Consider the following 60,390-nt stretch of genomic DNA (forward strand, 5'->3'; position numbering starts at 1 on the left):
CACTCGTGCTATGCAATGAGGGTGGCATCCGTTTCGAGAGTTTCTTGGCAGAGCTCTCCTTCACATTGTGGAGATCTTAGAGGATTGCTGTGGGGACCTGTGGACCCCGATCCGAGATAGGCGGCGAGGGAACGGGTCCCTAACACCATCTGGATCATCCACGTGTGAAGGAGAGCTCTACCAAGGAACTCTCGAAACGGATGCCACCCTCATAGCATAGCACGAGTGGCGATATAAAAGAGATACCTTTCGATTCGGGAACAAATCCGGATTCGAAACGTACCTAAACAGACTCAGAGTCGCCATCCACGGTATACGGCCATGGATCCTTTAAACAAAAATATGCTCTGTATACCATGGATAACCAGAAATATATATGGGTCCGTGCCTGATTACGAATGGAGAAGGTCTGAGAGCACCCCCAATTCGTCCGAGTGCAAGCACTTGGTCTCTTATGCCATTTATTATTAACCTCAAAGAGTTTCGGGCGAAAATCAAATGAAATAGGAACAATTCTCAAGAATCGTCTACCTAAGCATGCATTTCCTGAGGATAAAGAAATAAACATACAAAATGAAATGAAAAATGTGTCACCTAAGCAAAGCTAGGTTATGAGTGACATGTCTAATGGGTGTCTAAATTCTGATGTGCAAACACATGCAACCTATAGCTAAAGGTATAGGATCAGTACTAAAAAGTAAGAAAACATATCAAATCATACAATAATTACACAACAAATCCTAAGACTCTAAATTATTAGCCTGAGTCCTCGGATGGTCTGGTATTCATCCAAAGAAGCCTACGTATCCCCGCCTCCACGAGAATCAAGGCAACGTAGTTCTTCGCGCCTATTCTAAGCTAGGATGCCTAAGACATCTAGACCTCTATCCTAGACTCGATCTAAAAGACCGGACTAGTTATTAAAGTTTCTTGTACGATTATTTAACTTCCAGTGAATTGTGGATTTTAGGACACCCTATATGCCCTAACTAAATGCAGATTAGCCCTAGGCTAATGCAGGTGGTTCCTACAACCTATGTGTAACTAGGCTGTATTTCCTAAGGAAAACAATAGGTTCGCTAACGTATCCAAGACCTAGTCATCAGTCGGTGATGTGAATCGCCAACTGACCGGATGGAGGCGCTCTTATAACTCTAGGACAAACCCCTAACTCTAACACAAACACAAACAAACCACACAACACATCAAAGACAAACTCCTGACTCTAAAACTCTCTATCTAAGACAAACTCCTAACTCTAGAGGAAGATCTTGTTGAAAACAATGTTTTGAAGAAAAAAGGGGTAAAACATTTATTTACAAAGTTTGGCTGGACTTGGGATATGGATCCCAAGCTGCACTACGTACCTCGTGGAAGAGGATCAAGCCAACGTAGTTCGAAACGAACTCTTTATCTATCAAACACTTACAGCAAATCAACCATTTTTATGTTTTAAGTTTCTAATGTTTTTTTTTTGAGATTTTTAATGATTTCAATGTTTATGGATTTTAAAATTTCTGATGCTTTCACCCTTTTGGCCAAAGACCGGAGGGAATATACAAAATAACACCTTAGGGACAAACCCTAGGGCGAATAAAGGAAACTATGCTCTAATAACACCGTTATAAGAGCAAATGAGTCAAAGACTCTCTAATAAGAGCACAAAGGGAGCAACCGATTCAAAGACTCTCTAATAAAAGCAACTAGAGGATAAATGAGTCAAAGACTCTCTAAAAGAAATGGAAACACGATTCGAAGACTTTCTAAGAGAGAAGAACACACGAGTCAAAGACTCCACTGACAACAACTAAAGGGTAGATGAGTCAAAGACTCTCTAAAAGAGAAGAGGAAACACGAATTTGCACATTTGGCAGAGGTAAAACACCCCACCGGGCCGGACAGCTACCTAGCCATAGGTTGCAACAAATGTGCAACCCAATACCCATAAGGATAGGGGTATGTTGCCAAGCCGAGTAAGGTGTTCTCCCAAAACCAGACGATGCACAGAGAGGAGGACTAACGAGAGAATGAGACCGGGCGGGTCTCCCAAACACACAAAAAGATGGGCTCTAATCAACCTTATCATTGCCCTTGCAAAGGGGAAAGCGAGGCTAAGACAACTAATTGACCAAATTGGTCTCTAATTAACAAAAGAACAAACTGAGGTGCAATCTCAGAGAGGATTCTACAACTGAGGCTTGCCTCCAAAGGAGGATTGCCTAACGAGACAGAGTATGTCTCCTAGCACAGGTTATAGTATCTAAAGAAATCTAACAGAAATATAAAAGACTGTGCTAGTCTAATCAAAGAGAGAGGAAAATACTACCAGATAATCGCAAATTCCAATCAATTATTATAAAAACAAATCAAATATCAGCAAAATATGATCTACAACTAAATAGTGCACAATCTATAATAATAGTAATCATACAATGATAAACAACATTAATTAGTCCAGACCAGCCGCTGGATAGCCTAATAAAACAAGAAACAACATTAAACACTTCTATGCCCAACCACAAGTACCACTGCCCCGATATGGGGGTGAAATCAGATGATGCTAAAGTAATCATCTGATATCACAAATACACAGGATAATATTCCTACAAACCGCCTTGAAATCAGACAGTACTCATGTCGATAATATCGAATAGAGTAGTCATCTGATTTCCTCCTTCAATTAAACAATTTATTGAAATAAAATTAATTAGCCCAGACCAGCCGCTGGGTAGCCTAAGTAAAATAAGCTTTCAAGATAGTCTCACCTGAATAATCCATTCATAACCATTTTCAAACCTAACTCAAATGCTTAATATAAGAGAAGAGTATTAAAAAGATCAAAAGATTATGATAATTCTAATTTATACAAATTTTAGTGCATAACAGGGGGGCGTATCTGAAAGGTTGAGTAGGCCTACTAAACAAAAGAGGAGAGCGCTACTTAGATTGAGCGAGTCCCCTAAAGATGGGCTTGGGCTAGCGCCTTCATCGCCTCTCTCAAAAAGAAAATGTTGGAAGAGAAATACAAATAACATCACTAATTCAAAATGAACCTAATCAATAGAATTTATTCTGGCGAGAATAACCAAATAAGGAAAATGACAGTCATAATGAAACATTTATTAAGTCCAAATAAAAAATCCAATTTTTAATACCCAAACAAATTCATACAGAATATAACTTCATTTTTAAAATTGTGAAGGTAATGATGAAATTAACACAGCCATTCGTATAGCCCAACATAAAAAAAAATCCAATTGGCGAAAACACATGCAAACAGATAATATAACCTATATCCAGTCCACAAATTGAATTACAATTACCGAAACAGATTGAGACTAAAAATCCTCAGCTCCAATTATTAAAAACCAAAATTTTAGAGTCAAATGAATAAAACTTTAATCACCTAATTCGTAGCAAATAACTAGAACAGAGGATGAAAAGTAGCATCTTATGAATGAGTTATCCAAACAGATAAGCAAAGAAAATTAATTTGATTCATGTATCTACTGAATCATGAGTAAAAAAAAATTACTTAATTATCATGGGGTAACTAGAACCGACATTCCCAAAGATAAAACAGGAAAAGGGATAACCGAAACCTATTAGAACAACTGTTAATTCTCTTTGGTTTTTAACAAAACTAAGACACTAAATGACTTGAAACTGATTTCTTATCACTTATCTAACAGAATAAACATTTTAGATACCTCTTGAACCTACATGCATGTATCAGTCCATGAATACCATATCCAAAATATTGACTAGTGATTTATGTTTTGTGATATACACACCATCAATCAATAAACCAAAAGTAATGACATTATGCTCGATTTCTTAAAGTTATCATCATAGACAATTTAGGCAAACAATGTGTTTTAACCACATAAGAACAAAAATTTACATGCAAAGCCATTTTCTTAAAACAAGCATATCATCTTAACTCTATGAGTAAAATTCTCTTAAACAAATGCCCTTTCAATGGTATATGCAAAGTTACTTCCTTAGAACAAGCCTACCATTTTTATACTATGAGCAAGATAAATATCATTCTATATGAACAATTGACAATGAATCCATGGAAAAGAAAAGAAACCAAACCTCCTGATGATTTTTTAAACAGTGGTACCCTGCCGAAAGAAACTAATTTTCCACTAAAATAAACATTACTTATGAAATATATGTGCATTGTTTTCAGGTTATGTGTATACTGTTCCAAGTTATAGCCACTGGTTCATGTTATATACTAGTTAATTTCAGGTTTTAGGCTGGCTATTTTCAAGTTCTGTACTAACTGGTTCCAGGTTAGTGGCTAATTTGTTTCAGGTTATGAAGTAGCTGATTTCAGATGGTATGACAACTAAATCTTCAGGTTATAGGTTAGCATATTTTAACACATGTATCTTATGAACAACATGCAAAAGGATATGATAATTCAGATATATATGAGCAAATCAAGCTCCAAAACTGCAGAGACCAATAACTACTTGACCTATTACAAGAATGAATTATAATTCAGATATACCATTGGACTAGACTATAAAGGAAAGGAATGAACTGATTTTATGACACATAGAGTATGGATTAAACTAATGAACTGAATTGTGCAAAACAGGATTTGAATAAGGACTGAATTGTGCAAAACTGGGGGTGACTTGTGAACAGATTTTAGTGCAAAAAACTGGGCTGAAATGTGGATAAATTTTATGCTAAAACTTGGTTGACAGGTAGACAGATTTTGTGTAAAAAAAATGTACTCAAATGTGGACAGATTCTGTGTTGAAATTGTGCCTCAAATGTAAACAGATTCTGTGTTGAAATTGTGCTCAAATGTAAACAGATTCTGTGTTGAAATTGTGGGGCTGAAATGTATAGAAATTGGGGCTAAGGTGAGTGAAAACTGTACCCAAAACAGAGACGAAATTATTGTGCAGAAAATGTGTAACACTTGTGCCAAGACTGGGCAGTTTTGAGAATTAAATCTGTACAAAAAAAAAAAAAAAAAAAAAAAACTGTGCAAATACCAAAATGAAATGATGGCTTCCAACAATCAAAGTGAAAAAGGGGCTGCTCATGTCAAAGTGAAATGAGGGTCATACATATCAAAATGGGATGTAGCTGTCCATATCAAATGGGGGTTTGGCTGCCATTTCCAAAGAGGTGTGGCTGTGTATATCAAAAGATGTGGGGCTGCCCATATGAAAAGAGGGCTGCCATTATCAAGTGTATAAAGCTGCAAATATCATTTTCTTATGATAAAAAATGATATTACCACAACCATATCCCCACGTGTTGTAACTCATCTTACCCTTTTATTCACTAACATAGTCACGCCAGATTATCCCTATAACCCCCAAAAATATTATAATGAACTAATTAAAATGGGAAAGACAAACTAATTTTGTGCTTATTAAAACATGCTTGTGCTAATATCAAAAAGCCTAAGTACTGTCATGTTTTGACAATTGTTTGAACTCACCTTGTCTTTCAATATTAACGTAACTATTAGTAAAGATATTAAAAATATATATATATATATATATATATATATATATATGTATATATATATATATATATACAATATCAACACTCCCATGCTTCAACAACTTAACTCATGCATCACATATCTAGCATTTATGGGCTCTTTAAAATGTGGTTAGAACTGCCCAAAAAAAATCTCATAAATCAAGAGACAAGACGAGATATGCAATTATTATAATCTGAATATACGAATGCCGTTTTTCACAACAAATAGCGAAGGAGCAGGGTTCTCTTAAGTTATTCATGTCTGGAATTTTAGGACTAAGATCAAGGGTATGATCTGACCCTCTAAATTCCATAGAACAAGGAATTAACTGAAACAGTTTTAAAGTCCTATATTATCATGGATAATAATTGACTTGCTGATAATGATGGTTTAATTGAAGAAAAGAAGGTGATAAGAATCAATGGCCAGCAACAATGAGGATCAGATAAGATGGTTGGAGATGGAAAGCTATATTATTTGGTGACTCATTGAAGTGGGTCTGCATATAAAATAGTCATTCACTACCCCTTCTAATCATCCACTTCCAGACATCTCCTCTATAAAAGGTAATTAATTTGTTTGGTATTACTCATGGGCTAACAAACTGATGTGTTAGAGTCATCTGAATAATGCAGATTTTCTATACTTTGGGCTTCGTGATCTCAAATCAACGATTTGTGAAGGGACTATGAATAAATCTCACAACAAGTAAGGCTTACTGAAACCTAACAAAAGACTTCCTCTCTGTTCCATCCCACACTATGAAAGAGTGACTTACTACCCAAATTCAGAAAATTAAGACAATAATGGAGATATTATGAGCAAAATCCTACCTGAAAGATGTATTCCTCTTCTCGCCAAACTGATTTTAACGAAAGTTTTTCAAATTCGCTTCCAATGGAGCTTCTATGGCCGAAGAAGTATAACAAGCTCACCCTTCTTCTCTTCCCAAATGGCATTCTCATGTGATTCCTCTTTATTGAGCCCAAATACAGTCCAGTAACTTTTCCTCAATTCTTTCTGTTCAAAGACTATGAAAAGGTGAAGAAGAAAGGGCCGAATGGGATTCTATGGATGTATAAGGGTGAGGAAATGAGGTCTAAAAAAAATGAAATGAAAATGGGCTACAAAAATGATGATAATGAATTATTAAAGATGACAGCTGATTTAATGGAAGAGATAAGAGAGTATGGATCTGCTAGATCTTGCTAGAGCCGAAAAAAAAATGAAAGAGATCTTGATGAAGAAGATAATCAACAATAGCAGATTTCCATGGCAAAAATCATCAGAATTCTCTCCTTTCTCTGCAAATTTCTTCTTGAAAATGAGGACAATTTTTTTTGTTTCAAATCAGGGTGAAATTAAGAGAGATAGATCATGTAATAAAATGATCGGATTCCGGCAAGATCGCCGGAATCAAAGGAGTTAGGACCTGATTTTATAAAAACAGGTTAGCTATAGGTGAAATAAAATCAGATCTGAGTGCAGGAGGAAAAGATAAAAGAGAGATTTGGATAATGATGATAAATTATTGAAATCACTTTTATAAACATAAGGTACTTTCTAACTAGCTTTACATTCAAAGATTAGAAAAAAATTCCAAAATCATCTTGTGGCTTGAAACATCATCCAAACAATTTACTAGGAATAGATCAATACTACATTAATTCACAGTTTCATGTTATCAAGATAAGAATTATGACTACAATCAACATCGAGCATTCTAAATATATTTAGAACTTCAAGAAATTTCAAAAAAAAAAAAAAAAAAAAGACATTCAGATCTGAACGATGAGATTTGGGGAATTTATAGCATTTGATTCATACTAAAAAAAAAATCAAGCAAGGGATAAAAAAGAGTACAGAATCATAGAGAAATACCTTTCACTAGGTTAATACCTGCGGCTTGAAATCTCAGCTTGAATTCCTCTGAAATCAGCCTGATGATCCCACTAGAAGCTTATAGATTGCAGAGAATTTGATAATTTTCAGAGAAAATTGCTAGAAGAGATGATTAACACTCCAGAAACTATCGTATCTGCTGATTGCCTGACTCTGAGTTTAAGAATGTGAAGAATATGAAATTTTAAGCTTCAATAGTTCTGATTTAAACTTGAGGATGAATCAGAGGTGACACGTGAGCGGCAATAACTTTCGCCGGAGCTCCGGCGAGACTAACAGAGAAGACGATTGGAAGGGAAAATGAAGAAAAGTTAGGGTTTGAAGCATAGGTCTATTTTCTCTCTCTTGATTTTCTCACCTCAGATGAAAATGAATCTCTCCTCTCTACCACAGATCTGAAAAGCTTAAACTTAAAAAATCAAAAATAGAGTGAAGAAAGTGTTGATCGGAGCTTCAATAATCCTGCCGGAGGAGTCAATCGGAGAAGAAGAAAATCGGATTTTGAGCAAAGATGATCGAAAAAACTAAGGAATTCAAATTGAAGAAGAAGAAGAAGAAGAAGAAGAAGAAGAGGAAGAAAAGGAAATGATTCTAGCCGGAGCTTTGGGCCGGAATTGTCACCGGAGATTGACGGAGAAGATGAGATCCCCTTTATCTCTCTCTAAAACTCTCGCTCTTTCTCTCTCTAATTTTTCTTACGAAAATGCAAAATTATATATCTCTCCCCTAAATGAAAGCCTTCACATCTATTTATAGATTTTTTTTCGATAATTTTTCAACCTCCAAATATTCTCTGGACAGCCCCTCTGAATATTTAACACTAAGCTTTCACGAAACTGGGTAGTCTGCAAGAAAAGCTCTAATGGAAAATAAGGGGATAAATTCGCTCCTTTAGTTACCCAGGGACAACCCTTTACAGCAAGATATATTAACCTGGCTTACCCCCAAACCGGATAAAATACCCCCTTTCTGCTATACTATTTTGCACTGTCTTACGAACTACTCTCATCTCACTGGGCAAACGTCGACGGATTTCAACGAAATTTTAGATGGACCTACTTGGATTCTTATCCTACCTTATGATGAAATTTAAGACACTAAGTCTTTGATTTGTAAGAATTTTGTTCAAGCGCACCTAATTAAGGTTCGATCAAAATGGGGTGTCTACAGATGCCCCTCTTTGGCAGAGCGTGCTTGTCGCACGAATGCCAAAGTTGAACAGACAACATATTTTGATCAACCTGAAAATAAAAGAAAGTAATTTTTGGGTTTTTGGTTCAAAAACGATATTCACAAAAATAAAACAACAAAAAGACACTACAGGACTCAAAACAAATAGGGAAATGATCCCTCACTAATCCTAAAAAAAACAATGACATCTCAAAGAGATAGCCTCTCTAACGCTCATGACTCAACTAAACAAACAAACACAAAAACACTCTTTCAATTTTTGAAATCACAAACATTCAAAGAAAATTTTATTTTATATGGTGCCGTATAAACCAGCTCCATATAAATCCAAATTCATATGGCTCTGCGAAAATTAGATTCATATGAACCTCCTCTTAGACATATTAAAACAAACATAAAATCAAACACTCAAAGAGTTTTTTTTTTTTTTTATGCGATGCTGCATAAACTAGCTCCTCATAAATCCAAATTTTTATGGTTCTGTGAAAATCAGATCTATATGAACCCCTCATAGATATCACAAAACCAAACATCCAAAAATTTCTTTTTCAAAAACATGGTGTTGCATAAACCAGCTCCATGCAATTTTTCAAAGTAAATGGTGGGCTGCACAAACCAGCTACATGCGAAACCTTCACAGATATACTAAAACAAACATAAAACCAAACACTCAAAGGGTTTAATACTAGGGCGATAACTATACAGACCATTGCTGAAAATTCATCTGTTTAGTTATCAAGGTAACTCTGACTCCTCTCTTTCAAGGTAGCGAATCACCTAAAATTTATATGATACTGCAAAAATCAGCTCCATATAAATCCAAATTCATAAGGCTCTGCATAAACCAGCTCCATATGAACCCTCGCAGATATGCCTGACCCCTAACTTCATTAGGTAGCAACACATTGCGGATCAAACTTGATTTGTATGGTGCCACATAAACCAGCTCCATACAGATATAAAACCAAACACTCAAAGAGTTTTTTTTTTTTATTATTATTATTATTATTTTTTATATCATTGTATGAAAAACCTCACCAAAACGAGTATAAAACCAAACACTCAAAGAGTCTCACTTCGAAAACTAAAGAAAAAGACCAAACCGCGCAGCACAAACTCTAGTAATTTTCCACTTTATTGAAAACTTCTCAAAATGATGACAGAAAATCAAAACCGTGAAACATGGAGCATTCAATTTCTAATCTTATTAGAAACTCAAAACAATGGATGATTGAAGGAAAAGACATCATAAAATTTTAAATTGACGAAAGAAAAGGACCAGGCCATGGGATACAGACCCTGGTAACTTTCTACCTTATTAAAATCTCAAAACAAATGAAGCAAAAGATTGACTCTTATGTGATTTCAATGATGGACCAGTCATCTTTCACAAAGATTGACTAAAAAAGCTTGATCTCGGTTAAAGATCGGACTCAAGTAACTTGAAGAAATTCTCGAGTATCAACTATTTTTCAAAAGTGAAAAATATTCAACGGAGATCTAAAGATTGCCAGAATGAATTCTAGACTCCGCTGGGATAAAGAATTTCTAAAAAACTTGACTCCAAAGGAGAACAATTAGAATGAGGAGCTCGACTCAAAAGAGCATGCTGAAACTTCTCTAGTCTCTATCTGATGAAAATATCCATCTCCGATATCATTGTTTGATTGACATCTTTTATGACGTAAGTTATAAAAGATGCCCCTAGTATGATTATTTCCATAACAAGATTCATTATAGAGCAACACAAGAAAAACAGGCCAAAGGCTTTTCATTATCAAACATTTGGGATTTACAAAAAATTCATCTCACGAACATTTGAATTTACAAGGCTTTTCACAAGTACAAGAAACTTGTTCTGCTCAAAATTCTCTTCATTTCTGCCATCTGCTGATACTGCAAAGGAGTTTAAGAGTCTGTCACTTTCTGAACTTTGCTCGATTTCACATTATCCACAGGAGCCATGAATTCTCTGTTTTTCTGAGGGTTTTTTATCACCCCAGCTTTGGGAGAACTTTGACTAAAAAGACCTCGAAACTTGAACTCAACTTGACAAAGGAAAGACTTTGACAAGTAACAAGACGAGGACTCTGACAAACATTTGACTTTTATACTAAGAAAGACTGAATCTGCTTCTTAGAATGATAAATGTTTTAAAATGATAAAAGTCAACCACTCTTAGAATCCTTTGAATACCGCGTTTAAAGGCGTTTCATCCCTCTTTTCGATATTTCAGTTATGGTTATTATCCTTTTGGATTGCTTAGTCTCAACCTCTCTAACTCAAAAAGTATCAAAGAAAACCTTGCTGGCGCTTACTCAGACATTGAAGTAATGCTAAAGAAAGTCTAGCTGACTCTTGGAAATTGTCCTTTCTGTATGAAGTCACTGCCATGACCAAATCGCCTTTTTAGGTTTTCGATTTAGCGGACCATATGCCTTAATATTTACCTGGACTGTCTGCCTTCGCAAATTTTCCATCCAGCAGGCTTTGCACCCTAATTTTTGCCTAAGCCGCCCTTTCGGGTTTTCAGTTTAGCGGGGAATGACCCTAACTTTTGCCTAGACCGCCCTTGCGGGTTTTCAGTCTAGCGGGTCTAAGACTCCATCATTTTTTCTTTCTGTTTCTCTACAAACCTGGGCCTAAAATACACCAGAAGGACTTTCAGGTAGGCTTAGGTTCAAACAGGGTAAACATTGATGGGTTTGAATGGTGTTAAAACCGAATCTGGACCTTCCAGACTGCCTACGTATCCCTGAAGAAAATGGGAATCAGGTCTGCGTAGTTCGCCCATTTGGGGTTTCAAGGATTTCTATTTTCAAAATATTACGAAAGATGTGACCGAACCTGAATTAACCAGGCTACCTACGTACCCTTAAAAAGGGATCAGGTCATAACGTAGTTCAGGTTCAATATCTTTTATGACGCAAGTCATAAAAGATGCCCCTGGTTTTGAGTTTGTCAAAGAAAGGAAATATTATTTTTTTATTGGCTCAAAGGGTTTGAAAATGGTTTTAAACAATATAGGTTGTTGGCTCAAAGCTCAAATCGATCAAAGATGGCCTCCTGGTGTATCAGGCGTAATATTTTTTTAATTGATCCAGGTTTGTAGGTTCATTTAATTTTTCTCCGCTTTCATTGAGGAGTCTTACGGCTTTTCCAGGCAAGACTTCATCAATAATGTAAGGACCAGACCAGTTTGGCCTGAATTTCCCTCTCGGGTCAAATATTGGTGCCCTATTGGACTTCAAAACAAGGTCTCCAGGCTTCAAGTCTCGGACGCGAACTTTCTTGTTGAAAGCTCTTTCAATCCGCCTTTGATATCCCTGAATGTGATATAAAGCTCTCAGCCTCTTCTCATCTATCATCTGCAGCTCATCATGTCTGGCTCTTGCCCACTCAGACTCTGGTAAGCTAGCCTCTATCATCACTCTCAAAGAGGGAATTCTCAACTCAACCGGCAAAACTGCTTCCATTCCGTACACCAAAGAATACGGAGTCATACCTGTCGAAGATCTGATCGATGTCCGATAAGCCCACAAAGCATATGGAAGTTTGTTCGACCAGTCTTTATAAGTCTCAGTCATCTTACTGATAATGACTTTGATATTCTTATTCGCTGCCTCTACAGCCCCATTTGTTTGAGGTCTGTAAGGAGACGACTTATGATGTCTGATCTTGAACTCTTCACACAGGTGTAAAACCTCCTTTTTGAAATGTGACCCATTATCTGAAATCAACTCGTGAGGTACTCCGTATCTACAAATAATATTCGCACGAATGAACTTCGCAACTGTGTTCGAAGTTATGGAAGCATAGGATGTAGCCTCGATCCACTTTGTAAAATAATCGATAGCTACCAAAATGTACTCATGCCCGCTCGAGGACTTCGGATAAATCTTCCCAATTATGTCTATTCCCCATACTGAGAATGGCCATGGCGAAGACAAAGAATGCAACTCTGAAGGAGGAATATGAATGAGATTTGCATAGACCTGGCACTTGTGACATTTCTTCACAAAAGCAAAGCAGTCTGCTTCCATTGTGGGCCAATAAAAACCAAGTCTCAAAATCTTTCTGGATAACATTTTCCCATTCATATGAGGGCCACAGACTCCTTCATGAGTCTGCTCAATAAGCTCCGCAGCTTTGTCTTCATCCACACACAGGAGTTGAATACCATCAAAAGATCGCCTGTACAGCTCTTCACCACAAATGATGAAGTTGGCAGCTAATCTCTGAAGAGTCTTTCTCTCTTTGCTCGAAGCTTCAGGAGGATGTCCTTTACCAGAAATGAGATTCTTGATATCAATAAACCACGGCTTCCCATCTGGACACCTGGCTGATATTTCAATCGCATTCACATGCGCAGGAGCCCACTGTAATCTCACAGCTAAGGGTTGGACTTCCATAGTTGCAGAGATGTCAAGCATCGAAGCCAAAGTAGCCAAAGCATCAGCAAAATGGTTCCTGGTTCTCGACAGGTGAGTAAAAATGATATTCTTAAATTTTTTAACCAAATATTCCAAATATGTATTATAAGGAATCAATTTATCCTCTCGAGTTTTCCATTTCCCATTGATCTGACAAATAATGAGCATTGAGTCCCCAAACACATCTATGTCTTGAATTTGAAGAGCTAAAGCTGCCTCAAGCCCTGCAATACAAGCTTCATATTCTGCCATGTTGTTCGTGCACTCAAACTGCAGTTTGATGGATATAGGGATATACTCTTTCTTTGGAGATATCAGAACAGCACCCACTCCTTGACCTCGGTTATTGACTGCTCCGTCAAAATACATCGACCATCTGGTACTCGGAGTTTCTTCTTCAATATCCATGATCTCTTCATCAGGAAACTCAGCCTTCAGAAAAGTACTCTCCTCAACAGGAGCATCAGCCAATTGCTCAGCTATGACCCGTCCTTTGATGGACTTCTGAGTGACATAAGTGATGTCAAACTCAGACAATAACAATAACCACCTTGCAGTTCTTCCTGTAAGGGCGGGTTTTTCAAACAAGTACTTCAACGGATCCATCCGTGACAATAAAAATACCTTGTTTGATAACAGATAGTGGCGAAGCCTTTGGGTAGCCCAAACTAATGCTAGACAAGTTTTTTCCAAAACAGTATACTTTAACTCATATTCTAGCATCTTCTTACTGATATAATAAATAGGCTTTTCCCGCTTAGACCCTGCATCTCGCTGAGCAAGCATACAACCCATTGCAGTGTTTGTAATTGACAAATACATCAACAAGGGTTGGCCATGAATGACAGGTGATAAGACAGGAGGCAAAGATAAACATTGTTTAACTTTTTCAAATGCTTCCTGGCATTCATCATTCCACTTCTTCGAAGAGCTCTTCTTTAAAAGTTTGAAAATTGGTTCACATGTCATAGTTAAATGAGATATGAACCTTCTCAAGTATTGAACTTTTCCAAGAAAACCTCTGATTTGCTTTTCTGTTTTTGGTGGCTCCATTTCTTGGATTGCCTTGATCTTTTGAGGATCCACCTCAATTCCTCTTTCACTGACCATAAATCCAAGGAGTTTTCCTGATGTAACTCCAAATACACACTTGTTTGGATTCAGGCGAAGCTGATATTTCTTGATTCTCTCAAAGAACTTTCTCAAGGCAACTGTATGCTCTGGTCTAGTCTTTGCTTTAACGATCATATCATCTACATAGACTTCGACTTCTTTGTGAATCATATCATGAAGAAGAGTGGTTGCAGCCCTCTGATAAGTCGCACCAGCATTCTTTAAACCAAACGGCATTACTTTGTAGCAGTAAGTACCCCACTGAGTGATAAACGCTGTTTTCATCATGTCTTCGGGTGCCATCTTGATCTGGTTGTATCCCGAGAACCCATCCATAAATGATAACAAGGCATGTCCAGCAGTATTATCTACTAGAAGATCAATGTTCGGCAATGGGAAATCATCTTTTGGACTTGCTTTGTTCAGGTCTCGAAAATCAACACACATTCGAACCTTCCCATCCTTCTTGGGCACTGGTACTACATTAGCGAGCCATTCAGGGTATTCAACCACTTGGATGAATTTCACCTCTAGGAGCTTCTTGACTTCTTCATAAACTTTCAACTCCCATTCAGTTTTGAGTTTTCGGAGTTTTTGCTTCTTTGGATTAATGCCAGGGATCAAGGGTAATTTGTGCTGAACAATCTCCTCACTCAATCCCGGCATGTCATCATAAGACCAAGCAAAAACCTCCTTGAACTCTTTAAGTAAAGAGATTAATTCTTTGCGCTCCTCAAGAGATAAAGTTTTGCCAATCCTTATTTCTCGAATTAAGGTTTCATCACCAATATTCACGATTTCAATTTCCTCTTCTAGTGGTTTTGCTCGGCGACTTTCCTCCTGTTGAATCATGTGTTTGATTTCAGGGGAAGTTTCGTCGGCATCCTCATCAGAGGGGGAGTCTTGATTATCATTATTATTATCAGATTTTAAAGCAGATTCAGTAGATGAAACAGAGACAGGAATATACACAGAAGAAAACTCCTTTATTTCATTGAAAGTAGAATTGAATACATCCAATTGCGAATGGCCCACATCAGGCTTTACAATGGACTCATGAAATGTATTTACAGACTCAAATGATAGGTTGACATCAGTATCAACCGATTCAAACAAATGTAAAGAAGAAACGCCAGGCTCATCAGCAGAAACAGCCTCCAACTCGACTTCACTAGGTGAAATGGACTCATCACCGACTTCAGAAATAGACTTGACCTCTAAAGTACCTGCATTAAAAGAATCATTAGAAACGGAAGACCCTGAATTAGACTCAGAGAATGACACATACTTATAAACAACTGACTCTTTTGAAGGAGAAAGACAGGACTGAAAAGTAACCTGAGGTAGGACCTGAGAGGTCCAATTAGTCAAAGGTCCATCAGCCGGGGTGATAAGGTGAGTAGGATTCAGTACAAGCGGGCTCTTGCTGATCACGGCCACAGTTTGTGACCTCTCATGAAAAAGGGAGTTCAGTGCATCTGGCCCTACTGTATCTGCCCAATCTGTTTCAGTATCTGTTTCAGCTCTTGCGCCCTGTAGACTCATCAGCTCATCATCAAGTTTTAAGTCAAAGAAGATCTCAAAGCCTGGCAGCCACTGCCCAGTAGATTCATCTTTCCATGCTTCAGCAAAGCCACAGAATGGGATATCAGATCCTTCTTTGCGGAACCTCCCATTCATAGTCAGATCAAACGGTCCCATCGGCAAGTCTACACCTCTGCGGCGACACTCTGCCCATTTCATCATATATCGTTTCATTTCTTTGATCTCTGCCCTGGTTGGTTCATACCCAAGTCCAAATAAACCATTAAAGGTCTTGAACACTGGCCACTCAGTCATACCCTGATGGTATCTGCCAAGTCCTGCCCCTGGGATATAACCTTGTAAACGGATCATTCTGACGACGTTCGAATTGGTACTACTTAGGAAAAAGATTTCTTCATTCATCGCTTCTTTAATGGTTATAGTCGCAACTTCTAAGGAGAAACCAGTCAAACTAATATCTCCTTCTTTTCCCAGGGTCAATTCCTGCGAAATTTGACCCACTTCCAAATCCGGATCTCCTTTAACAGTGACCACCTTATGGTTCAAAATGAATTTCAATTTTTGATGCAAGGTGGATGGGACAGCTCCAACTTTATGTAACCAAGGACGCCCCAAGAGCAACAAAAAGGAGGCTTTAATATCTAACACTTGGAATTCAATATCAAATTCTTCTCCTCCTATCAATACCTCTGTGACTAGAGTCCCGATCACATCTCTTCTGGTCCCATCATAAGCCAGAATACCCTGGTCAGAAGGAACAAAGCTCTCAGGTCCGAAACCAAGAGTAGTCGCTGTACTAAGAGGGCATACATTCAGTGCAGACCCATTATCAATAAGGACTTCGGGCACTTTCTTCTTATTACAAACGACAGTAATTCGTAGCGGCTTCGTATGGTCCTTCCCCTCTGGGGGCAAATCACTGTCTGCGAACGAAAGAGTCTTCGCTGCTTTAGCCACGGAAACTACACTGACAAGCTCGTCAGGAGTTATCTCAACAGACACCTGGGCAGAGTTCAACTCTTTCAACACCACTTTTCGGTGTTTCGAAGATGACATCAAAAGACCCCAAACAGAGATGTTTGCTTGGGTTTTCTTCAACTGTTTCAGAAGATTATCATCTTCTTCATTCACCACAAACCGATTCTGCCTCTGGCCATCAGCAGCCCTTGCTATCTCAGCCGGATTGTCAGCACTCAACTCAGGAGGTTTAAAGACTCGCCCTCCTCGGGTCATGTGACGCATCTCGTCACACTGATCATCTAACAGTAACAATTCATCGTCATCCATATTTAAGACATAAGGAATTCTGACGTCTTCTTGCTCAAAGTCATCCATCTCTAAAACGTATGCAGCCTTCTTTCCTTTCCCCATGTCATCATTATGAGGAAGATACGATTGAGATGAAGAGGACTCCGCAATCTCTATGTCACTGAATGACAAAACATAGGGCTGCTTCCCTTTCACATCTTGAAGTTCTTCTTCATCAAACTCTAAAACATAGGTGTTATCTGTCATGATAGCACATATAAGGGCAGAGGGATCAAGGATGGGCTCATCACAAAAAATGGCATTAGCTGTAGGAGGAGGAGCAGCACGATGATTCGGGAGGGGATTCTGAGTAATATTCGGCCCTTTAATTGAGAGCTCATCCTTATCAATCAGATTTTGAATGGCATGCTTCAAGGCGAGGCAATTTTCAGTCAGATGACCTGAATTCCTGTGATATTCGCAATGTTGATCCAACCTCCAGTATGGTGGTAATGGATTTGGCACAGGTTTCAGATCCGGAAGTTTTATCTTTTTGTCTCTTACCAGCTTTTTCAATATCATTGGTAAAGGGTAAGGGAGGGGATCGAATTGCCTGAAAACATTTTTCCTTACTGGTCTAGCCACCTCAGCAACAGCTTTGACCTCTGGTCTGAATGTTGGCTTGAAATAGTTCACTGCATGAACCTCTTTCGGTGGGGCCATAGGCCTCTTGCCTTCCCGCACATCGGACAATGCCTTCGCTCTAAGCCCTTTGGCTATAGCGTCCTCTGTCTGGGTGCCAGTTTTTATCAAATGATCAAAACTGGGATAATGCTGGGGTGCGATGAAATGAAAGTACTGCGGAGACAGGCTTTTGATCACTAACTTGATCTGATCTTCTTCTGGCATCCTCTGACTCAATTGTGCAGACTTGCGCCTCCAGCGCCTGATAAACAACGTGAAAGTTTCCTGAGGACCTTGCTTTAGCTGTTTCAGGTCTCTCTTTGTTATCTCGATCCCTTCTTCCATTGAAAACTGCTCAACAAACAGGTTCGATATATCGTCCAAAGATCTGGTTTCTTCAGGCTTTAACCTCAGAAACCACTTCTTAGCTATTCCTATGAGAGACATGGGAAATAGCTGAGCCATTTGTTCACGGCTCAACCCGTGCTGCTGAGAGAGGGTTATGAACCATCTGACATGGTTTCTGGGGCACCCAGTGCCATCATATCTATCATAATCTGGTGCTTTGAACTTCGGCGGCAAAGTAACAGTAGGAGTCTCAAAGTACTCAGAAATGTCGAATCTTTTCGGCCCCTGGAACTTCATGTTTTCAATGTCCTTGGCCATCTTCTGACACATATTGAATAACTCATTCTCCCTATTTGTCTGCGGAGCACAATACTCTTCAGCATATTGGCCCTCGTCGAGGTCAGTCTCCTCAGCAGGCACGTGAGGTCTATTGGGAGCAGGAAATGCAGAAGGAGTAGGCTGGATGACAGGCGCTCTAGAAGTAGAGGTCTTGTCAGTATTCTGAGATTTCAGCACGGCCATTTCTTCTTTCAATCCCGAGATATCTCGAGACATGTTTCTCAACATTTCTTGAATGACCATCATGGGATCAGTTATATCAGTCATTTGGTCAGACTCAGATGAGTTTGATAACTCAAAGGTAGGGGATAAAGATTCTCTGGATGATATAGGTGAGTCAAAATGACGGACAAGTCTAGAAACAGAGGAAGATCTAGACCAGGTAGGTTTGGACTGGTTTTCTTTTGATGGAGCGATGGTTGCTCTCTTTCAGAATCCTGAATGGAAATTAACATATTAGATTAAATGAATGATGAGTGAAATAAGACATTCTGAGCAAATAAAGATAAGAGAAAAACAAACACACTTTCATTGATAAAATTTGAATTGTGATTACAACATATGACAATACGAATCTCTGATCACAATTTGGATAAGAAGATTGACAAATAAAAAAGGAAATACAGAAATCAAGATAATCCAACAGATATGAAATTTCAAGACTCTTCAATCCGAGCTCTCCTGCTTGCAGGCTCTTCCAATATTTCATCACGTCGGGCTTGGGATGATAAACTGAACCTCCTTTCCATATTTTTGTTTCCCCAAGCAGCCACAATGGATCTGATAAGATCAGGAGTGAGATCCTCACAAAGAGGAGGGACTACAGCTCCGGGAGGACATAAAATTCCCTTAACCTGATGGAGAAATCTCATGGGTGCATAAAAAGATGATTTCTCAAGACCCATGAGGTAAACAAATGGATGTGGGTAAGTGCTAGTGAAAATTTGGAAGCACGAATGACTCACCCAACGAAACTGGCTCCACTCTACATGTTGTAACCAATTGTGCCATTCATCAATAGACTGAGGTTGATTGGCGATTGGTTTCCATGTACGGAAATTTTTCAGGGTATACGGATTTTGGTTTTGTCGCTGAAGAAATTGAAGTTTTTCACCAAGCCAGACATACAACAACTTTACACACCCACAAAAATTGTCTTTGATCTCTTGGGAAGCAATAAGATCTAGTCCCAAGAAGGTCTCTGCTAACATGGTGGGTATAGGATTCCTCCCCTCATTAATCTGATCTACCACTCTTAATAGGGTCAAAGATGCAACGTGGGAGTTTCCGCGAAGAACGTGTCGTGCGAAGACCATAAAGATTAAAGCGCTACGTCGACAATCTTGAAAACGAGAATTAGTAGGATCGACGTTTTTGGAAAAGAGCTTAATCAAGTCTTGAATTTTTACGCACTTATCCGTTAGACACGGCAGAGCATCCACAGTTTCATTTTTGAATAGTTTGCAAAACAGATTATGAGGAGATTCTATCTTTGAAGGTTTGATCCAGAGTCCCTCAGATGGGAGCTCTAGCAGGGCACACCAATCCTCAAATATGGGACAGAGTTCAAAACGACCAAATTTGAATACATGAAGAACAGGATCCCAAAGTCCAGCGGCTGCTTGGAGAAACTTCCAATTTATATCCCGACTGTTCAAATGAGTGAACGAATTGATGAAATGATCAGCCATATTTCTCTGTGACTGTTCACGCGGAAGAGCTTTAATTGCATCGGCTATCCAATTATCCAACAAAATGTTCGCCATAATCAGACCTGACACAAAGATGGAAGGGATAATGAGGGAATGAAGAAAACTTGGAATAATCAAAGATTAGAGATAAACTTAATGATCAAACATAAGAAGGATACAATTGGTGACATCGAATATTCCAATGATGATCAAAGATGATCAGAAACTCAGAAACAAGACCGCGGTCACAAAATGACAAAAGTAGATCATAGACCGGATCTAAATCTGGAAGATGGATGTCAAAAATGTATGATCAAGGAGATCAACAATGATAGACTATGGTCATAGAGACAGTAGACAAACTGTCGACCATATCTAAAGACAAAACAAGCAAAAATTTGATTAATATATACAAAATATGAATGACACAACAAAAGAATGGATAAATGATGTTTGAATTTGAAGAATAAAACAGGTGAAATTTATCATCACTGGGCCAAAGAATAAACCGTAGCTATAAGTGTGACAAGTATAAGTCACTAGCCAGGTTTAGATCTGAGAGATGGATAAACAAGACAGACTGATTCAAGCCAGGGATCTCTACTAGAAAGTAGGTCCTGATCTTATAATCAAGAGATATATGGACAAAATCTCAATGAGAAGAGCAAAAGATAGGCCACGACCATGAGAGGGGCAAGTAAGGCCACTGGTCGGGTCTAGATTTGAAAAACGGATTGATATGACTAATTAGATTAGACAAGGAAACCTCACTAAAGAGTAGGCCCTAATCTGATAATCAATATATAAGATATATACATATATATCCTAACCAGGGGCACCAGCCCTAAAATATGGTCCCATAGAGTCAAGACACTTGACTCCAGACAAACATGTGAGTGTACTAGGACCGCGCTGTAGTCACATAAAGTGAACTACAATAGTCTATGAATAGGACATGGCTCCTAAATCTAGGCTCCAACATGTGTGAGAAACACATGTTCGTCCTTATATGGATACAATATATATAAACACATGCAGATCCTAATTGGGTTTCACTAAGCCAGCAAATATATTCATGTACATAATATATGTAAAATGAAAGTAGAGCTCCGAACTCAATATATCGGGTACTATGCTTATGATCCATACTTAACATGTATAACACAAGTACGCCTAGTGTTATACATAGTATGCTTCATTGCTCATCGGCTGCTGTAAACACAAGTACGCCTAGTGTTTACGTCTGCAGCACCGGCGCATAGCTTGGTAATAGATACAACAATCCCAGCAGGGTAATGACATCCCATCTGGCATGTACTGTATCTATCCCATGGAGCCAATAATAATAAAATCAAATAAGAGCAAAAATAAAAACAAAATGATGTATGCCGTGCAGTGTGTGAATCCCTTGTTTTAAACACCTATTTGGTGCCCCTGGATTCTAAGCGATTAAATTCCCATTTACAATGATTTTAGCCAAAAATTCCTCAAAGTTAGTAACAAATGGCATTTTAACAGAGTTAGGCAACGTTTCAAGAACATCCCCAGCAGAGTCGCCAGCCTGTGGACCCCGATCCGAGATAGGCGGCGAGGGAACGGGTCCCTAACACCATCTGGATCATCCACGTGTGAAGGAGAGCTCTACCAAGGAACTCTCGAAACGGATGCCACCCTCATAGCATAGCACGAGTGGCGATATAAAAGAGATACCTTTCGATTCGGGAACAAATCCGGATTCGAAACGTACCTAAACAGACTCAGAGTCGCCATCCACGGTATACGGCCATGGATCCTTTAAACAAAAATATGCTCTGTATACCATGGATAACCAGAAATATATATGGGTCCGTGCCTGATTACGAATGGAGAAGGTCTGAGAGCACCCCCAATTCGTCCGAGTGCAAGCACTTGGTCTCTTATGCCATTTATTATTAACCTCAAAGAGTTTCGGGCGAAAATCAAATGAAATAGGAACAATTCTCAAGAATCGTCTACCTAAGCATGCATTTCCTGAGGATAAAGAAATAAACATACAAAATGAAATGAAAAATGTGTCACCTAAGCAAAGCTAGGTTATGAGTGACATGTCTAATGGGTGTCTAAATTCTGATGTGCAAACACATGCAACCTATAGCTAAAGGTATAGGATCAGTACTAAAAAGTAAGAAAACATATCAAATCATACAATAATTACACAACAAATCCTAAGACTCTAAATTATTAGCCTGAGTCCTCGGATGGTCTGGTATTCATCCAAAGAAGCCTACGTATCCCCGCCTCCACGAGAATCAAGGCAACGTAGTTCTTCGCGCCTATTCTAAGCTAGGATGCCTAAGACATCTAGACCTCTATCCTAGACTCGATCTAAAAGACCGGACTAGTTATTAAAGTTTCTTGTACGATTATTTAACTTCCAGTGAATTGTGGATTTTAGGACACCCTATATGCCCTAACTAAATGCAGATTAGCCCTAGGCTAATGCAGGTGGTTCCTACAACCTATGTGTAACTAGGCTGTATTTCCTAAGGAAAACAATAGGTTCGCTAACGTATCCAAGACCTAGTCATCAGTCGGTGATGTGAATCGCCAACTGACCGGATGGAGGCGCTCTTATAACTCTAGGACAAACCCCTAACTCTAACACAAACACAAACAAACCACACAACACATCAAAGACAAACTCCTGACTCTAAAACTCTCTATCTAAGACAAACTCCTAACTCTAGAGGAAGATCTTGTTGAAAACAATGTTTTGAAGAAAAAAGGGGTAAAACATTTATTTACAAAGTTTGGCTGGACTTGGGATATGGATCCCAAGCTGCACTACGTACCTCGTGGAAGAGGATCAAGCCAACGTAGTTCGAAACGAACTCTTTATCTATCAAACACTTACAGCAAATCAACCATTTTTATGTTTTAAGTTTCTAATGTTTTTTTTTTGAGATTTTTAATGATTTCAATGTTTATGGATTTTAAAATTTCTGATGCTTTCACCCTTTTGGCCAAAGATCGGAGGGAATATACAAAATAACACCTTAGGGACAAACCCTAGGGCGAATAAAGGAAACTATGCTCTAATAACACCGTTATAAGAGCAAATGAGTCAAAGACTCTCTAATAAGAGCACAAAGGGAGCAACCGATTCAAAGACTCTCTAATAAAAGCAACTAGATGATAAATGAGTCAAAGACTCTCTAAAAGAAATGGAAACACGATTCGAAGACTTTCTAAGAGAGAAGAACACACGAGTCAAAGACTCCACTGACAACAACTAAAGGGTAGATGAGTCAAAGACTCTCTAAAAGAGAAGAGGAAACACGAATTTGCACATTTGGCAGAGGTAAAACACCCCACCGGGCCGGACAGCTACCTAGCCATAGGTTGCAACAAATGTGCAACCCAATACCCATAAGGATAGGGGTATGTTGCCAAGCCGAGTAAGGTGTTCTCCCAAAACCAGACGATGCACAGAGAGGAGGACTAACGAGAGAATGAGACCGGGCGGGTCTCCCAAACACACAAAAAGATGGGCTCTAATCAACCTTATCATTGCCCTTGCAAAGGGGAAAGCGAGGCTAAGACAACTAATTGACCAAATTGGTCTCTAATTAACAAAAGAACAAACTGAGGTGCAATCTCAGAGAGGATTCTACAACTGAGGCTTGCCTCCAAAGGAGGATTGCCTAACGAGACAGAGTATGTCTCCTAGCACAGGTTATAGTATCTAAAGAAATCTAACAGAAATATAAAAGACTGTGCTAGTCTAATCAAAGAGAGAGGAAAATACTACCAGATAATCGCAAATTCCAATCAATTATTATAAAAACAAATCAAATATCAGCAAAATATGATCTACAACTAAATAGTGCACAATCTATAATAATAGTAATCATACAATGATAAACAACATTAATTAGTCCAGACCAGCCGCTGGATAGCCTAATAAAACAAGAAACAACATTAAACACTTCTATGCCCAACCACAAGTACCACTGCCCCGATATGGGGGTGAAATCAGATGATGCTAAAGTAATCATCTGATATCACAAATACACAGGATAATATTCCTACAAACCGCCTTGAAATCAGACAGTACTCATGTCGATAATATCGAATAGAGTAGTCATCTGATTTCCTCCTTCAATTAAACAATTTATTGAAATAAAATTAATTAGCCCAGACCAGCCGCTGGGTAGCCTAAGTAAAATAAGCTTTCAAGATAGTCTCACCTGAATAATCCATTCATAACCATTTTCAAACCTAACTCAAATGCTTAATATAAGAGAAGAGTATTAAAAAGATCAAAAGATTATGATAATTCTAATTTATACAAATTTTAGTGCATAACAGGGGGGCGTATCTGAAAGGTTGAGTAGGCCTACTAAACAAAAGAGGAGAGCGCTACTTAGATTGAGCGAGTCCCCTAAAGATGGGCTTGGGCTAGCGCCTTCATCGCCTCTCTCAAAAAGAAAATGTTGGAAGAGAAATACAAATAACATCACTAATTCAAAATGAACCTAATCAATAGAATTTATTCTGGCGAGAATAACCAAATAAGGAAAATGACAGTCATAATGAAACATTTATTAAGTCCAAATAAAAAATCCAATTTTTAATACCCAAACAAATTCATACAGAATATAACTTCATTTTTAAAATTGTGAAGGTAATGATGAAATTAACACAGCCATTCGTATAGCCCAACATAAAAAAAAATCCAATTGGCGAAAACACATGCAAACAGATAATATAACCTATATCCAGTCCACAAATTGAATTACAATTACCGAAACAGATTGAGACTAAAAATCCTCAGCTCCAATTATTAAAAACCAAAATTTTAGAGTCAAATGAATAAAACTTTAATCACCTAATTCGTAGCAAATAACTAGAACAGAGGATGAAAAGTAGCATCTTATGAATGAGTTATCCAAACAGATAAGCAAAGAAAATTAATTTGATTCATGTATCTACTGAATCATGAGTAAAAAAAAATTACTTAATTATCATGGGGTAACTAGAACCGACATTCCCAAAGATAAAACAGGAAAAGGGATAACCGAAACCTATTAGAACAACTGTTAATTCTCTTTGGTTTTTAACAAAACTAAGACACTAAATGACTTGAAACTGATTTCTTATCACTTATCTAACAGAATAAACATTTTAGATACCTCTTGAACCTACATGCATGTATCAGTCCATGAATACCATATCCAAAATATTGACTAGTGATTTATGTTTTGTGATATACACACCATCAATCAATAAACCAAAAGTAATGACATTATGCTCGATTTCTTAAAGTTATCATCATAGACAATTTAGGCAAACAATGTGTTTTAACCACATAAGAACAAAAATTTACATGCAAAGCCATTTTCTTAAAACAAGCATATCATCTTAACTCTATGAGTAAAATTCTCTTAAACAAATGCCCTTTCAATGGTATATGCAAAGTTACTTCCTTAGAACAAGCCTACCATTTTTATACTATGAGCAAGATAAATATCATTCTATATGAACAATTGACAATGAATCCATGGAAAAGAAAAGAAACCAAACCTCCTGATGATTTTTTAAACAGTGGTACCCTGCCGAAAGAAACTAATTTTCCACTAAAATAAACATTACTTATGAAATATATGTGCATTGTTTTCAGGTTATGTGTATACTGTTCCAAGTTATAGCCACTGGTTCATGTTATATACTAGTTAATTTCAGGTTTTAGGCTGGCTATTTTCAAGTTCTGTACTAACTGGTTCCAGGTTAGTGGCTAATTTGTTTCAGGTTATGAAGTAGCTGATTTCAGATGGTATGACAACTAAATCTTCAGGTTATAGGTTAGCAGATTTTAACACATGTATCTTATGAACAACATGCAAAAGGATATGATAATTCAGATATATATGAGCAAATCAAGCTCCAAAAATGCAGAGACCAATAACTACTTGACCTATTACAAGAATGAATTATAATTCAGATATACCATTGGACTAGACTATAAAGGAAAGGAATGAACTGATTTTATGACACATAGAGTATGGATTAAACTAATGAACTGAATTGTGCAAAACAGGATTTGAATAAGGACTGAATTGTGCAAAACTGGGGGTGACTTGTGAACAGATTTTAGTGCAAAAAACTGGGCTGAAATGTGGATAAATTTTATGCTAAAACTGGGTTGACAGGTAGACAGATTTTGTGTAAAAAAAATGTACTCAAATGTGGACAGATTCTGTGTTGAAATTGTGCCTCAAATGTAAACAGATTCTGTGTTGAAATTGTGCTCAAATGTAAACAGATTCTGTGTTGAAATTGTGGGGCTGAAATGTATAGAAATTGGGGCTAAGGTGAGTGAAAACTGTACCCAAAACAGAGACGAAATTATTGTGCAGAAAATGTGTAACACTTGTGCCAAGACTGGGCAGTTTTGAGAATTAAATCTGTACAAAAAAAAAAAAAAAAAAAAAAAAACTGTGCAAATACCAAAATGAAATGATGGCTTCCAACAATCAAAGTGAAAAAGGGGCTGCTCATGTCAAAGTGAAATGAGGGTCATACATATCAAAATGGGATGTAGCTGTCCATATCAAATGGGGGTTTGGCTGCCATTTCCAAAGAGGTGTGGCTGTGTATATCAAAAGATGTGGGGCTGCCCATATGAAAAGAGGGCTGCCATTATCAAGTGTATAAAGCTGCAAATATCATTTTCTTATGATAAAAAATGATATTACCACAACCATATCCCCACGTGTTGTAACTCATCTTACCCTTTTATTCACTAACATAGTCACGCCAGATTATCCCTATAACCCCCAAAAATATTATAATGAACTAATTAAAATGGGAAAGACAAACTAATTTTGTGCTTATTAAAACATGCTTGTGCTAATATCAAAAAGCCTAAGTACTGTCATGTTTTGACAATTGTTTGAACTCACCTTGTCTTTCAATATTAACGTAACTATTAGTAAAGATATTAAATATATATATATATATATATATGTATATATATATATATATACAATATCAACACTCCCATGCTTCAACAACTTAACTCATGCATCACATATCTAGCATTTATGGGCTCTTTAAAATGTGGTTAGAACTGCCCAAAAAAAATCTCATAAATCAAGAGACAAGACGAGATATGCAATTATTATAATCTGAATATACGAATGCCGTTTTTCACAACAAATAGCGAAGGAGCAGGGTTCTCTTAAGTTATTCATGTCTGGAATTTTAGGACTAAGATCAAGGGTATGATCTGACCCTCTAAATTCCATAGAACAAGGAATTAACTGAAACAGTTTTAAAGTCCTATATTATCATGGATAATAATTGACTTGCTGATAATGATGGTTTAATTGAAGAAAAGAAGGTGATAAGAATCAATGGCCAGCAACAATGAGGATCAGATAAGATGGTTGGAGATGGAAAGCTATATTATTTGGTGACTCATTGAAGTGGGTCTGCATATAAAATAGTCATTCACTACCCCTTCTAATCATCCACTTCCAGACATCTCCTCTATAAAAGGTAATTAATTTGTTTGGTATTACTCATGGGCTAACAAACTGATGTGTTAGAGTCATCTGAATAATGCAGATTTTCTATACTTTGGGCTTCGTGATCTCAAATCAACGATTTGTGAAGGGACTATGAATAAATCTCACAACAAGTAAGGCTTACTGAAACCTAACAAAAGACTTCCTCTCTGTTCCATCCCACACTATGAAAGAGTGACTTACTACCCAAATTCAGAAAATTAAGACAATAATGGAGATATTATGAGCAAAATCCTACCTGAAAGATGTATTCCTCTTCTCGCCAAACTGATTTTAACGAAAGTTTTTCAAATTCGCTTCCAATGGAGCTTCTATGGCCGAAGAAGTATAACAAGCTCACCCTTCTTCTCTTCCCAAATGGCATTCTCATGTGATTCCTCTTTATTGAGCCCAAATACAGTCCAGTAACTTTTCCTCAATTCTTTCTGTTCAAAGACTATGAAAAGGTGAAGAAGAAAGGGCCGAATGGGATTCTATGGATGTATAAGGGTGAGGAAATGAGGTCTAAAAAAAATGAAATGAAAATGGGCTACAAAAATGATGATAATGAATTATTAAAGATGACAGCTGATTTAATGGAAGAGATAAGAGAGTATGGATCTGCTAGATCTTGCTAGAGCCGAAAAAAAAATGAAAGAGATCTTGATGAAGAAGATAATCAACAATAGCAGATTTCCATGGCAAAAATCATCAGAATTCTCTCCTTTCTCTGCAAATTTCTTCTTGAAAATGAGGACAATTTTTTTTGTTTCAAATCAGGGTGAAATTAAGAGAGATAGATCATGTAATAAAATGATCGGATTCCGGCAAGATCGCCGGAATCAAAGGAGTTAGGACCTGATTTTATAAAAACAGGTTAGCTATAGGTGAAATAAAATCAGATCTGAGTGCAGGAGGAAAAGATAAAAGAGAGATTTGGATAATGATGATAAATTATTGAAATCACTTTTATAAACATAAGGTACTTTCTAACTAGCTTTACATTCAAAGATTAGAAAAAAATTCCAAAATCATCTTGTGGCTTGAAACATCATCCAAACAATTTACTAGGAATAGATCAATACTACATTAATTCACAGTTTCATGTTATCAAGATAAGAATTATGACTACAATCAACATCGAGCATTCTAAATATATTTAGAACTTCAAGAAATTTCAAAAAAAAAAAAAAAAAAAAGACATTCAGATCTGAACGATGAGATTTGGGGAATTTATAGCATTTGATTCATACTAAAAAAAAAATCAAGCAAGGGATAAAAAAGAGTACAGAATCATAGAGAAATACCTTTCACTAGGTTAATACCTGCGGCTTGAAATCTCAGCTTGAATTCCTCTGAAATCAGCCTGATGATCCCACTAGAAGCTTATAGATTGCAGAGAATTTGATAATTTTCAGAGAAAATTGCTAGAAGAGATGATTAACACTCCAGAAACTATCGTATCTGCTGATTGCCTGACTCTGAGTTTAAGAATGTGAAGAATATGAAATTTTAAGCTTCAATAGTTCTGATTTAAACTTGAGGATGAATCAGAGGTGACACGTGAGCGGCAATAACTTTCGCCGGAGCTCCGGCGAGACTAACAGAGAAGACGATTGGAAGGGAAAATGAAGAAAAGTTAGGGTTTGAAGCATAGGTCTATTTTCTCTCTCTTGATTTTCTCACCTCAGATGAAAATGAATCTCTCCTCTCTACCACAGATCTGAAAAGCTTAAACTTAAAAAATCAAAAATAGAGTGAAGAAAGTGTTGATCGGAGCTTCAATAATCCTGCCGGAGGAGTCAATCGGAGAAGAAGAAAATCGGATTTTGAGCAAAGATGATCGAAAAAACTAAGGAATTCAAATTGAAGAAGAAGAAGAAGAAGAAGAAGAAGAAGAGGAAGAAAAGGAAATGATTCTAGCCGGAGCTTTGGGCCGGAATTGTCACCGGAGATTGACGGAGAAGATGAGATCCCCTTTATCTCTCTCTAAAACTCTCGCTCTTTCTCTCTCTAATTTTTCTTACGAAAATGCAAAATTATATATCTCTCCCCTAAATGAAAGCCTTCACATCTATTTATAGATTTTTTTTCGATAATTTTTCAACCTCCAAATATTCTCTGGACAGCCCCTCTGAATATTTAACACTAAGCTTTCACGAAACTGGGTAGTCTGCAAGAAAAGCTCTAATGGAAAATAAGGGGATAAATTCGCTCCTTTAGTTACCCAGGGACAACCCTTTACAGCAAGATATATTAACCTGGCTTACCCCCAAACCGGATAAAATACCCCCTTTCTGCTATACTATTTTGCACTGTCTTACGAACTACTCTCATCTCACTGGGCAAACGTCGACGGATTTCAACGAAATTTTAGATGGACCTACTTGGATTCTTATCCTACCTTATGATGAAATTTAAGACACTAAGTCTTTGATTTGTAAGAATTTTGTTCAAGCGCACCTAATTAAGGTTCGATCAAAATGGGGTGTCTACAGGACCTCGCGTCCCTCGCCGCACTCGTAATCCTCCGGATCGGGGTCCACAGGCTGGCGACTCTGCTGGGGAGTTCTTGAAACATTGCCTAACTCTTTAAAAATGCCATTTTTATTAACTTTGGAGAAATTTGAGCTAAAATCATTTTAAATGGGAACTCTATCGTTAGAATCCAGGGGCATCAGGTAGGTGCGTAATTAAAACAAAGGATTCACACACTGCACATCATGCATTGTAATATTTTTTATTTTTTTTATTATTTTTCATTGTTTTTCATTATTGGCTCCATGGGATAGATTCAATGCGTGCCTGACTGGGATGTTATTACATCCTGATGGTACTGTTGAATCTATTTCCAAGCTATGCGCCAGCGCTGCAGCATATTAAGTATGTTTCATACGCATAGTACCCATTAGATTGAGTCCGGAGCCCTACTTTGTTTTATATATATTATATATATACTTACTGACCTAGTGAAGCCCAACTAGGGAGTACCCGTGTGTATATTGCATTCATATAGGGTCGAACATCTGTTGCTTACACATGTGGAGCCTAGAGGAGCTTTGCCCCATTTGTAGACTAGGGTAGCTCATTTTTACATTGCTACAACACTGTCCTAGTACACTCACCAGTCTGTCTTGAGTCGAGACTTCCTTGACTCCGTTAGATTAGAATTAGGGCTGGTGCCCCTGGTTAGGATTTGTGTGTATGTGTATTTACTTATATATACTGATTATGTATATTATGGTTCTCCTCTTAGTCAGAGATTCCTTATTCCTTTCAGTCGGTTATATCCATTCCGAATTTAGATCTAGATCTAGTCAGTGGATTTTGACCGTCATTACCTTGGTCGAGTTTAGCCCTTGATCTGTTGATTATAGGGTTTGACCCATTGTTGTATATTCTCACCTTTGGTTAGTCCATCTGTTGATCACCCTTCTCTAGTAACCGTTATTCATACCTTTCGATTGAGCTAGGGTGATTCCTTGTATAGTCGTTATGCTGCCGGATTTTATCCAGAACATTTTGAGCATGACGGCTACTCTTTAGAGTCAGTTTACTTAGTCTGGACCTTGACCTCCTCGTATAGCCGTTATGCTGCTGGATTTTATCCAAAAGCATGTTAAGCATGATTGCTATCCTTTGGAGTCAGTCTGCCTTGTCTTGATTTTCATGTATACATCATTCAGTAGGATTAAATCCTTACCCGTTTTGTCTTGAGATCTGGCCGATAGCTCGTTTGCTGTCCTTATGACCATGGTCTATCATTTCATCTTATATTGATCGTACAGTTGTTGATATCCATCATTCAGATTTTAGATCTGGTCTTTGACCCTACTTTTGTCATTCTTATGGCCATGGTCTATTATCTGAGCCATTGATTTTTTGATCCATGTTTACCTATCATATATCTTTTACCCTTGGATCATATCGAAATCATTAATGGAAAAGTTTGATTTTACCTGTATTCTTTGAGTGCATGATCATTGCTGAGATCGAAATTTATTTTGATTATGGATGTTTATCGTTCCTGACTCTTTCATTCCCAAAAAGAAGAGCAGTTATACTCAAATGAGACTTCAAGGTGTGGATTGAGAATTCATTGAAACCCTGTTGATGTAGGTCATAATATCACTGTCTATTTCGCTTTGACCTTCATAGACAATATTTCTTTGATTTTTAGAATAAAATACCCTTTGGTGTATTTCAAGATTACTCTTTTCTCTGTTTGTTCAGAATCTTTATCCCATGACTATTGATCTAGTGTGTGTGCTTCCAAGTCAAGAGTCTATGTTTAGCGAAAGACCATTTTTTCTAAAGACTGACTATTTCTAATCATACTTGATCCAGGCAGTCTATTGTTTTACCCACATTGTCAACATAAGCCTTTTGTTGCCCCATTTAACCTAGACCTTGTGGAGTTGCCTTTTCTGTGATTTCTACTCCGGGATTGAACTTTATAGTTATCATTATCATGAGGAAAGGTGTATCACCTATAAGCTTTCAGTGTCAGTTCACTACCTTTGAAGAAGTGTCCTGTATCTTTAGATTTGTCTTTCATTGAGTGTACATCAACTTTCTTCTCTCTAAGTTGAAAAAGTTCAGTTACGTAGATGTTAAAAAAAAAAAATGAAGTCATGTCTGTCAATCTTTCTTATACAGAGTCAGTATTCTGTTTTCTATCAGAACTGTTGAAGAGCCCATTGAGGTGTGTCAAAAATCATCAATGTACTTACAGTCTTCAATTCAATAAAATTGTTGATTTCGTATCTTTGATACTCTATGATTCACTCTTAGATCTAATGTTTAAACAACTAAAGACCCCCTTCTCGGATGAGAATGCAGACGAAATTCACCTCGAGATCTGAAAGATGGTCGAACGAGAGGAAGAGCGTCGAGCATAGCCACTTAAAGAAGAAATCAAAGCCATTGATAGTGGTATCGAAATCCGAAACTCGGGATGGATGGATTGGAAAAACTTTATCTCCTAAGGAGCGCAAAGAATTGATAAACCTGTTTAGAGGGGTTTGAGGTAGTTTTACTTGATCTTATAAGGATAAACCAGGGGAATACCCTGTCATTGAGCAAAGCAAGACTTCATCTGCTTTAGACATCCAGTTGAAGAGTAAAATTTTAAAGAGATACGCGTCAGACATCCTGTGGAGCTGATGAGATATTGAGAGAAGATTTTCAGACAGAGTTGTGGAATCTTGAGCATAAATTCAAGATCTTCGAGATGGGAGTGGAGCACAGTGGTTGAAGTTTTGCCAAAAAACCACCAGACTCCTCAAAAAGAAAAAAAATTCAAAGGCTTTGAACCTTAAACAGAAGGGCTTGTACATCAAATACATCAGGAGGCCATCCTTGATCGTTTGAGCTTTGATAGCCAAAATCCTAATGTTTTAAAATCCTTCTATAAACCCTTTGGGCCAAAAGCAAAATTAAACAATTTCTTTTCAAACACATTATAAACCCGGGGCATTTATGCACCCGAACTACGTCGGACCTGATCCCCACCTCTTCAGGGGTACGTAGGCAACTTGATTAATCCAAGTTCGGTCAAACCTTGGGATAAAATCCCCTTTGAAAATTTTGAAGCTAAATGCTAAACCATTCTTTGAAAAATCCCAAAGCGAACTACGCGGATCTGATCCTCCATCTTTGGGGTACGTAGGTAGTCTGGCTAGACCAGATTCGGTTCAAATCTTTAGAACCTTAGGTATTCAACCCTTTCGAACCCAAGCCCACCTAGAAAGTCCTTCTGGTGAAACAAGCAAAGGTTCGAGGCGAATGAAAAGAAAAACAGAAAGAAAAGAATGAGAGTCTGAAGACCCACTAGGTTGAAAACCCAAAAGGGCGGCCTAGAGATATACATTTGCTAAGTTAACAGCCAAAAGAGTTAGCTTATGCAAAAAGTCAGGGTAGTGGTCTGCTGGATTGAAAACTTGAAGAGGTAATCCAGTCAAGGGCAAAGACTTCCCATGAACAGTTGAGTTGAATAGAAGCAGAAGGAGTTCCTCAGTTACGTAGAATTCCCAAGTTTGAGTACAAGCAAAAGTTGAGATAAGTGGTCTTTCAGACTGAAAGCTTGGAAAGCAAAAGTTATGACTTCTTTTGAAGAGAGAAATCAGGGAGACGGAGAAGCCACCTCTGCACAGGGCAGAATCTTGGAATCCGAATAGTGTCAGCGAGACTTACTTTGACACCTTTTTAAACTAGGGGCATTAAAACCGAGCAATCCGAAGGGGTATAACCATGACGGAGATCCCGATGGAGGAAATTAGAACTTCTTGACATTTTTTTTGAGAGTACTCTAAGAGTGGCTAACCTTACCATAACAAAATAATACATTTTATCTAAGGGTGAATCGAAAGTGAGTCAAGTCCCTTGAATAATCTGTGTCTTCTTTGAAAGAGTCCTCAGGAGTTTGTTCCTTGTTTATCATTGTTTCCTTTTAGAATCAAAAGTGTTTGGCACTGGAGAAAATGGGTGTACACCTTACGAAATGTAAAGAAAAATCTAGAGTAGATCCTGGTTTAAGAATCAAGGAAAGGGCAAGAAACATTTGGTCCAAACCTACCAGAGACATCAAGCCTCAAGTAATATTCAGCAAAAATGAAGAATCTTAGATCTAGCCTTTGTGAAGTTGGTTTTACCACTATACCGAAGAAAGAACCCATGCAAACTCAATTTTTTCCTACTTACCTCGGTTCTGCTTTCTTAAGACCTTGTCATGGAAGCACATCATACTAGGGGCATCTTTTATGACTTGCGTCATAAAAGATATTACACAATGATAACTGAGATATCTATTCTTAGCCAATAGAAACCAGAGAAGCTTGAGCATACTCTTTGAGTTGAATTCCTTGATCAAATTGTACCTTCAGGAGTCAGTTTCAGAAACTTCAATTCCCAACGGATTATAGAATCTACTCTTGCATCCTTCAAACCTCATCAGAATGCTTTTCACCTGTTAAAGAGAGTCAGCACCTAAAAATCTCATCAATCTACTTGAGTTTTGCTTTCAGCAAAGATCATGCGCTCTTAATTATTCTCGGTAAGAGATGACTGGCCCATTAGTGAATTTGATCATAGATGATACATTCTTCATTCCTTTTGAAAGTTTTTCGATGTATCTCCTTGGCTCCTAGCTTTGCTATGTTATAGCCATTGTTTCTCCCCTCGACCTCTAACTTTGTTATGTCAGGTGTTTTCTGGCTCTCGACTCCAGGATAAAAACTCGATGTATCTCCTTGGCTCCTAGCTTTGCTATGTTATAGCCATTGTTTCTTCCCTCGACCTCTAACTTTGTTATGTCAGGTGTTTTCTGGCTCTCGACTCCAGGATAAAAACTCGATGTATCTCCTTGGCTCCTAGCTTTGCTATGTTATAGCCATTGTTTCTTCCCTCGACCTCTAACTTTGTTATGTCAGGTGTTTTCTGGCTCTCGACTCCAGGATAAAAACTCGATGTATCTCCTTGGCTCCTAGCTTTGCTATGTTATAGCCATTGTTTCTTCCCTCGACCTCTAACTTTGTTATGTCAGGTGTTTTCTGGCTCTCGACTCCAGGATAAAAACTCGATGTATCTCCTTGGCTCCTAGCTTTGCTATGTTATAGCCATTGTTTCTTCCCTCGACCTCTAACTTTGTTATGTCAGGTATTTTTCTGGCTCTCGACTCCAGGATAAAAACTCGATGTATCTCCTTGGCTCCTAGCTTTGCTATGTTATAGCCATTGTTTCTCCCCTCGACCTCTAACTTTGTTATGTCAGGTGTTTTCTGGCTCTCGACTCCAGGATAAAAACTCGATGTATCTCCTTGGCTCCTAGCTTTGCTATGTTATAGCCATTGTTTCTTCCCTCGACCTCTAACTTTATTATGTCAGGTGTTTTCTGGCTCTCGACTCCAGGATAAAAACTCGATGTATCTCCTTGGCTCCTAGCTTTGCTATGTTATAGCCATTGTTTCTTCCCTCGACCTCTAACTTTGTTATGTCAGGTGTTTTCTGGCTCTCGACTCCAGGATAAAAACTCGATGTATCTCCTTGGCTCCTAGCTTTGCTATGTTATAGCCATTGTTTCTTCCCTCGACCTCTAACTTTGTTATGTCAGGTGTTTTCTGGCTCTCGACTCCAGGATAAAAACTCGATGTATCTCCTTGGCTCCTAGCTTTGCTATGTTATAGCCATTGTTTCTTCCCTCGACCTCTAACTTTGTTATGTCAGGTGTTTTCTGGCTCTCGACTCCAGGATAAAAACTCGATGTATCTCCTTGGCTCCTAGCTTTGCTATGTTATAGCCATTGTTTCTTCCTTCGACCTCTAACTTTGTTATGTCAGGTGTTTTCTGGCTATCGACTCCAGGATAAAAACTCGATGTATCTCCTTGCTCCTAGCTTTGTATTGTTATAGACTTTGTTTCTTCCCTCGACCTCTAACTTTGTTATGTCAGGTGTTTTCTGGCTGTCGATTCCAGGATAAAAACTCGGTGGTAAAAAAAAAGAAGTAAACTCTTTGAATGTTTGGATTTATGCTTGTCTTAGACAAGTTACATTGTGGTTTCTAAAAAAAAATGAAAACTCTTTGAGTGATTGGAATGATTTGTTTGTTTGGTTGGTTGGTGCTCTTTGAGCAATTGTTATGTTTACTTTGGCTTAGCCTGATAAAAAAAATCAATGTATGTGTGTTTGTGTTTTTATAATTGTTCGTTCGTTTTTGTTATCTAGTTTAGATAGTTGAGTCATGAGTATTAGGGAGAGACTATCTCTTTGAGATGTCTTAGTTGCCGAGTTAAGAGTCGGTGAGAGGCTATCTCCCTATTGTTGGTAGAGTTTTATCTTTGTGAATATCGTTTTAAAACTGAAAACCCAAAAATTTGCTTTGCTTTCGGGTCAGTCAAAATGTGTCGTCTGTTCAGCTTTTCCATTCGCGTGTTACACACGCTCTGCCAAAGAGGGGCATCTGTAGACACCCCATTTTGACCGGACCCAAGTTCGTTGTGCTTGGGCGAAGCCCCATCTAATCACCAAGTTAGGATCCCGAATTGCACCCTAAGCTAGGTTAGGGTCCCCCATAGGTCCCCGTAAAATTTCATTGAAATCCGACCCGATTTGTCAAATAAGACGAGCCGGGAGAGGGTACATAGTACAAATCCAAAGGGGGGTGAATTATCTGCAGAATGGGATATCCAGTTGAAAAGGGGGGTGAGTTATCCTGTGATGGTCGCGCCCAGGCCGAATAAGACAAAAATGGCGGGCGCGACTCATCCATTTTTGTGCGCCCATCAAATGGGGGTGCGGATATCAACAGGTTATTTTAACCTATATAAAAAAAAATCAAAAACGAAGGGGGAGGGGGAGCTCATTGGTAAAAGACAAAAAAAGATAGAGAGAGAGAGAGGAAGAGGGGAGCTCATTTCTACAAAAAAAAAAAAAAAAAAAAGATACAGAGAAAGGGAGAGAGAGAGCTTCTCCTCCGGCAACGGTGCCGGAGCTCCGATCGGATCGGCCACCACCTCATCTTTGCCTCCATCCTATTTCTGCAACCCAACTCCTCCGACCACATCCCACCGGAGCCGCCCATATTTTCCCTCATCACCACCTCCGATCGAGCTTTCACCCAATCACAACCACCAACAGCCACCACCTCCATTGATTCCGGCAAGCTTGCCGGAATCCGATCACCACCGTCGAACCATCTCCACCTTCTCCTTCATTTTCCCCTTTTCTCCTCTGCAAAACCCAAACCACCACTATTCGGCCATTTCCAGCCCTACCACCATCTCCTCCACCCCACTTCCAACTTCTTCTTCTTCATTTTATTTTATTTTTTTTATTTTTAAAAAAAAGAAAAGAAAAAAAAAGAAGGAGAGATCTGCAAAGAGAAAAGAGAGAGAGAGAAGGATCTTCTTCTCCGACAGAAATTTCGTCGGAGTCCGATCATCACCACCTCCGACCGGCTGTGCCGGAATCCGGCCCCAACTCCGGCCACCCTTACGCTCAGGTATTTTCATTTTTTATGTTTATTTATTTATTTATTTTTAATTTTTTTTGTCGTTTCATCATTGCATGTTTGACTGTTCGTTGATTATTAATATTAAATTATCGAGAATAGTAACAGCTGTTTGAATAGTAATAGGATTAAATTTTTATTTTCGTGAATAGTAAAGGTTGCGTGAACAGTAACAGGTCGATTAATATTATTAAATCATTATTTTCGTCGATTAATATTATTAAATTATTAATTTTGTCGGTGATTAATTATTGTTTTTTGACCGTAATGATTATTTTATTTAAATTATTATTTTTGTCGGTTATTAATATTATTAAATTATTAATTTTTTTGACCGAGATGATTACTATTAATTAAGTATTATTATTTTTCTTTCGGTGGAATATTTAATTGTTATTTCGTTTCCAATTACCGAGGGACCCGCTGATGTGGGGCCCGCCGATGTGGGACCGCTTGTGTGGGGCCCGCTTGTGTGGGGCCCGCCGATGTGAGACCCGCCGATGTGGGACCCGCTTGTGTGGGACCCGCTTGTGTGGGACCCGCTGATGTGGGACCCGCTTGTGTGGGGCCTGTTTGTGTGGGGCCCGCCGATGTATGAATAGTACTTGGTAGGTCCTACTGTGAATAGTAGTTTTGAATAGTAGTTTTGAATAGTAGCTTTGAATAGTAGCTTTGAATAGTACTTATAAATAGTAGCTTTGAATAGTAGCTTTGAATAGTAGTTTTGAATAGTAGTTTTGAATAATAGTTTTGAATAGTAGTTTTGAATAGTAGTTGTGAATAGTAGTTGTGAATAGTAGTTTTGAATAGTAGTTTTGTATGCTTTATTTGCTCATCACATTTACTCAAACTTAATCTAACAAAACCTGAAGGCATCATAGATTGCGCGAACTTATTGCACACACTTACATCACTTTCATCTAAACCCCTGCATCTCACATGCACACACATCCTATTTTAGGAACCCGGAGTGTTATCTAGCATGTTTGACTGGGATTTCATCACCTGGTGCCTCTGTGCTAGAGAAGCATTCCACCCTTAGCCTAGTACCTTTATGGTACGTAAACGGATCTCTTGTTCACGTACTGATACGCCGGACACTGGTACAGTATATCGAACATGGATTCGCGCTAAGGGAACTCTTGGCCTTACCCCTAGATTAACCCACACATGCATGTAGTATACGAACACATGTGCATCACGTGTGTGAGCCTAGTTTAGGATATCCTACCCATTTGTGTCTAGATTAGGCCGTAGTCCATCTTCCAATGGCTACGATCGGTCCTAGGTACACAAACAAAGTCATGAGTCGAGATCCTCTCTCCACTCCGCTAGATTATGGTTAGGGTTGATGCCTTCAGGTAACACTGATAAAATGTGCGAAGATTAAAAAACTTTTCCTTTGGGGTTAGGATGTAAATCCCATTCATTTCCAAAGATCTCATAGGATTAGTCATTCATGATCCATCCGTTGAAAGCAATCTTATGCTATCTCATTTCATCTTGATCACAGATTTTCAATCTTATATTATCTGATTTGACTCGTGTTTTCATCTCTTTTAGAGAGTCTTTGACTCATTTATTCCTTTAGTTGGTGTTAGTGGAATCTTTGACTCGTATTTCTTTTCCTTTAGAGAGTCTTTGACTCATATATCCTTTAGTTGGTGTTAGTGGAGTCTTTGACTCGTATTTTCATCTCTTTTAGAGAGTCTTTGACTCATTTATCCTTTAGTTGGTGTTAGTGGAGTCTTTGACTCGTATTTCTTTTCCTTTAGAGAGTCTTTGACTCATATATCCTTTAGTTGGTGTTAGTGGAGTCTTTGACTCGTGTTTTTCATCTCTTTTAGAGAGTCTTTACTCATTAATCCTTTAGTTAATGTTAGTGGAGTCTTTGACTCGTGTTTCTTTTCCTTTAGAGAGTCTTTGACTCATTTATCTTTTAGTTGGTGTCATTGGAGTCTTTGACTCGTGTTTCCGTTTTTAGAGAGTCTTTGACTCATCTGTTTCATTTGCAGTATTATTAGAGAGTCTTTGACTTCGTTATCTCATTTCAGTGTTATCAGTTGCTCTTATTAGAGAGTCTTTGACTCGTTTATCCTTTAGTCGCTTTTATTAGAGAGTCTTTGACTCATTTATTCTCCAGTTACTGTCATTAGAGAGTCTTTGACTCATTTGCTCTTATAATAGTATTATTAGAGCATAGTTGATTTGCCGTAAGTGTTTGATAGGTAGAGAGTTCGTTCCGAACTACGTTGGCTTGATCCTCTTCCACGAGGTACGTAGTGCAGCTTGGGATCCACATCCCAAGTCCAGCCAAACCTTTAAAAATAAAAATTTTAAATCTTTCAAAGTTACAAAAATATTCAAACCATTTTCAAAAAGATCTTCCTCTAGAGTTAGGAGTATGTCCTAGCTGTTTAGGTTGTGTTCTAGAGTTAGGAGTTTGTCTTGATTTGTATTGATATGGTATGTCCTGTCGTGTGAGTGTCCCTAGAGTTAGGAGGCCTCGAGTCGATCGGTTAGACATTTAGTCGAACCGATGGCTAGACTAGGCATATAGTCAGCCCGTGGTTTTCATTAGGTTGCACAGCCTAGTTACACATAGGATTGTAGGAACCACCTGCATTAGCCTAAGGCTAATCAACTTGCATTAGTTAGGGCATATAGGGTGTCCTAAAATCCACAATTCACTGGAATTTTAATAATCATACAAGAAGCTTTAATAACTGGTTCGGTCTTTTAGATCGAGTCTAGGATAGAGGGCTAGATGTCTTAGGCATCATAATTTAGAATAGGGCATCGAACTACGTGGGCTCCGATTCTTCCCGAGGCCGGGATACGTAGCGCAGCTAGGATGGATGGCCATTCTGGTCCGAGTCCAGTCCTGCATTAGAGTTAGGACTTGTCTTGTCCCGTCATACATAGCATAGATTTGTGTCTCATGTTTTGATATGTTTTCTTACTTTCTTGTACTGATACTATACCTTTGGTTGTAGCTTGCATGTGCGTGTCCACCAGAAACTTAGACACCCATTAGGCATGTCACTCATAACCTAGCTTTGCTTAGGTGACACATTTTTCATTTCATTTTACGTGTTTATTTCTCCATTCTCAGGAAATGCATGCTTAGGTAGACGATTCCTGAGGATTGTTCCCATTTCACATGATTTTTACTCAAACTTCTTTGGAATTAATGAAAATGGCATAAGAGACCAAGTGCTTGCACTCGGGCGAATTGGGGGTGCTCTCAGACCTTCCCCATTCGTAACCAGGCACGAACCCATATATATTTCTGATTATCCATTGCACAGAGGATTTGATTTTAGGGTTCCATGGCCTATCCATGGATGGCGACTCTGAGTTTATTTTGGGTATGTCTCGGTTTCGAACCTCGGTTCCGAATCAAGACATATCCCTTTCTTTTTATATCGTCACTCGTGCTATGCAATGAGGGTGGCATCCGTTTCGAGAGTTCCTTGGCAGAGCTCTCCTTCACATTGTGGAGATCTTAGAGGATTGCTGTGGGGACCTCGCGTCCCTCGCCGCACTCGTAATCCTCCGGATCGGGGTCCACATTGTTCTGCTGAAATCTCGGCAATCTGAAGCCCCTTCGTCAAAATAGCGATATTGTTCTGCTGAATTTCAGAGAACGCGAAGCCCTATTATCTTAATAGCGTCGTTGTCTGCCGAAATCTCGGCAAACCCGAAGCCCCTTTGTCCAAACAGCGCTGTTGTTCTGCTGAAATTAGGGTAAACCCAAAGCCTTTCCGTCTAATCAGCGCCGTTACGCCACCGATTTCTCGACAAGTTCTCTCGCTCCTCTGGTAAACTTACATTTATTTCCCAGCTTTCTGCATTTCTGTTACAAAACTCGGTGCAGGGTAGTTACGGGATTCAGGGCTCCTTTTGCCCTAGATCCTGTAACGTAAACCTCTCTCATCTCTGTAAATAGGGCTACGTTACCTCTCCTTATCCCACCACTCTGTCTCCGGTCTTACCATAGACAATCGAGATAGAGATGAGAGCCTTGACGCTCCTCGATGTTGGACAAACGGAGGGAATCATAAACCTAGAGTTTCTTTTCCCTTCTGTACTGTCTTTTCCGTTTGATTTAGTTAACCTGATTGTGGTCAGCGGCGAGATCTTTCGGGCACTCATATCACAGCATACAATCTCAATCAGGATAACAACCGCTTATTTTTGTTTTCTTTGTAAATTCATTTATTTACATTCTGGAATTAAGCATAATTCAAATAAAGGATAAAAAGACGAGCTTTTCTGATTAAATTCTTCAAAAATGCCAAATCAAGTCAAGAGACCAGATTTACCCGGGCAAAATGGGTGCCTAACACCTTCCCCGATTGTAACCATAACTCTTACCCATATATCTGTAAGGACTATGCCTTAAAAAAACATAGCAAAATTACAGGTTCCAGGCCCAGAGCAAAAGAACCCCTTTGGCCTTTGGTTACTGCTCCTTCAATAGAATATGGATCCTTATCCATGTTTCATCGAAAGAACAGGCACAGGTCCTAGGCCCTAACCTAGGTGGCAACTCTGAGTTTCTCTTTCTATGAAATCCGGACTACAATCCCGAGTTCACAAGAAACACAGATCAACTAACACTCCCAGAAAAGCCGACGTGGTGATCCCCTGACGCCCCCGCGCGCTCGGGAAAAAACCGGCTCCCACAGACTGGCGACTCTGCTGGGGATGATCGAAATAAAAATCAAAAGGTTATAGCTCTATATTGACTTGACTTGGCATTTTCAAATAATTTAATCAAATAACTTGGCTTTTTCCGCCTTTATTAGGGTTATCCTTAACCTGATGTAGCTCTTAGGGGCGCCCGTAAGTTGCGAACACTTCGCAAGTTGCGGATGCTTCTTACGAGCAAAAATAAAACAAGTGGTAGGTTTACTTTCAGTACCATACGCTTGTTCTGCAGAATTGCTTGAGCCAATGCTCTAAATTGCCGTCAAATTGCGCGAAAATGCCCCGGGAGGTGTAGACACCCCATTTTGTTTTATTTTAATCAACAAATAAATTAGTGTGTTAAATCCATGTGAGAACCCCCTCTATCATTGATTTATATGTTTTAGGTCATTAATATCTTGATCTGACTTTACGGATCATCAATCGGGACAAAATAAGCTAGGGTCACTTCATAGCCCGGACCCTGATTCCATTCCGAGACCCGATTTCCGTAAATCGTTAGATCAATGGCAGATCTTGACCTGGGTCTAACCATCCAAAACCACCTAACCTCTCCTCTCATCCTAACCATCCAAACCTCACCTAACCTCACCTAACCTCTCCTCTCATCCTAACCATCCAAACCTCACCTAACCTCACCTAACCTTACCTAACCCCACCTAACCTTACCTAACCTCATCCTCTCATCCTAACCATCCAAAACCACCTAACCTCACCTAACCTCCTATCCCATTCTCCTATAAATACCCTCTCATCCCACCATCCAAGAGGAGAAGAAAAAAGAACCCCTCTCTTAGAAAATTCATCCCTCTCCCTCATCTCTTCAAGGGTTCGGCCATCCTTGCCGGATCGGGTGATTTTATACGTTGGGTGATATATATCAAAAGCAGTCATTATCAAGCAAGGAATCATCTTCAAGGAATTAACATCAAAGAAAAATCAAACACAAAGTGGGTTTCCAAAGAGGTAGGCATTTATTTCAATTCTATGTAGGGTCTGTTTTCATGCATATCTTTTACTTTAAAAGAAAAACCATGTTAGGAAGCATGTAGGGTCCGTTTTCCCCCTGGTTAGCCTCTGGTTAGACCCTGGTTGCACCCAGGTTCGCTGCTGGTTGCACCCAGGTTCGATGCTGGTTGCACCCTGGTTCCCTACTGATTCGCACCCTGGTTCCCCTGCTGGTTGCACCCTGGTTCCCTACTGGTTGCACCCTGGTTCCCTGCTGGTTGCACCCTGGTTCCCTACTGGTTCGCACCCTGGTTCGATATTGGTTCGCACCCTGGTTCCCTGCTGGTTCGCACTTTGGTTAGACCCTGGTTGCACCCAGGTTCGCTGCTGGTTGCACCCAGGTTCCCTCCTGGTTGCACCCTGGTTCCCCTGCTGGTTCGCACCCTGGTTCCCTGCTGGTTCGCACCCAGGTTCGCTGCTGGTTGCACCCAGGTTCCCTGCTGGTTGCACCCTGGTTCCCCTGCTGGTTCGCACCCTGGTTCCCTGCTGGTTCGCACCCTGGTGCACCCTGGTCCGCACCCTGGTTTGTACCCTGCTTCCTCCTAGTTAGACCATGGCTAGTCTCGGGTTTGCTCCTAACTTAGACCCGACTCACTTGACCCTAACCATTAACCCAATCCAACCAAGTAATATCCCAACACAATCCGAGTCGCATGTCTGAATCCATTTGGCCGAATCTCATAAGCCCGCCCACTTTGAATTCCGAAAATTCAAACCCTTGATGATTCCTATATGCTCAATTCTTTGATGCAAATTCCCAATTCCAAAATCCCATTGCTAGATCAATGTTTCTGAATCTCAAGTCCAATGCTCAAATGCAAACCCGATTCCAGATACAAATACCAATTCTGTCTTCCAAAATCCCAGCAACCTCGCCAGTGGAACTACGTGTGGCTTGATCCCCATCACGGGGTACGTAGGCAATTTGGCACTCCCAAGTTCAGTCGCACCTTTCTCTATCTTTCCCATTCCCTCACACTATTCATCATCTCGATTCATCTCGTGTCTCTCGGAACCATTGGATTATGGTTTCCGTCGTAAGAACCCTTAGAGCCCAATTTAGGAACAATGGTGTCGTGTCGTGTTGTGTCCTAAGTTTTAGGGAGTCCTAGAGTTAGGAGTCCAGCCTCATCACGGACGCTTGCTATGTATAGCAACCGTGCCATAGGTCAAGTTACACTAGTCATCCAGTTTTTCCCTAGGACAAGCCTAGTAAACTAGGATGTAGGCTAACCTGCATTAGTCTAAGGGACAACTTGCATTTAGATAGGATCATATAGCATCTTCGATAAAATCCTAAGATAATAAAATCCTCAACTTGAATTAAATAACTTCTCTTAAAACTGTTGAAACAGTCAATCCCGTCTAGATCGGTGTCCTAGTTGAGTTAGGCATATGTAGCTTAGCTTAAATGCACCGAACTACGTCGACTCTGATCCCAGTGAGGCTTGGGTACGTAGGCAGCTTGGATGTCTGATGGCATACCATCCGCGAGTCGGCACCACAAACAAATTGTGGTGTTTTCTATATTAATTTTCTCATAAATACTTAATCAAATCACTTAGGACTTTCCATGAAATTAGAATTCTAGGAGAACTTTCACTTAGATTGAATCCAGACAAATTAATAAATCAAGATACACATTTAGGATTCTCATTGAAATTAGATCATAGGATGCATGTCACTTAGTTCGCACATTAACATAGAGTTGAATGAGTCATTTAAAATAAATTTAAAAGAGTTAGCTTTTGGAATCGAAGACCGATTATCGGGCAAGAATGGTGCATGTGGCGGATAACTCCCCATACCTTCCATTCTCGTAACCAGGTAGCGAGTCTAGATTTCTGGTTAATTTCGGGTCCTAGATCCCACATCTAGGTGGCGACTCTGTCAGTCTCTTTCGTGTGGAATTCGGATTGCCTTAGTGATCCCAAGTTCACATGAAAGACGAATTCAAATCAATAATTAAAAAACACACGCCAATCGCGTGGGTATGGGAGACCAAGAGAGAAGGCGCGGCGGCTCGTGCCCCGTCCCTCTCGCAGGATCAGGGTACCACAGTCTGGCGACTCTGCTGGGGACCACCTAACTTCATTAAAATTTCAAAAGATAATTCATTTGAATTTAATTTAACTGGCTCATAAAAACTCTATACTTGTTAGATTAGTTTGTCTCGTTTTATTTTCTCATCATATTTTACTCGAACTTAATTTAACAAAACCTGAAGGCATCATAGATTGCGCGAACTTATTGCACACACTTACATCACTTGCATCTAAACCCTTGCATTTCACATGCACACACGTCCTATTTTAGGAACCCGGAGTGTTATCTAGCATGGTTGACTGGGATTTCATCACCTGGTGCCTCTGTGCTAGAGAAACATTCCACCCTTAGCCTAGTACCTTTATGGTGCGTAAACGGATCTCTTGTTCACGTACTGATACGCCGGACACTGGTACAGTATATCGAACATGGATTCGCGCTAAGGGGACTCTTGGCCTTACCCCTAGATTAACCCACACATGCATGCAGTATACGAACACATGTGCACCACATGTGTGAGCCTAGTTTAGGATATCTTACCCATTTGTGTCTAGATTAGGCCGTAGTCCATCTTCCAATGGCTACGATCGGTCCTAGGTACACAAACAAAGTCATGAGTCGAGATCCTCTCTCCACTCCGCTAGATTAGGATTAGGGTTGATGCCTTCAGGTAACACTGTTAAAATGTGCGAAGACTAAAAAATTTCCCTTTGGGTTAGGATATAAATCCCATCATTTCCAAAGATCTCATAGGATTAGTCATTCATGATCTATCCGTTGAAAGCAATCCTATGCTATCTCATCTAATCTCTTGATCGTGCGTCTTTCATTCTTCTGCCATATGATTCGATCGTATCTTCATGCCATCCCCTAACTGGCAGGAGCACAATCTCACAATCTTTCGATTATGCAATCTCATGATCTGATCATGCCTGGTCCAGATGATCCAATCTTGCTTGTACTCTTAGTCTTTCTTACTCTAAGGACAACCTTCTTCGAGAATATTTTGATAAGTCCTTCAGAGTTCACTCTCATGATCCATGAACTAGGGGCATTTCCTTATACGATTTTATTATCATTGTCATATCTTGGTCTTTTGGGATTCACTCTATTGTCCCAATTACTTGCTTAAATGAGTAATCTTTGTTTTAGTCATTGAGAATGAACACTCCATGAATGTCAAGCTCATACACCTCGTGTTCATTATTTCCATCACAGGAAGTTGGCACAATAGCTAATCCCACTGCTCCTTGGGTTCGGGTATCTTCACGATTGGAGAGGAATTCTGTCTCTCTACCATCCTCTCTGAGAACCCCAGCGTCTCCTTCTTTCTCATCCTCACCAATGGCAGATAACCAAGATGGCCTTCCACCTGCTGCAATTACCGATACTCTTACCTTAATTCTCCAGCAGCTTCAAGAACTCAAAGAAGAAAACCAAGTTATCAAGGCTCAGCTTTCTGAAAAGTTGGGACCATCGTTGTCCAAGGATAAAGGGCCTATGCACCAAGCAGCTACTTCAATAGCACCTGCCCATCCAGTGTTCATCAATATCCATGATAAAACCGAAGAAGATTTGGAAAAAGAGCAATATAGCGAGAATCGCAGTAGGCCTTCTCAGTTCATGGTTGATAAGTCTGTTATGGAGAAATTAGAGACTCTTACCAGGAAAGTTCAAGACATTCAGTTTCAAGACCAGGGTAGTTTCAATCCCAGTGATCTTACTCTATTTCCCGAAATCCGCCTTCCTGCCAATTTTCAAATGCCCGATTTCGACAAATATGATGGTGTGGGTTGTCCAATCACACATTTGCAAATGTTCACCATTATGTGTCAGCCTCAGGGCTTATCTCCTGAGCAAATGGCTCAATTGTTCCCAGTTTCCTTAACCAAGGTTGCTAGGAGATGGTTCATGGTCTTGGACAAGACTCGTTACAGGACATGGAAGGATATCGGCGAGCAATTCATCAGGCAGTTCAAATATGATGATGGGACAGAAATCACCAGAAAGGATTTAGAGAGAACAAAGCAAGACTCGAGGGAATCCTTTCTGATTTTTGTGAAAAGATGGAGGAGAGTAGCAGCTCAGATGATGGAGCGCCCGTCTGAGGAAGAACAGGTCCAGATAATCATGAAAAATATTTCCCCCCAACTCCAATATCACATGTCGTTGCAGTATTATCCGGACTTCAAACACTTTATCGTGGCAGGCACCCAAATAGAGGAGGCTATGGCTCAAGGTGTATTCAACCGAAGTAACCCGAATACCAGAGAATTCAGGAAGTCTCCATCAGCTGAAATTAATAACCTTTCCCGCTCCAATCCTCAGCCTTCCAAATCTCAGAACCCCATGGTGATGGACTATACCCAACCTGCTGTCGCACCTCGACCACAGGCCCAGACAAAATTTACCCCTCTCCCTCTTCCACCATCTGAGATACTCAAGGAGTGTCTAGCCTCAGGTCGCATAATCCTGCCCGACATTAGGGCTCTTCCCAATCCTTTACCAGCAAATTGGCGAACAGATCAACACTGCGAATACCATAGAAATTTCGGCCATCTCACTGATAATTGCATTGCCCTAAAATTCAGGATCCAGAGGTTGCTCGACAACAAAGATCTTGTGTTCGAGCCAAAACCTGATAACTCATTACCTGGTCATGCAAACCCTGCTGCTGCTGTTAATGCTATAACCATAGGGGACCCAAAATTTGATCCTCTCACTCTTATCTGTGCCTTAGAACCTACCTTTGAAACGTCTGGGTCGGAACCTTTTGAAGAAGAGGAAGATGCAGACAATGGAGATGTTCTAGTAGCTGCTATCCCGATACGAGCCAGCCTTCGCCGAGCCTTCAACGCCAAACAGTTGCAGCAGTTAAAGTTTTAGTCACTTACTATTTTATGTTGAGTCAGTCATCATGGTCAGTATAATTGTTGAGTCCGGTCTTACAGTTCAAGGTCAATGCCTAGTCCAGGCAAGTTATCTTCTGTTTCTCTTTAGAGTTGTGAATCCTGAGCATGTTCAGGATAGGTCGTCAAATGTAATAGCTTTTCTTTAAATAAAAATTTCAGTTCCAAATCCTTAATGTAATTCACTTGTGTCTGTTTCTTAAGTATGCTTCTGATCTTAAAGTAAGGCTCCCTCCTCAAATGCGAACAAAATTGACGAAACTCCACTTGAGTCAGCAATTACTTGAACAAGAGGAGGAGCGCCAATCCCAACCTTTCAAAGATGAAATTGAAATTATAAACATTGGCACTGAAACTTTGATTCAGTGAATGCCGATTGAAAATACATTACCCTCTGAAGAGTGTGAAGAATTGATAAAATTATTTCAAGAATAAGAAGATTGTCTAGAAAAGCTACAACCGATACCAGGGGCAAGACATGGATGGAAAGCTCAAAGAAAATGAAGAAAGTGAGAAGATATATGCTATACAAGGGGCATAGAGTGGAAACAACTTTCATATTTTCAATCAATGACCTTGGTTCTCAAATTCATAACATAAAGCCAACAAATTCAAGATAAGAAGTTCAAGAGCAAGCATTGAAAAGTGATCATCAGATATCAAGAGTACGAATCCATAGATGGAGGATGTCAAAGAACAAGTTTCGCTCTATGAAAGTCTAAAGCACGCTTTAGAATCTTGGAAAAAGAAGATCCATTATCTCTTACCTGGAAATGCCGTCAAACTCCGTGAAAAAAAAAACAACAAAAAAAGAAAAAGAAAAAAAGAAAAAAAAATAATCACTACCAGACGGACTCTAGTAACCCAGATCGATTCCCAATCTGAACATCGAAAGGCCTCCTTTGGCCGATTAAATCCCAAAATCAGAACCCAATGTCAAAAGAATACCGGTTTGCAAACCCTTCGAGCCTGAATAAAATTTTCTTGAAAACCCATCAAACCAGGGGCATTTCCCCGAACTACGCGAGACCTGATTCCTATACTGGGGTACGTAGGCAACTCGGTTGAACCGAGTTCGGTCGATTCAAAAAGGAAAAGAAATTCAATCCTTTCAAAAAAAAAAAGAGAGGGACGAGTTCCAAAAGAAGAGAAGTTAATTGTTCCAGAAAGAAAAGAAAAAAGAAAAAAAAAATCAAACAATTTATCTTCAAACTAGGGGCATTCGCCCTGAACTACACACGACCTGATTCCTACCTTGGGATATGTAGACGACCTGTTCACAGGTTCGGTCGAAATCTTTGTTGAGCCTTAAGCCATTCTTTGAAAAGCCCTATCCTACCTATAAAAGTCCTTCTGGTGTTCAGAACTAATGAGCTAGGTCCTGAGATACAATAAAAAAATGAAATGATGATGAATAAGAAAAATAACGGAGTTTGAAGATCTGCTAGACTGAAAACCTGAAAGGGCGGTCTAGGCAAAATTTAAGATCATTCCCCTGCTAAGTTGAAAACCCGAAAGGGCGGCTTAGGCAAAAGCTAAGGGGATAGCCTGCTGGATCGAAAACCTAGAAAGGTGGTTCAGGCAAAAGTTAAGGCTAGCGCGGTCCGCCAAGTTAAAAACCCTGAAGAGATGACTTGGTCACGGTAAGAGAATCAGTATAAGAAGGCAACAGCCGGTATCAAGACTGAAGATCAACTGAAGTTCAAGCAAATTCAAGTGATATCCTCAAAACTGGGGGCATTGAAGCTAAGCAATCTTAGGGGTCGTAATTAAATTCTTGAGGCATTACTGTTTCGAGGAAGAAGTCCAGTGTTTACGATTTCAAAAAAAAAAAAAAAAAAAAAAAAAATTCCTTGAAATGATAGATTTACCAAATAAAACGTTAACTAAGTCAGAAGCATCACTGTGTTTGTCAGTATAGTCAGTCAATCTTTGTTATTCTAAGTTCACTCCTTCAGGGCTGCTCAATCCTTTGAGTAGTGCCTTTCATCTAAGTTTTCTCTTTAGAAAGAGTCAATCGTCGTTCCTATGTCCAAATGATGTAACTATCTTGGTGAAGGAGGCCCGGCCTAGGCAGCTCCCTGCAATTATACCTGAAAGGGTTCGAGAATCTAGTCAAACAGCTACATTTCAAAGAAGATCAACTCAGAAGAGTTCAGAAGTAGAAACATCAGAAAGCCCAGCTTCCGTAAAAAGATCATACCCCAGGAAGGCACCTTAAGCTTGGAAGAGCCCCAGATGCAATGGTGGTTGAGCCAATTTCTCAGAAAGACGAACCATTAAAATTCGGAATCTCCTTCCAGTTTGTTAAATACTATCCTGGTCAAGAAATGTTTATCTAAACACCTGTCAAGAGGCAAATCCCACTTTTCCATGATTATATCCGAGAGAGCCATTGTTCTAAATTACCAATCTCAAATGTCTTGTTCAAGGTTTCAGTTATCAAAATCCCCAGAAGACAAGACCAACAGTCTCATTGAGAAAAATCTTGTTGAAGTTTCATAAAAGTGTTCCTAATCCATCCTTGTTACTAATGGTTCTTCGTTCATAAGGTTGGTCGTCTCATCATTCGTCAAAGTCTTGGTTTCCACTGTCTTTACTGGGCGCGATCTATAATGTCCCCGATTTCATTGAGTTCAAAAAAAAAAAAAAAAATCCAAAATTCATCAAATCCAATTCTACGTCAAATTCAAATTCATGAAAACCTCTAAATTCTTCGAGCCCGTTTGTGAACGGTGCCTCTTTTCTCGAGGCCATTTGTGAATGGTCTCGTCTTCTCCTTGAGCCCGTTTGCTGACGGTACCTCATTTCCCAAAAATAAAAATTCATCAAATCCAATCCCTGATTCAAACAAATCCAATCTTACGTCAAATTCAAGTTCATGAAAAATCTCATGTCCTCTTTGAGCCCTTTTGTGAAAGGTGCCTCATTTCTCGAGTCCATTTGTGAATGGTCTCGTCTTCTCCCTGAACCCGTTTGTAAACAGGTTTCTCATTCTCTGAGTCCATTTGTGAATGGTCTCATGTCCTCTTTGAGCCCGTTTGTGAACGGTGCCTCTTTTCTCGAGGCCATTTGTGAATGGTCTCATCTTCTCCTTGAGCCCGTTTGCGGACGGTACCTCATTTTCCAAAAATAAAAAAAATTTATCAAATCCAAATCCTTAATTAAAAAAAATCCAATTCTACGTCGAATTCAAATTCATGAAAACCTCTAAATTCTTTGAGCCCGTTTGTGAACGGTGCCTATTTTCTCGAGGCCATTTGTGAATGGTCTCGTCTTTTCCTTGAGCCCGTTTGCGGACGGTACCTCATTTCTCAAAAATAAAAAAAATTCATCAAATCCAATCCCCGATTCAAACAAATCCAATCTTACGTCAAATTCAAGTTCATGAAAAATCTCATGTCCTCTTTGAGCCCTTTTGTGAAAGGTGCATCATTTCTCGAGTCCATTTGTGAATGGTCTCGTCTTCTCCTTGAACCCGTTTGTGAACAGGTTTCTCATTCTCTGAGTCCATTTGTGAATGGTCTCATGTCCTCTTTGAGCCCGTTTGTGAACGGTGCCTCTTTTCTCGAGGCCATTTGTGAATGGTCTCATCTTCTCCTTGAGCCCATTTGCGGACGGTACCTCATTTTCCAAAAATAAAAAAAATTATCAAATCCAAATCCTTAATTAAATAAAAAATAAAAAATCCAATCCTACGTCAAATTCAAGTTCATAAAAAATCTCTAAATTCTTCGAGCCCGTTTGTGAACGGGGCCGCCTCATTTCTCGAGTCCATTTGTGAATGGTCTCGTCTTCTTCTTGAACCCGTTTGTGAACGGTGTCTCATTTTTTGAGTCCATTTGTGAATGGTCTCATGTCCTCCTTGAGCCCGTTTGTGAATGGTGCCTCATTTCTCTAGTCCATTGGTGAATGGTCTCGTCTTCTCCTTGAACCCGTTTGTGAACGGTGTCTCATTTTCTGAGTCCATTTGTGAATGGTCTCATGTCCTCTTTGAGCCCTCTTGTGAAAGGTGCCTCATTTCTCGAGTCCATTTGTGAATGGTCTCGTCTTCTCCTTGAACCCGTTTGTGAACGGTGCCTCATTTCTCGAATCCATTTGTGAATGGTCTCGTCTTCTCCTTGAGCCCGTTTGTGAACGGTGCCTCATTTCTCGAGTCCATTTGTGAGTGGTCTCGTCTTCTCCTTGAGCCCGTTTGTGAATGGTGCCCCATTTCTCGAGTCCATTTGTGAATGGTCTTGTCTTATCCTTGAGTCCGTTTGTGAATGGTGCCTCTTTTCTCGAATCCATTTGTGAATGGTATCGTCCTCCTTGAGCCCGTTTGTGAACGGTGCCTCATTTCTCGAGTCCATTTGTGAATGGTCTTGTCTTCTCCTTGAGCCCGTTTGTGAACGGTGCCTCATTTCTCGAGTCCATTTGTGAATGGTCTTGTCTTCTCCTTGAGCCCGTTTGTGAACGGTGCCTCATTTCTCGAGTCCATCTGTGAATGGTTTTCTATCCTCCTTGAGGCCGTTTGTGAACGGTGCCTCATTATCCAAGTCCATTTGGGAATGCTTCTTATCCTCGTTGAACCCGCTTGTGAGCGGCGTCTCATCTCCTTCTAAAAACTGTTTGAGAGCGATCTTTGTCCTTTCCCTTCAGAATCCATTCGAAAATGATATCTCATCCTCTAATTGCCCGTTTGTGAACGGCGCCGCATCGAGTTTTTTTTATTATTCAAGTTCTAGGGTTTCATCTAAGATTTTGCATTATGTTAAGGTGCGTTGTGTCTAGAGAGTCCTTTGTCGATTAAAGCTACGCAAAATGGTTCTGTCATTTTTAACTTTGGTATTCAATGACTACGTCATCTCTACCAAAGAGGGGCATCTGTAGACACCCCATTTTGTTTTGTTTTAATCAACAAATAAATTAGTGTGTTAAATCCATGTGAGAACCCCCTCTATCATTGATTTATATGTTTTAGGTCATTAATATCTTGATCTGACTTTACGGATCATCAATCGGGACAAAATAAGCTAGGGTCACTTCATAGCCCGGACCCTGATTCCATTCCGAGACCCGATTTCCGTAAATCGTTAGATCAATGGCAGATCTTGACCTGGGTCTAACCATCCAAAACCACCTAACCTCTCCTCTCATCCTAACCATCCAAACCTCACCTAACCTCACCTAACCTCTCCTCTCATCCTAACCATCCAAACCTCACCTAACCTCACCTAACCTCACCTAACCTTACCTAACCCCACCTAACCTTACCTAACCTCATCCTCTCATCCTAACCATCCAAAACCACCTAACCTCACCTAACCTCCTATCCCATTCTCCTATAAATACCCTCTCATCCCACCATCCAAGAGGAGAAGAAAAAAGAACCCCTCTCTTAGAAAATTCATCCCTCTCCCTCATCTCTTCAAGGGTTCGGCCATCCTTGCCGGATCGGGTGATTTTATACGTTGGGTGATATATATCAAAAGCAGTCATTATCAAGCAAGGAATCATCTTCAAGGAATTAACATCAAAGAAAAATCAAACACAAAGTGGGTTTCCAAAGAGGTAGGCATTTATTTCAATTCTATGTAGGGTCTGTTTTCATGCATATCTTTTACTTTAAAAGAAAAACCATGTTAGGAAGCATGTAGGGTCCGTTTTCCCCCTGGTTAGCCTCTGGTTAGACCCTGGTTGCACCCAGGTTCGCTGCTGGTTGCACCCAGGTTCGATGCTGGTTGCACCCTGGTTCCCTACTGATTCGCACCCTGGTTCCCCTGCTGGTTGCACCCTGGTTCCCTACTGGTTGCACCCTGGTTCCCTGCTGGTTGCACCCTGGTTCCCTACTGGTTCGCACCCTGGTTCGATATTGGTTCGCACCCTGGTTCCCTGCTGGTTCGCACTTTGGTTAGACCCTGGTTGCACCCAGGTTCGCTGCTGGTTGCACCCAGGTTCCCTCCTGGTTGCACCCTGGTTCCCCTGCTGGTTCGCACCCTGGTTCCCTGCTGGTTCGCACCCAGGTTCGCTGCTGGTTGCACCCAGGTTCCCTGCTGGTTGCACCCTGGTTCCCCTGCTGGTTCGCACCCTGGTTCCCTGCTGGTTCGCACCCTGGTGCACCCTGGTCCGCACCCTGGTTTGTACCCTGCTTCCTCCTAGTTAGACCATGGCTAGTCTCGGGTTTGCTCCTAACTTAGACCCGACTCACTTGACCCTAACCATTAACCCAATCCAACCAAGTAATATCCCAACACAATCCGAGTCGCATGTCTGAATCCATTTGGCCGAATCTCATAAGCCCGCCCACTTTGAATTCCGAAAATTCAAACCCTTGATGATTCCTATATGCTCAATTCTTTGATGCAAATTCCCAATTCCAAAATCCCATTGCTAGATCAATGTTTCTGAATCTCAAGTCCAATGCTCAAATGCAAACCCGATTCCAGATACAAATACCAATTCTGTCTTCCAAAATCCCAGCAACCTCGCCAGTGGAACTACGTGTGGCTTGATCCCCATCACGGGGTACGTAGGCAATTTGGCACTCCCAAGTTCAGTCGCACCTTTCTCTATCTTTCCCATTCCCTCACACTATTCATCATCTCGATTCATCTCGTGTCTCTCGGAACCATTGGATTATGGTTTCCGTCGTAAGAACCCTTAGAGCCCAATTTAGGAACAATGGTGTCGTGTCGTGTTGTGTCCTAAGTTTTAGGGAGTCCTAGAGTTAGGAGTCCAGCCTCATCACGGACGCTTGCTATGTATAGCAACCGTGCCATAGGTCAAGTTACACTAGTCATCCAGTTTTTCCCTAGGACAAGCCTAGTAAACTAGGATGTAGGCTAACCTGCATTAGTCTAAGGGACAACTTGCATTTAGATAGGATCATATAGCATCTTCGATAAAATCCTAAGATAATAAAATCCTCAACTTGAATTAAATAACTTCTCTTAAAACTGTTGAAACAGTCAATCCCGTCTAGATCGGTGTCCTAGTTGAGTTAGGCATATGTAGCTTAGCTTAAATGCACCGAACTACGTCGACTCTGATCCCAGTGAGGCTTGGGTACGTAGGCAGCTTGGATGTCTGATGGCATACCATCCGCGAGTCGGCACCACAAACAAATTGTGGTGTTTTCTATATTAATTTTCTCATAAATACTTAATCAAATCACTTAGGACTTTCCATGAAATTAGAATTCTAGGAGAACTTTCACTTAGATTGAATCCAGACAAATTAATAAATCAAGATACACATTTAGGATTCTCATTGAAATTAGATCATAGGATGCATGTCACTTAGTTCGCACATTAACATAGAGTTGAATGAGTCATTTAAAATAAATTTAAAAGAGTTAGCTTTTGGAATCGAAGACCGATTATCGGGCAAGAATGGTGCATGTGGCGGATAACTCCCCATACCTTCCATTCTCGTAACCAGGTAGCGAGTCTAGATTTCTGGTTAATTTCGGGTCCTAGATCCCACATCTAGGTGGCGACTCTGTCAGTCTCTTTCGTGTGGAATTCGGATTGCCTTAGTGATCCCAAGTTCACATGAAAGACGAATTCAAATCAATAATTAAAAAACACACGCCAATCGCGTGGGTATGGGAGACCAAGAGAGAAGGCGCGGCGGCTCGTGCCCCGTCCCTCTCGCAGGATCAGGGTACCACAGGAGGCACCTAGGCTTACCCATTTATTTTATGTCAAACACTGCACACACCATGTTTTGCATACCTATTACCCTCAGGAGTGACTAGCACTTGGGACGGATGGGTGGCATTTGTGATGTCATTACCCGGATTGCTGTTTGTCACGGCTCCATTTGATGTGAAAGCACCACCTCTTTGCACGTCACCCTTATGGTGGCGTTAAAACGATGATGTATTGAACTTCTCACGGCATTGGGGTCCACATGGTAAGGGTTGTTCGAGCAATTCGGTGAGAAGGACCTTCAAGTCTTCATCACAATGCATAAGCCTAGCATATGCACGTACATGTATACCATGCCCACATAGGGCATGCTAAGCTTAGAGTTAGGCAACGCCAAAACCAGTTACTCTAGAGAGATGTGAGCATATTCCCAAAATAGGAATGCACTAAACCTCTGGCCCACCAAGGGCATGTCCAGTGAGTCTAGAAAGGTGTCCCCAGGTTGCCTCAATTATGTTAGAGATGTCATTACCCTAGCCCGATGCGCATCGGTCGCAGCTTATTTTCACCCAAAACTAGGGGTTATTCCAAACCTTTTGTTTTGTCTAGAGTCATGGTTTAACAACCCGCACCATCACTTTCCTTGGATTAGCAATCATAGGATCCTGGAGGAATGTCCATCTTACGGTTAACACGCTTAACCAAAAAACCCACATTTTGGTTCCATCTTTCAAAAATAGAGGTCATTATTTCTCTATGAAACATTGACCCCTCATTCATCTTTCATCTTGACCATCGTTGTGGTCAAAGCAGCGAAGCTCTGCCCATATAGATCTATCTTTCCATATGGAGATAGATGTGTCTTGACCATCCTGGTCACAGCCCTTTTTGGCTCTATTTTGTTCATCAAGTTTAGACCTGTCCTAACCATCATTGTGGTCAAAACGACAGAGTTCTGCTCAAAATTCTACCTTTTCATATAAAGGTAGATTTGTCCTAACAACCCTAGTCATAGCCTCATCAGGCTCTACTGTTTAAAGAGGTTAGACCCGTCCTAACCATCGTTATGGTCAAAATGGCGGAGCTTTGCTCTAATAAGTCTATCTGTTTCATAGACTTATCCCGACCATCACGGTCATATCCCTCCTTGAATCTATATTTCCATATAAAGATAGACCTGTGCGGACCATTGTTATGGTCAAAGCAGCGAAGCTCTGCCCAAATAAACTCATCTTCTTATATGAAGACAGTTATGTCATGACAGTTATTATGGTCACAGTACCCGAGCTCCGCTCAAATCAAGCTTGTCTTTCTTAAAGGTTAGACTCATCCCGACCATCTATTATGGTCCAAATAGCGGCAGAGCTCTGCCCAAATAGTCTCTATCTTCCCCTGTGAGGATAGACATTTTTAGACCATCGTCATGGTCACAACTCCTGAGACATGCTCAATTCAATTTGTCTTCTCCTGTAAAGACAAACCAATCCCGACCATTTTTCGTGGTCAAAGCGTCAGGGCTTTGGTCAAATGAACATATCCTCTCATGTGAGAATATGCCTCAGCTCAACCTTGTCATGATCATAGTGTCGGACCTTTGTCCCATTATCATATTAAACGAGGTTAAATCCTTATCAAATTCAATCTCTGTAGGGGTGTTTTCCCAAGTCACAGACCACAGGGGTAGACCTTGCTCTCTACCCTTTGCCTATTCAGGATCCGTCCTAAATTAAGAAATTTGTAAATATTATAAAAAATATAAAATATAAAAAAACAAATGTTTTACCGAGTATTTCACAATTGTTTTACCGTGTTTTGTTCGCTGTCTTCTGTGTAGATAGATCATGGACCCAGGAGAAATGGTTGAATGGAGGCAGCAATTCTACTTTCCCGAAAGTCTTTAACACCTCGAATGGATGACAGATCCTTGTGAAAATTTTCATTCCTTTCTTACCTACCATCCTGGTAGACTGGGATTTTCTTAGGGCAGTTGCCACATTTTGGGACTCTCAGTATCATGTTTTTCATTTTGGCACAGAAGAGATGTGTCCAACTATTGAAGAATTTTGCGCTTTGTTAAGAGTATCACCTGATGGGCCTATGATCACTCCTACACTCACGAGTCGATACCGAGCATCCGTCCAACAATTATTTTACTGGAGTCATCACGACCCTGCTACTTTTCAAAATAGTGACGACATATTAACCAACTTCCTTATCTGCGCCTTTTCCTCAGTTGGAGATTTGGAAGATTCCATCTATCAGATGCACCATACAACGCTCTTTTGTTTCGTGTGCGCGCTTAGTACCTCATTTATCGAAATTCCGTAAACACATTGCAATTGGGCCAAGCCAAAATTGACGGTGGCATGATTAAGGCTGTTCATCCTCAGGGGCTCGTATGTCTAAATGCCAAAGCCTAAACGCCATTTTTTTCTGCTGTCAACAGTTGTATTGAACACACACACACAGATACACACACACACACACACACACACACACACACACACGATCTTAAAATTAGCAACAACTTTTATCTGGTCTTGAGTAAAATCCTATGAAATAAAAATAAAAGAGGTGGTATGACTATATGATAAATGATTTCAGAAGAGTTTATTTTGGTAATATACTGATGGATGTTTAATAGTTGATTTTGGCTTGACATGTGTATCTAGTTTTCTCCTATAGTTTTAAAATTAGGTATGACATACCACTCTTAGGAGACTTTCTTAGTCTCACTAGCAACCATTTCTTTCTTTCCCTTTTCTTGTTGAAGACTAACAAAGTCTTCTTGCTTAATTTTTTCTTTGCAAGGGCAATGAAAGAATCATCTAGAGCCCATCCTTAGAGGACTTGCTTAGTCTCTATAGTATATCCTCTTTCCTTTTTCCGCCTTAGGAGACATGCTTTGTCTCTTTAGCAAGTCATTATTTTAGGAGACATGCTTTATCTCATTAGAAAAGTCACACCCTTGGGAGAAAAGCTTTGTCTCATTAGCAAATCACCCTTAGGGGACTTGACTAGTCCCTTCATTAGAACATCCTTTACTAGGATAAAGACTAACTTAGTCTTTTAGTTGCCCTATTCCTATTTATCATTGCAAGGGCAATGATAAGGTTACTTGGAGCCCATCTCTGTGTCTAGGAGACTTGCCTAGTCTCACTAGCACCTCATTTATCTCCTCTTCTTATAGGAGACATGCTTTGTCTTATTATCACCTCCTATATAGAGTTGTTAGTTTAGGAGTTTATCTCATAGACTAGTAGTCTATCCTTTAGTTAGGAGTCTATCTTTTGCCATAGATATTTCTTTCCTTTTAGAGATTATTTCAATCTTGATAGAGCTTTACCTATCTTGGGATCATTTCTTTTACCTTGGGACACTAGTTCACTTGTTTTATGGATACCCTTGGATCATAGGGATTCTGTTCTTTAGAGTTGACACTCCGCCAGGCTGTGGATCATGAGGTGTGGTCTTATACAACATAAACTTTAAAAATTTAAAAACATCTGAAATTTAAAAGAACAAAAATATCAGTAAAGTTAAAAGACATTAGGAGTGTATTATGAAAGTCTGTTTCCGAACTACGTTGCTTGATCTCTTTCCACAAGGTACATAGGCAGCTTGGGATCCTCATCCCAAATCCAGTCAAACTTTTCAAACCTTTGAAATAAATCTTTTAAAATCTTGCAAAGACAAAAATATTTTCAATTTTTTTACAGTTAATAAGAAGATTTTCAAAAACCTAAGGAAAAAAATAGTTTTCAACCAATAACAAGGAAGTAAAGGTTTTGTCGACGGCACTTTGGACTCGATACTCTTTTGAGAGTTGATTTCATTGGACACAGGCTGTAGGTAAGGACGAGCCTATAAGCCCATTTTTTCGCAAACTCTTTTATTGATTCTTTGATTGTTTTGTTGACATGACTAGCATAGACTTGCCCTGATTGTATTCTTGGTTGCAGCGTTATTATTGCCTTGATCACATACTTATCTGTAATACTGTTTACTTCATTACTTTGATCACATGCCTATTTACATGCTTAGTTGTAGCTCTTTATTGTTTACTTATTGTTTCTTGTTTAGTTACTTTGCTGTAGTTATTATTTGCATCTTCACACGCTTAGTCTTAGCATTTACTTGCTCATCATATACCTATTTAGTTGTAGTTTCACATGCTTAGTTGTAGCATATGTAGCTTTTTATTGCTTACTAGTTTATTATCTCTTGATTATCCATTTAACTGTAGCTCATTATTGCTTATTAGTTTATGCCGGTTCCCATAACATGATTTTTACCCAAAACTCTTCAAAAATAGTAAAAATGACATAAGAGACCGAGTGCACTCGGGCGAGTAGGGTGCCTAACACCTTCCCCACTCGTAACCAGGCGCGGACCTGTTCATCTCTAGATTTATCCATTGCACAGAGTATTTTATGGGTTCCATGGCCTTAATCCAGGGATGACGACTCTTCTTTATTTTTAAGTACGTCATGGTTTTGA

The 60,390-nt window shown here is 39.5% G+C and overlaps 3 protein-coding genes across 4 annotated transcripts; 1 reads left to right on the top strand and 2 right to left on the bottom strand.

The window, feature by feature from the left end:
• Window positions 1-15,139: 15,139 nt before the first annotated feature.
• Window positions 15,140-18,759, bottom strand: LOC143883720 (uncharacterized). The gene is made up of 2 exons (XM_077387039.1): window positions 15,505-18,759; window positions 15,140-15,392 (listed from the first exon to the last, which is right to left on the bottom strand). Exons 1-2 carry the CDS (start codon window positions 18,595-18,597, stop codon window positions 15,384-15,386), a joined length of 3,102 nt encoding a protein of 1,033 aa, XP_077243154.1. The 5' UTR covers window positions 18,598-18,759; the 3' UTR covers window positions 15,140-15,383.
• Window positions 18,760-18,901: 142 nt separating this feature from the next.
• Window positions 18,902-28,469, bottom strand: LOC143883721 (uncharacterized). The gene is made up of 2 exons (XM_077387041.1): window positions 27,831-28,469; window positions 18,902-20,104 (listed from the first exon to the last, which is right to left on the bottom strand). Exon 2 carries the CDS (start codon window positions 20,094-20,096, stop codon window positions 18,987-18,989), a length of 1,110 nt encoding a protein of 369 aa, XP_077243156.1. The 5' UTR covers window positions 20,097-20,104; window positions 27,831-28,469; the 3' UTR covers window positions 18,902-18,986.
• Window positions 28,470-42,724: 14,255 nt separating this feature from the next.
• On the top strand, window positions 42,725-48,427 carry LOC143885439 (uncharacterized). Of its 2 annotated transcripts, none has more exons than XM_077389613.1 (2): window positions 42,725-43,259; window positions 46,566-48,427. In XM_077389613.1, the coding sequence occupies exon 2, from the start codon at window positions 46,692-46,694 to the stop codon at window positions 48,231-48,233; it is 1,542 nt and encodes a 513-aa protein (XP_077245728.1). In that variant the 5' UTR covers window positions 42,725-43,259; window positions 46,566-46,691; the 3' UTR covers window positions 48,234-48,427. The 2 variants fall into 2 exon arrangements, with proteins under 2 accessions (XP_077245728.1, XP_077245727.1); XM_077389612.1 differs by lacking the exon at window positions 42,725-43,259 and adding an exon at window positions 43,278-43,824.
• The last annotated feature ends 11,963 nt before the right edge of the window (window positions 48,428-60,390 follow it).

This window comes from Tasmannia lanceolata, unplaced genomic scaffold (assembly GCF_043159265.1).
Source record: "Tasmannia lanceolata isolate RefF3 unplaced genomic scaffold, GAP_Taslan_0.1 ptg000008l, whole genome shotgun sequence".
NCBI lineage: Eukaryota > Viridiplantae > Streptophyta > Magnoliopsida > Canellales > Winteraceae > Tasmannia > Tasmannia lanceolata.

What these genes read in the sequence shown, in the direction of transcription:
- LOC143883720 (XM_077387039.1), bottom strand. Translation starts at nt 18,597, where the DNA reads ATGACTGATATAACTGATCCCATGATGGTCATTCAAGAAATGTTGAGA.
- LOC143883721 (XM_077387041.1), bottom strand. Translation starts at nt 20,096, where the DNA reads ATGGCGAACATTTTGTTGGATAATTGGATAGCCGATGCAATTAAAGCT.
- LOC143885439 (XM_077389612.1), top strand. Translation starts at nt 43,423, where the DNA reads ATGCTGGTTGCACCCTGGTTCCCTACTGATTCGCACCCTGGTTCCCCT. An exon ending in GCACCCTGGTCCGCACCCTG is followed by an intron (nt 43,825 to 46,565) that starts GTTTGTACCCTG and finishes TTTCCATCACAG; the next exon opens with GAAGTTGGCACAATAGCTAA.